Source organism: Arachis hypogaea, chromosome 13 (assembly GCF_003086295.3).
Source record: "Arachis hypogaea cultivar Tifrunner chromosome 13, arahy.Tifrunner.gnm2.J5K5, whole genome shotgun sequence".
In the NCBI taxonomy this organism is placed as follows: Eukaryota; Viridiplantae; Streptophyta; class Magnoliopsida; order Fabales; family Fabaceae; genus Arachis; species Arachis hypogaea.
In genome coordinates this window covers 29,450,037-29,522,125 of record NC_092048.1, presented here as the reverse complement: position 1 = coordinate 29,522,125, position 72,089 = coordinate 29,450,037, and the positions used below count along the sequence as shown (strand labels likewise).

The 72,089-nt window shown below is 35.6% G+C and overlaps 4 protein-coding genes and 2 long non-coding RNA genes across 16 annotated transcripts; 3 read left to right on the top strand and 3 right to left on the bottom strand.

Moving 5' to 3' along the window:
• Window positions 1–23,303: 23,303 nt before the first annotated feature.
• LOC140177525 (uncharacterized) lies at window positions 23,304–25,467 on the bottom strand. The gene is made up of 4 exons (XM_072210645.1): window positions 25,171–25,467; window positions 24,862–25,047; window positions 23,862–24,776; window positions 23,304–23,777 (listed from the first exon to the last, which is right to left on the bottom strand). The coding sequence occupies exons 1-4, from the start codon at window positions 25,465–25,467 to the stop codon at window positions 23,304–23,306; spliced, it is 1,872 nt and encodes a 623-aa protein (XP_072066746.1).
• A 2,636-nt stretch (window positions 25,468–28,103) lies between these two features.
• Window positions 28,104–31,998, bottom strand: LOC112737886 (uncharacterized). 11 transcript variants are annotated; one of them, XR_011869533.1, is made up of 9 exons: window positions 31,564–31,998; window positions 31,449–31,472; window positions 30,896–31,360; window positions 30,515–30,771; window positions 30,240–30,419; window positions 29,674–29,817; window positions 28,864–29,367; window positions 28,505–28,604; window positions 28,104–28,409 (listed from the first exon to the last, which is right to left on the bottom strand). It is a non-coding gene; the product is annotated as an uncharacterized lncRNA (long non-coding RNA). The 11 variants fall into 11 exon arrangements; XR_011869534.1 differs by having other exon boundaries at window positions 30,240–30,401; XR_003169127.2 differs by having other exon boundaries at window positions 30,515–30,570.
• Window positions 31,999–43,214: 11,216 nt separating this feature from the next.
• LOC112737885 (phytohormone-binding protein CSBP) lies at window positions 43,215–44,383 on the top strand. Its single transcript, XM_025788035.2, has 2 exons — window positions 43,215–43,466; window positions 44,030–44,383. The coding sequence occupies exons 1-2, from the start codon at window positions 43,286–43,288 to the stop codon at window positions 44,323–44,325; spliced, it is 477 nt and encodes a 158-aa protein (XP_025643820.1). The 5' UTR covers window positions 43,215–43,285; the 3' UTR covers window positions 44,326–44,383.
• Window positions 44,384–55,809: 11,426 nt separating this feature from the next.
• On the bottom strand, window positions 55,810–57,357 carry LOC112737884 (uncharacterized). Its single transcript, XM_025788034.2, has 2 exons — window positions 57,068–57,357; window positions 55,810–56,808 (listed from the first exon to the last, which is right to left on the bottom strand). The coding sequence occupies exons 1-2, from the start codon at window positions 57,291–57,293 to the stop codon at window positions 56,024–56,026; spliced, it is 1,011 nt and encodes a 336-aa protein (XP_025643819.1). The 5' UTR covers window positions 57,294–57,357; the 3' UTR covers window positions 55,810–56,023.
• A 3,025-nt stretch (window positions 57,358–60,382) lies between these two features.
• On the top strand, window positions 60,383–64,126 carry LOC140178129 (uncharacterized). Its single transcript, XR_011870371.1, has 3 exons — window positions 60,383–60,437; window positions 60,660–60,713; window positions 63,408–64,126. It is a non-coding gene; the product is annotated as an uncharacterized lncRNA (long non-coding RNA).
• Window positions 64,127–69,888: 5,762 nt separating this feature from the next.
• On the top strand, window positions 69,889–70,463 carry LOC140177524 (uncharacterized). Its single transcript, XM_072210643.1, has 2 exons — window positions 69,889–70,210; window positions 70,351–70,463. The coding sequence occupies exons 1-2, from the start codon at window positions 69,889–69,891 to the stop codon at window positions 70,461–70,463; spliced, it is 435 nt and encodes a 144-aa protein (XP_072066744.1).
• The last annotated feature ends 1,626 nt before the right edge of the window (window positions 70,464–72,089 follow it).

The following is a 72,089-nucleotide window of genomic DNA, read 5'->3' as shown; positions in this document are numbered from 1 at the left end:
CTAAAATGAGATGTTTCTCTTAGTAAACAGGAGAAGCTTAGTTTTCATGTATAGTGGAACCCAAAATATCCAAGCAAGCGGGATTCACCATATTAGAAGAAATAAAAATATGTATGTTTATGATGAAGACTTTTAATTGCTCTTTTAGCAAAGCTTATACAAAAAGAATATTTGAAAAGAATATCTAAGTTAATGTATCATGAATGAGTGCAGTAAAATGTAACCAATTTTCATTGAGATAATCTTTTCTAATGGTTCTAGCAAATTGCAACAAATGTTGAAAATCAAATTAAAACTGCCAGCAAACAATAACAAAAAATATGAAATTGCATGGAAAAAAAATGCTTGGTCTGCAAAAATGTAGTGAGAGTACTTATCCAATATTAGCTGTTTGGCGTCACCATCTTGCTACAGAGCTGTTGCCTTAACACTACAGCAGCAACACCAATGCCGCTGAGCCTCTCTTTTAATGGGTAGCAAACACAACAGAATGGGTATTAGCAATCATGAAAGAGTCAGAGCAGTTGCATTCCTAAGCAACAACACCTGAAAGAGCAACCACTTTTTACCTCACACTCTTGCGATGGCAACCCACAGTATGCACCACTGTTTCAGCATCTAAGAAAGAAAGAAAATTAATGATTCAAAATGAAACATTGGCATTAATTTCTCCCCAAAGTTCGCATAGAAAAATATACAAACATCTTATGAGCAAGGGAATTAATTAATCACATACAGTTATGAGATTGTTGCACACATATATTGCTACCATCTAAAAGAGAAAATGTAACACCCTACCACACAGAGCCTTATGCTTAAGTCATAAGACAGAGGTGGCGAGGTATTACAAGCTCTAAAAATAAAATTTAGTACATATAGTATTGTGAAGAATGTTTATAACTAGGAGCCTTTGAAGAAAAGAGATAAAATAAAACCGTTAAATTGAAAAGCGCAACATTTCAATTGATAACGTAACGAAACAGATAAAGGATAAACTAACTCGAAGCTATAACAAGAGAGTGCCAAAGATACGAATATCAAGACTCAAGACCGGGTTCGCGAAGATAACCGGTCTGAGCATAAAAGTATACATATTTATATAACATAAAGTAAGAACCCAAGGGAAACCCCAAGGACAAACTACCAAAACCTGTTCTCCAAAACAACCTCTAAGAGGAGTCAACACTATATATATACATTTATTTAGTGGAGATAGTAACTATCTACATAAAACCAAAATAAAGTCCTAAGAAACAAGGATCTTCGCTAATCCAGAAGTCTCCAGCATGCCTCAACGAGGAGCCTCACGTCCTGCATCTGAAAACCATAAAATCCGCATGGGTGAGAACCAGAGGTTCTCAGTATGGTAACAATACCCACATATCTAACATGTAATGTCCTGGGAAAGCCGAAGGCAATCTTAGAACTTCCAACAGATAATCAAAGCTTATAAACAGACTAAACCATAAATGTCAACTGACTAAAGATCTTCAATCTAACTAACATTCTCCTTTTCAAATCTTGCAGACCTCCCAACCACCAGCAGTAATATAATATGGCAAACACAATTATATCAGACAAAGAGATATATAAATAGGAAACAGATACAGTATTTAGACAATTAGCAAGTAATATGCAGTCAATTAGGCAATTCCAAACAATTCACATAATATGCATATGATGTATGCCTATCCTAATGGCTGATGAGTCTCATCTGTCGGTTATAAAGCCAACCCGACAAGTCCAGGTAGCTAACCATTAGACTGTCCCTCTGTCGTGCATCCCCAACTCGAGTTATTCACAACATAAATCATAATTCATATCCAACACCCTCACTGGTGTATATTCACGGGGGCAAGCTCATCCGGAACTTTCACAGTGTCCGGCCACACTTATGACATAGGGTCAGTAGAGTATCGAGTCTCCACCTAGAGCACATGGTGGCTAGCCACTGCTTTCTCCCAGAAAAACTCGTATCTCAGATAGTGGAAGTGCAACATTCACATTTCATTCAATACGCATATATGCAATCATACTCAGCCATAATTCGGCAATATCTCAGCCATTTGGCTCATAATAAAATCCATAACCAGCCAATTCATTAGCAATTATAGCCCTTCGACTCATGGCATACAAAGCACTTCCACAATTATCCTCCGTATCTCATACAATGATCTTTGATCATCATTCATCATTAAATCCCCCCTTACTTCACCCACAAGTTACCACATTCCCTAGCTCCTTCCCATTGCTAGGTATATCACAAGGATTTAAGACATAAGGGGTGAGATCTGAGGCTTAGAAGTCTGAAATTTGGCTTTGAAAACTCAAAAATCAACTTTGGGATGAAAATAGGGTCACGCGTGCACGTCGCCCACGCGCACGCATGGAAGGCAACAAGATACAGTGATGCGTACGTGCCCCCCCACACGCACGCGTGGATGGGAGAAAAGCCAAGTGACGCCTGCACGTCAGCCACGCGTACGCGTGGGTGCGTTTTGTGCCCCACACACAAAACTCGCACAACTCTCAGGAATTTTGGCTGGGCAATTGATTTAGCTCATCGACGCGTACGCGTCGGCCAGACTCACGCGTGGATAGCAAATATTTGAAAATGACGCGTGTGCGTCGGCCACGCATACGCGTGGGAATGCGTTCTGCCAAAAATTTTACTAAGCTAAAAAGCTACATAATTCATAGTTTCAAACCCCAATCTCCTGACGGGTATAACTTCTCCGTTTCAAATCATTTTTCACCCATTCTTCGAACAGCATAAACATCCCAGATCGAATTTTATTTCTAAATAAGTTTGGTACAAATTGGGGATCCGGAGTCCAAGTCATGATCCGTCAAAGTATGCCCAAAAACCACATTTTCATACAAAACCACAAAGTACCATTTTCAAAATAAACCAATTCCAACCCTTTTTAAAATCAACCAAAACATACCAAAAATCAACGTCAAGCCTCCTCAACTCATACATTAACATTTTTATTAAATCATAACCCACCAATCCATCAATTTAACCAATCTCAACCAAGTAACTCAACTTCAAACATAATATCATATTATACATATTTTCTCATCCCAATTCCCAACAATACCATTTCCAATCAACCATCAATACACACAATCAATATCACCCTCACCATCAAATGGCTTCACCCACAATTCAACCTCAATCAATCATTAAGCATATATCAAAACATGCATATCTCTCATGCATCACCCCATCAAAACATCAATATTCATTAATCACATACATAACCACATCATTTATCTCAACCATTCAACAACATCAACTATTCAAATCCTATCTTAGGGCTTCTAGCCTAAGTTTTCACACCACATTACATTTTAGATACTGGAAACCGAGACCATACCTTAGCCGATTTCCTTGCTCAACCCAAAGCACTTCCAAATCACCTTTCCACAAGCTCTCAAAATATCAACACCTCCAAGAGCAGATTTTAGCACACCAAAGCCCTTTTCCAAGCTTTCCAAAACCTCAATCAAGCTCCAACACACATATATACACTTCCTAACCACAATTATCGCATCCAAACACAACAACTCAATACCCAAACATCATAAACCCACAAATTCCACTAGGCTTGAGAATCTTATCACACTCAAGGATCAAGGAGACAAGGTTACTTTTCTCCTTCAAGCTAGTTGGATCCTATAACGTCAAAGAGTCCAAAATCTCAACAATTTTTCTCTTTAAATTCGAATTTAAGGGCTGAGGAACTGAACTAAAATCGTGGCTTACCTCAAGAACAAAGTAATGGGTTTGTAGAGCTCGTCACGGTGAACGCGTAGCCGCAAACAGTGTGGCAAACGGAGCTCCGGATAAAAAGTTATGGTGATTTTAAGATCAAGTGAGAGTTTATGTTTTTGGAAGAGTTTTCTAGAAATGGATCCTCTCCAATTTTTTTAACACTTGACAAGATACAGTGTGATCTCTCTCCTTTGATTTTATAAGTGGGACCAGAAATAAATAAGAGAGAGAGAGAGTAATGAATGGTTAGATTAAGCACTGGACACCATCCAGTTTTTTCTTCACTGGAGAGGATCCACTCCCGAGTTTTCTTCCTTTCCATGGCTGCCCAACGTGTTTGGAGTCTAAGGGAGGAGAGAGAGTGCTGAAATAAGGATTTTATGTTTAGTTTGGTTGGGCCAAGGGCCCAATATGGATCTGGTTTGGCCCGTTCGGTCCAATCTTGGGCCGGTTTCTTTAAAATTGGTATCAAAATTCTCGTTTTAATCTCCTCTATCATATTAAGTCATAAAAATCACATTTTTGGCTTTCTAGAATAAATTCTTATTTATGGGTTAATTAGTCATTAATTAACCGGGTTTTACATTCTACCCACCTAATTGGAAATTTTGCCCACAAAATTCGAATTCAATTACCTGAGAATAAGTGCGGATAGTCAGTTCGCATCTCCGACTCAAGTTCCCAAGTGTGCTCCTCAACACCGACTCGACTGCATGCCACTTTTACTAACGAAACTTCTTTTCTACGCAAACGTTTGATACTCGTATCGTTAATTCTGACCGGAGCCACTGAAAGTGTCAAATCTTCTTTTAACTGAACCGATTCCGGTTCTAGCACATGGCTAGCATCATGAGTGTACTTTCGAAGCTGCGATACGTAAAATAAGATGTGCAGGTTCGAAAGGTAGGGTGGTAGAGCCATCCGATATGCCACCGGTCCAACCCTCTCCAGGATCTGAAATGGACCGATGTATCGAGGATTCAACTTTTTCGCTTTAATCGCCCTACCTACTCCTGTGGTTGGAGTAACCTTAAGGAAAACATGGTCTCCTTCCTCAAATTCCAAGGGCTTCCGCCTCTGATCGGCGTAACTCTTCTGACGACTCTGCGTAGTGAGTATCCTATCTCGGATTTTCTTAACTTGTTCGGTACTCTCAGCTATCATCTCTGGCCCTAACAAGCTTTTCTCCCCAACTTCATACCAACATAGCGGAGATTGACATTTCCTCCCATACAAAGCCTCATACGGAGCCATTCCGATGCTCGCATGGTAGCTATTATTGTATGCAAACTCTACTAACGGCATATACCCATCCTAGCTCGCCGGTTGGTCCAAAACACAAGCCCTCAACATATCCTCTAGTGTTTGGATCGTCCACTCGAATTGACCATCTGTTTGAGGATGGTAAGCCGTACTCAAGCTTAATCGGGTTCCGAAAGATTTCTGAAATGCACCCCAGAACCTTGAAGTGAAACGAGGATCTCTATCGGAAATTATAGTGGTAGGCACACCATGAAGTCTCACAATCTCCTTTATGTACAACTGTGCTAACTCCTCAAGAGTGTAATTCATCCGAATGGGTAGAAAATGAGCCGACTTCGTTAGTCGGTCTACAATCACCCAGACAGCATCAAAACCGGCTCTAGTCCTTGGCAATCCCGACACAAAGTCCATCACAATACTCTCCCATTTCCATTGCGGAACTTCTAAAGGTTGCAACATCCCAGAAGGTCTCTGATGTTTGATCTTTACTTTTTGACAGGTTAAGCACTTTGAGACGTATTCCGCCACATCATTCTTCATACCCGGCCACCAAAACATCACTTTCAAATCATGGTACATCTTAGTACTCCCCGGGTGAATAGAGAATTCGCTTTTGTGTGCTTCCTTCAAGACATCTTGCCGTAAAGTGCCAACGTCCGGCACTATGATCCTATCTTTGAATCTCCATAGCCCATCCTGATCCTCTGACACTCTCCACTGCTTTCCTTGCTCAATAAATGGCAACACCTTCGGTAACACGTCATCGTTTTGATGAGTCTTTAGGAGTTCGGATTTAAAGTCACTTGAGATCTGTAATCGACTCAAACACAGAGTTCCAGACACTTCTTGAACACCAATATTCAGAATCTCGAATGCCTTGAGCAACTCTTCTTCCCGAAGCATCATCCAAGCAGCATACAATGACTTCCGACTTAACGCATCCGCCACTATATTCGCTTTCCCCGGATGGTAATTCAACTTAAAGTCGTAGTCCTTTAGTAACTCCATCCACCTCCTCTGCTGCATATTAAGCTCTTTCTGATCAAAGAGATATTTCAAGCATTTGTGATCAGAGAAAACTCAGAACTTAACCCCGTAGAGGTAATGCCTCCATACCTTCAAGGCAAACACAACCGCAGTAAGTTCCAAATCGTGCGTAGGGTAGTTAACTTCATGAGGTCTCAACTGTCGTGAGGCATACGCCACCACATTACGATGCTGCATCAGCACGTACCCTAGACCCTTTAGTGAAGCATCACAGTACACCTCAAATGATTCGTTCGGCTCAGGTAACACCAACACAGGCACGGTGGTCAACCTTTGCTTCAACGTTTAAAAGCTCTCCTCACACTCAGGAGTCCAAACAAACGGCGCATCCTTGCGGGTTAACTTTGTCAATGGCAAAGCTATTTGCAAAAAGTCCTTGATAAATCTCCGGTAGTAGTCAGCTTAGCCCAAAAAACTCCTTATCTCAGTTACTGAGGTTGGTTGCCTCCACTCCATCACTGCTTCCACCCTAGAAGGATCTACAGCTATCCCCTGTTTACTCATCACGTGACCCAGAAACTTCACCTCATTCTTCCAGGATTTACATTTAGACAGTTTTGCATAGAGTTTCTTTTCCTTTAGTATCTATAACACGGTCCTCAAGTGTTTTGCATGCTTCTCTTCAGTCTTGGAATAAATCAGTATGTCATCAATGAAGACAACAATGAATTTATCTAGGAATGGACGAAAAACTCTGTTCATATAATCCATAAACACTACAGGAGCGTTTGTGATAAACCCCTATTTTATTATTCATCTTGTGCTCAAATTGAGTGTTTTTATCAATTCTTCATCCACTTATTCATATGAATTGCATGGTTTTACTTTTCCTTCGTTATTATGTGATAAGTGTGAAAACATGTTTCCTATGCTTTAAAAATATTGAATTTAATTATCTTTTATTACCATTCGATGCCGTGATTTGTGTGTTAAGTATTTTTAGGCTTCATAGGGCAGGAATGACTTAAAGGACAGAAAGGAAACATACAAAAAAGGAAGGAAAGCAAAAAAATAGATTTTTGAAGAAAAGGGCAGCGACGCGAACGCATGGACGATGCGGACGCGTGCCTAGCGCGAAATGGCATCGACACAAACGCGTGACTGACGCGGACGCGTGCCTTGAGCAGAACGCAAATAACGTGTACGCGTGACTGACGCGTACGCGTGACAAGGAAAACTCACAGATGACGCGAACGCGTGACCCACGCGAACGCGTGACAGACGCCGCGTACAAGAATCTACAGAAAACGCCCCCAGCGATTTCTGGACCCTTTTTCGGCCCAATTCCAAATCCAGAAACACAGAATATAAGCCAGAGAATGGGGGAATCAAACAACAACTTAGAATCAAGCTTTAATATACACAATTTTAGGATTAGATGTAGTTTTTAGAGAGAGAGAGAGGTTCTCTCCTCTCTCTTAGGATTAGGATTTAGGATTTCTATTATGTTTAGGCTACTTCTTTTCAATTACAGGTTCAATGTTACTTTAATTTATGTTCTCTTCCACTTTTAATTATTCCAATGCTTTTACTCGTTAATGTTGCCCAATTGGCTTATGAACTTTTCCATGTTAGGACTTGAATTTATGTTTAAATGCAATTTGAGGTATTTCAGATTAATGATTGTTTTATTCTATTTATGATGGCTTTCAATTTAATTTAGATTTATTTTCCCTTTTGGCTTTGGTTGATTAATTGGTAACACTTGAGTTATCAAACTCAGCTGTTGATTGAAATTGGAGTTGCTAATTGATTCGAATCCCTCTAAAGCTAGTCTTTCCATAGGAGTTGACTAGGACTTGAGGAATCAAGTTGATTAGTCCATTTGACTTTCCTTTATTTAGTAAGAGTTAACTAAGTAGGAGCGATAAACAATTCTCATCACACCTGATAAGGATAACTAGGATAGGATTTTCAGTTCTTATACCTTGCCAAGAAATTTTTATAATTATTAATTTATTTTTCTTGCCATTTAAATTACTTACTCCTTAATTCAAAAAAACCCAAAAATACACTTTTACTCATAACCAATAATAAATCATACTGCCCTGCAATTCCTTGAGAAGATGACCCGAGGTTTAAATACTTCGGTTTATTATTTTTATTGGGTTTGCTTAAGTGACAAACAAAACTTTTGTACGAAAGGAATCCTTATCGGTCTAGAAGCTATACTTACAACGGAAATTTATTTGTGAAAATTCTAGATCGCGCAAAAATTTCGTTCGTCAGTTTGTCAACCCAAAAGACATTACAGTGTACTCGTAATGACCATAACGAGTCCTGAAAGCGGTCTTAGGGATGTCCGCACCTCTTACCCCTTATTTGGTGATAACCAGATCGCAAATCGATCTTGGAGAAAACCCCAGCTCCTTGTAACTGATCCATGAGATCGTCAATCCTCGGCAATGGGTACTTATTCTTTATTGTGACCTTGTTCAGCTGTCTGTAATCCACACAGAGCGACATACTCCCATCTTTCTTCTTTACCAGTAACACTGGCGAGCCCCACTGAGAAACGCTTGGTCGGATAAAGTTCTTACCCAACAGATCCTCTAGCTGAGACTTTAGCTCGGCCATTTCTAGCGGTGACATCCTATAAGGAGCACTCGAGATTGGTCCGGCACCAGGCACTAACTCAATAGCAAACTCCACCTCTCGGTTAAGTGGAAATTCATCAATATTATCGGGAAACACCTCCGGAAACTCACACACAACTGGAATTTGGTCCAAGCTTTGATCATCACCCGAAACACCCGCGGTTAACAGCAAAATACCCTGACATTCGGTCCCAGAAAAATTCACCATCATAGAGTTCAGGTAATAACTATTCAACACAACCGGCCCTTCTGTATCTTCCGGCATAAAGTACACCGATTTTGCAGAACAGTCGAGCAGAACATGGTTCTTAGATAACCAGTCCAAACCCAGGATAAGATCAAGACCGGTCATCGGCAAGTAGATTAAATCATGGACAAAATTAAGTTGCTTGACCCTAAATGAAACTTGTGGGCATCCTAGCCTAGTTACCATGGCTTCATGGGTGGCATTATACACCTTTAGTTCATAACCTAAAACTATAACCTTCAATCCTAGCTCACTAGCTTTTTCGAATGCAATGAATGAATGTGTTGTCCCCGAATCAAATAAAGCATTTAAAATTTGACCAGCCATTTCACAGTTACCTCGGATAAGTATCTCGGGTCCCTCGGCACCAACAGCTGAGGTGGTGAACACCCGACCAGGCTGGTGTGCTCTCCCTGCACCTTGCTTCTGCTTCTCCGGACAGTTTGAGGCTCTATGCCCCGCCTTACCACAAGAATAACACAAGCCCCATCCGGCCTTGCATGGGGATCCCGGATGGTGAATCCCGCACCTAGCACAAGCTTGCTCATTCTGAGGCTGCTTCCCAAATCTTTTCCCTTGTGACTTGTTGTTGTTGGGCCTCCTGAAAGAGCCTCCCCGCTTGAAAGGCGGACCTCTAGGAGCAAAGCTCTTCCCTCGATTCTATGGGAATGGTCCCCTATGGCTTCCTCTCTCTGCAGCTGCCTTTTTCACAAACTCTTCAGCAACCCTGCTCTTATTCACCAACTCTGAGAAAGTTCTGATCTCCATTGGTCCCACTGAGCTAAAGATATCACTCCGAAGCCCTCCTTCATACTTAATGCACTTCCATTCCTCGAAATATCTCGGAGCTCCCTGCCACATGCGGAAAAACCTGAATAGCTCCTCAAACTTGTCTGTATACTTAGATATGGACATAGCACCCTGTTTCAGCTGCAGTAACTCCAGTTCCTTGGCCGTCCTAGCAAAATTCGAAAAGTACTTATTATAGAATTTCACCTGGAAGGCATCCCAAGTGATAGGGTCATCACCCTGTTGCAAAAGACGTCGAGTTCCCTGCCACCAATGTGATGCTTCCCCGGTGAGCAGATAGGTAGCAAATTCAACACACTGCTCTTCAGGTACCAACTGTGCTTGCAGTGCTCGCTCCATAGCCTGAAACCAGGTATCGGCTTCAGTCGGGTTGGTGGTTCCCTTAAACTTAGGTGGATTAACCTTTAAGAAGGTTGCTAGTGTCATCGGGCCCTGAGCTCTGCCGTCGCCATTACCATTATTGTTCATCTATTACCCAAGAGCCGCAACAGTGGCCTACATAGCAGCAGCCATGTTCTCTAACACCGCCATAAAGTTTACCGGGTCATTTGGATTAATCCTCGGTCCCTGAGCACTAGTACAACCTCTCCCACGACCTCAACCGCGTTCACGAGGTGCTATCTGGTTCCTATACACACCAAACAATCGATAACAAGTTGATCAGTCTCAATATCGGAAGTCTAGGGCTTCAAAGTTCCAAATGCATGCTCATGAACATTTATGCCAGTTATATCAATCAGATATCCTAATAGCACATAAACACACATACAGAGGATACACAGAAGCATAGTCTGTCCGTCCCTCAGGCTCTACAGGAACAAACTGCTTTGATACCATTATGTAACACCCTACCACATAGAGCCTTATGCTTAAGTCATAAGACAGAGGTGACGAGGTATTACGACCTGTAAAAATAAAATTTAGTACGTATAGTATTGTGAATAATGTTTATAACTAGGAGCCTCTGAAGAAAATGAATAAAACAAAACCGTTAAATTGAAAAGCGCGACATTCCGATCGATAACGTAACGAAAAAGATAAAGGATAAACTAACTCGAAGCTATAACAAGAGAGTGCCAAAGATACGAATATCAAGACTCAAGACCGGGTTCGCGAAGATAACCAGTCTGAGCATAAAAATATACATATTTATATAACATAAAGTAAGAACCCAAGGGAAACCCCAAGGACAAACTACCAAAATCTGTTCTCCAAAACAACTTCTAAGAGGAGTCAACAGTATATATATACATTTATTTAGTGGAGATAGTAACTATCTACATAAAACCAAAATAAAGTCCTAAGAAACAAGGATCTTCGCTAATCCAGAAGTCTCCAGCATGCCTCAGGGAGGAGCCTCGCGTCCTGCATATGAAAACTACAAAATCCGCATGGGTGAGAACCGGCGGTTCTCAGTATGGTAATAATACCCACATATCTAACATGTAATGTCCTGGGAAAGCCGAAGGCAATCCTAGAACTTCCAACAGATAATCAAAGCTTATAAACAGACTAAACCATAATTCACAGTTTCAAACCCCAATCTCCTGACGGGCATAACTTCTCCGTTTCAAATCATTTTTCACCCGTTTTTTGAACGGCATAAACATCCCGGATCCAATTTCATTTCTAAATAAGTTTGGCACAAATCGGGGATCCGGAGTCTAAGTTATGCTCCGTCAAAGTATGCCCAAAAATCACATATTCATACAAAACCACAAAGTGCCATTTTCAAAACAAACCAATTTCAACCCTTTTTAAAATCAACCAAAACATACCAAAAATCAACCTCAAGCCTCCTCAACTCATACATTAACATTTTTATCAAATCATAACCCACCAATCCATCAATTTAACCAATCTCAACCAAGTAACTCAACTTCAAACACAATATCATATTATACATATTTTCTCATCCCAATTCCCAATAATACCATTTCCAATCAACCATCAATACACACAATCAATATCACCCTCACCATCAATATGGATTCACCCACAATTCAACCTCAATCAATCATTAAGCATATATCAAAACATGCATATCTCTCATGCATCACCCCATTAAAACATCAATATTCATTAATCACATACATAACCACATCATTTATCTCAACCATTCAACAACATCAACCATTCAAATCTTATCTTAGGGCTTCTAGCCTAAGTTTTCACACCACATTACATTTTAGATACCGGAAACCGAGACCATACCTTAGCCGATTTCTCCGCTCAACCCGGAGCACTTTCAAATCACCTTTTCACAAGCTCTCAAAGCTTCAACACCTCCAAGAATAGATTTTAGCATCCCAAAGCCCTTTTCCAAGCTTTTCAATACCTCAATCAAGCTCCAACACACATATATGCACTTCTTAACCATAATTATCACATCCAAACAGAATAACTCAATACCCAAACATCAAAAACCCATAAATTCTACTAGGGTTGAGAATTTTACCACACCTAAGGATCAAGGAGACAATGTTACTCTTCTCCTTCAAGTTAGTTGGATCCTATAACATCAAAGAGTCCAAAATCTCAATACTTTTTCCCATTAAATTCGAATTTAAGGGCTGAGGAACTGAACTAAAATTGTAGCTTACCTCAGAAACAAAGTAGTGGGTTTTGTAGAGCTTGTCGCAGTGAATGTGTGGCCGCAAACAGTGCGGCAAACGGAGCTCCGGATAAAAAGTTATGGTGGTTTAAAGATCAAGTGAGAGTTTATGTTTTTGGAAGAGTTTTCTTCCCTTCCATGGCTGCCCAACGTGTTTGGGATTTAAGGAAGGAGAGAGAGTGCTGAAATAAGGATTTTAGGTTTAGTTTGGTTGGGGCAAGGGCCCAATATGGGTTCGGTTGATCCGGTTTGGCCCGTTCGGTCTAATCTTGGGCCAATTTCTTTAAAGTTGGTATCAAAATTCTCGTTTTAATCTCCTCTATCATATTAAGCCATAAAAATCACATTTTTGGCTTTCTAGAATAAATTCTCATTTATGAATTAATTAGTCGTTAATTAACCGGGTTTTACAAAAAAGAAAAATTTTAGCAATGACTTAACAATTCGGAATAAGCATTGTTATTCACTAAAATATGGCTCTGAAGGCAAAACATGTAGCAAAAATAAAATTTCGTCTTACCCAGTGTATGCTTCAGGTCAAGCGTTGGACAGAGGTGGGTAGTATTTGTTCAACACATTCACCTCTCACATCTTCTCTCTTTTGTGTTTGATTATGTTTCAGTCACTGAAACAACCACAAATATTCAAACTTAAAATTAATAATTTAAGTAAAGATCGAAAGATAGAAAATTAAAATTCTCAATGCCATGTAATAATTCAATAATTTTTCAAACAATAAAATTGAATGTAATCTTCATTTTCATATTTTCTAATTATAATCATCCTTATCACTTATAAAATTCATACATATTCAAAGGATTTGTGGTTTGCATTGTAGCAGTCAATTTACGTAAATTTGATAAAAAATATACGTGTACAACTAAATTTCTGAAAAGCAAAAATAGATTCGATAGTAAGAAAAAATCAATGATATATTTGATTCGAAAATATAGCAAGAAAACAGCCCTTTTAAATGAGCTTTGAGTTTTAATATTTTTAAATTTGTCCACCGAATCCTTAAACAAACTCTATAAACACAACTATATTTATGTCTTTATATGTAGGCTTAATCTTATCGTCATCCCCTGAAAAAAAAAAAAGAAAGAATGCAAGGAGGTATGGAGCTTTGACTTTGAAGGAAACAATCTGACAAAAGAAAATGACAACAATAATAAAATTAGTAGTCACTATAAGAAAAATGCTAGAACAATTTTCTTTGACAACTTAGACTATTAAAAGAACTCAAAAGTCAAATAAATGCACAACAAATGAAGGAGTTCTTATAAGTCATTTTAAATTCTTTTTGCACAAAACACACCTTCAAATCCACTGAAAACTAATTAAAAGATTTCATATAATAGATTAATTTCCCAATGTCTCAATTTAGTAAGTGTAATAGTAGTAGTAGGTACCTCCAATGTAGAAATCTCAAAAGTTGGAGTTGATGCAGAGGCAGTGTGGATTCTGAAACAACATCATCTTCAAAAGAGAACGGTGTCATCTTCCCTCTTGAGACCATCATATTAAATTGGAATCTCTTTGATTGGAATGTATCTATTTGACACAAAAGATAAATAATTAATAAAAATTATTTATGAGCTGATCTTTTAAAAAAACACACACAAAAAATGGAAGATTGATTTTTATAAAAAAGGGTTTATGGATAAAATAACATACTTGATAAGTGTTTCAGGGTGAGCAACCACAATGACATAATAAATGCAATGTAACTTGTCAACTGAATTGAAAATCACAAATATGGCACTCCCAAACTTAAAAAAATATCATTAAATAATAAGTGTAATAATAATTTTTCCTTCCTGCAAGACTATTTCTTCTTCTTTTGCGTCTGATTCTCAATGATTAGGTGTGGGAAAGTTTTGGACTTTAAAATCAGGGGTGCACAAAATAATCATGTATTGGAGATTCTAATTTATACTAACCTTTGAAGAGTCACCAGCCAACTTCCAACTGCCTCCCCTTCTTCTTCTACCTTGGCCGATTCGTTTCCCTTCTGCAAGAAGACCTGCAATTGAAGAAGCAGCTGAACTCAGAACCAAACGCTAATCCAAATTAGTGAATTCTGATTATATTAAAAAAAAAGATGGAAATATACATTAATTATAAGTTTTGGCCAATTTCAATTACTGATCCAATAAAGCTATAAACCAAATATAAAAAAGAAGAAAAAAGGACTCCATGTTCAACTAACTACTACAGTCAAGATAAAGGTATCCACTGATGGCTTGCTCTTATATTAGTCAATAATTTATCACTTGAATTATAGTCATGCAATAGTTATTTTGAAGTAGAAAATGGTAAATCTCTTTTAATCCTTTTGTAATTGAAGAAATGAAAATAAAAATATGGACTAACCTTTGAGTCACCGGCCAATTTCGAACTACTGCCCCTTCTTCTTCTGCCTTGACTGAATGTTTTCTCCTTCCGCAAGAAGACCTGCAATTGAAGCAGTAACTAAACTCAAAATCAAACGCTAACTAAATTGGTGAATTCAATTATATTAAAAAAGCATATAGTAATATACGTTATAAGTTTGCCCAACTTCAATTATTGATCCAATAAAGCTATAAACCAGTATGAAGAAGAAGAAAAAAGTGGCTCTAGTGAACAACTAACTGCTATGGTCAAGATACAGGCATCCCCTACTCTAATGTTAGTCAGCAATCTATTACTTGAATTATAGTCATGTAATAGTTATTCTCAAATGGAAAAGACTAAATCTTTCTTCTGCTCTTGTAATTGAAGAAACGAAAATAAAAATTATCAACTGAATTATTAGAATTAGGAATTCTATGATACTTATGAAAACTATTTCTGTCAGGGTTTAAATAAAAGGAATCATCCAGTTGCAAACTCTTTTAGAATTTACCTTCAAATTGTGAGTTAATTAAGATAAAGAAGGTCACTTTTATCAATATAAGGATATTAAACCTTTTGCGAATAACAGATTCTGCTCTTTTAAACTGATTTACTTCACTCCTCACTCATCTTATGTCGCACAGACTTGAATATAAAATTTCTTTTATGCATAAAACAAATATCATATAACAACATATCTTATCATGTTTATCCACTTTATATACTAAAGAAAAATAAAAATAAAACACTAGGCAAAAAGAAAGAAAGAAAAAATACTAAGCTATTGTGAGAAGAACTAATAAAAATTTTGGATGCAATTAATTTTCTCTCACAAAGAAAATGTGTTACAACGAAAATAAAGAATGTTTAAAAGAAGTTGTCAAAACAAAAAAATGAGTGAAATATTTCTCATGAACGTTGAATATCTTACCTCTTTAGAATAGCCAAGTACTCTTTAAAGTACCCAAGTACTCCTTAGAGTATCTTATCTCTTTAAGGAATAAAAATTTTAGGAATGCACACATATATATCCTAAATGATAAAAGGAATTAAAGTCATTTCAACACAATAAAATGATTTAAAATTTTATATATATGATGGAGGGAAATGGATAAACTTGGCCTCAAAGAATCATATGTAGTAAGTAAATGTTACTCAAACAAACACACTTACATTTCCTTTAAAAGAGAAAAAAAAGGGATAAAACACATGCAAATACATCTATACACAGAAAATTTATGCAATAGACACCATTACACTTACATTTAATCACTTAATATAGTAACCTAATTTATCACCGGATGAAACTAAAGCAACCCAATTCTTTTCTATTACTCTGTCCACCAAACATGAAAAATCTACAAAAAACTGGGTAAAATATAAGAAACAGTGACATTTGCTTTAAAATATAGATATCAAACATTTATTACAGTTAAAAAAAAAAGAAAAAAAATTATTACTCAATAAAACAAAAAAAATTAACTGGTCATCATTAAGTGTAATCAACGAATTCATTACCAATCTTCAGCAAATAATTCCACAAAAGAAGATAACAACAATATAATTAGTAGTCAAAGGCTTGCTAAGCATACAGTATGCATCAATCACCCTTGCAGATTGCTCTGTATCGAAATCCCTTTCTTTCAAAACAAATGATAGGATTAAACAAAAAATATTAGCTTCTTCTATAACTCATTCAAATACACAAACTTTCAAACTATTCACCAAAGAGTAAAGAGGCAAAGCAAAAAAAGTGCAAGGAAAAATATCAAAGAAGGTTATCCCAACAGACCGACCTAAGAATGTAAAAATCAGAATGCAATTTGTTTTGCCAATCTTTATATTTTCCATCTAAATTCACACCCTCTATATCATACTTCTTCTCTCCCTGTTTTAAAATTTGGGGGCAAAGAGAAAACACTTCTTAATTTTAATTATTAGCTGAGAAAAAAAATTATGATAGCATAATCATCAATTTAAAAGGTAGCAATCCTATTAGTTCTTGGACATAATCATCAATTTTACATAAATTTTGCTCCAAACATTAGTAGAACTCAATCCATATCATTCACAGAAAAATGACAAATTCAACTCAATCCATTTTGGCCTATGATTAACACCCAAAAGTGAAGGTGTTTTGAGAAAACATATTTTTTTAAAAAAATAAAATGTAATTTTATTTTGAGTATACCTTGTTTTGTTTAAATCTTTTATGCCTTCAAGATGTTAGTCCTGCATGCCTTTCATTAGGCCTTGACCACTTCCATCCATCCACCAAAGGTCCATTCCTACCAACTGATCATAAAGCAAGCATGTATCATTAAATTGCAGCTAAATGATAAGCAAAGGTGATACAATGAATACACAACACCATCACAATAAAAATACTTTTCCGACAAAATAACCTCTCAGATTTCAGCAGCAACATGAAGTTCATATTCTTTAATGAATTTAGTGAAGGATGAATGATCACACACTCACAAGGGATTGCTCGTCATAGACAGTTAATGAGCAAAATGCAAAAAGGTAAAAAAGTTGCCAACTTTGAGGGTACCCAACATCATAAAACGCATAATTGGAACCAAATTTATAAAAAAAATAGAGAGAAATGAAGGATGGGGTATCGATAAAATAGGAGTGTACCGATTATTTGAGTTGGAGAGATGAAGCTTGAGGTCTAGGGATGAGAGTTCGATACCGTAGCTCAGCCATTTCCTGAGTTAAGTCCTCTACTTCCTCTTTGTCCTTTAACTTTTCTATTCGCAATTCTTCCTTGTTAGCCTTCAACTCCTGCACATCCAACGGGGTATGAAGGAATGCCGCCAGGGGTGCAGCGACAGTGACTTCAGCATCGCCACGATTTCTGCCTTCATCTCCATCATATCTGAACCCACAAAAAGAATATTAATAATGCTAATAATAAATCCCTCAAAAGCTAAACTGAAACAAAAATTGTGAGTGAAAAGACCTTGAGGAGTATCTTCGGTGTGGTAGAGGCGCTTGAGGATGTCATTTTGAACTCTGATTTCAAATGAAAAAATTGCGCTCAAAATTTGGTATTCAAATCCTGATTTGAAAGTAAAAGATCGCGCTCAAATTGCTGCAGAAGAGATTTCTACTTCATTACCTGAGGGACAATGAGTTCTCAATCCATTGTTTACTCTAATCATCCAATCAGAAGCTAGCATTTCCGTTTTCTTCCCCTAAATGGTGGTTTTGGGATTGCTGCTGGATTGACTCTCCTTAACCTATTGGACAAAGATCTTCTTTGATAACCTTCTACCAGGTAAAAAGGTTTTGGCTTTTTGCTGAGGAGCAAAACACAAAAGAAAGAAAAGGTTTGGGAGACACCTGTCACTCTCTCAGAAACCATCTAACAATGTTAAATAGTGTGTGGTTTTACTGTTTGGCTAGTTAACTATTATATATTAATAGATATGTATTCAAATTGTTTATTGAAAATAAAGATGTCCACCTTCGAGTGCATTATTATTATTATTATTATTATTATTATTATTATTATTATTATTATTTGGTTATCTTTTTTAGAATTTTTAAAGTAATTAGATTGAGACACTTATATATTCTAGAATTATATGATCAAAGAGTAGAAGTTTATCTAAGAGTTGCTGACTTTTACAACGTATCTTAGATTTGAAAAACTTCAGGACCAATGGCCCTGATCAATGTCTTAGTAGAAAGGTGGAATCGGGTCACTTATACGTTTCATCTCCCTATAGGTGAATGTAAAATCACTTTAGAAGATGTAGTTTTGATTCTCGGAATTCAAGAAAATGGACTATCAATTACTGGGCCAACCAACAGTAATCACGGACTCATGGTGCAATAATGCTTGTTGAACTTTGAAGTTGCACCTACAGCGAATGGCTGTAAAGGCAGCTTTATCAAGCTAATGTGGTTACGTAACGGATTCTGTATTCATCTACTGTTGGTAACAGATTTCGTATTCATCCACCATCCTAGAATAACATGAAAAATATGATACAATGAAAACACACATTAATAACCCTTTTTGGAAACATGTTCGTATAATGCATAAAATATTAAATAGAACACGTTAATTACCTATGTTCACCACAAGTTTTTGCATGAATTGTGCCTTGAACTTCCTCAAGAAGTTGGGTGCTATGTGCCTAATGCAAAATATCTGTATGGCCCTTAGCGGCTCTCATGCTCCATTACAATGAGAAATAGCTGACCTAATAGACTCATGTCGATCAGAGATGAGTCCTACTCCATTCTTCGTCACCGCATGTGTTCGCAAATGACGAAGAAAAAAGAACCATGCATCTGATGTCTCACTCTCGAAAGGGGCAAGGCAATTAGCACAATATTATTGTTGCCATCCTGAAAAACTGCAACCAACAACGCTCCTATATATTTTTCATACAAGTATATGTCATCTACCTGTACATTCGGCTTGCAGTGCCTGAATGCTCTAATGCATGAGTAGAAACTCCAGAAAACTCGATTTAGAACCCTGACATCTTAAGCCAACTCATCCTTGCGATAACAAGGTAATGTTTCATATTCGACAGCTGCTGATGTCTGTTTCTTAACTAACCATTGCCTCAAACCATGTGGGCAACGCTTCATAAGAGGCTTCCCAACCACCAAAAATTTTTTCTAGTGCCTTCTGCTTAGTTAATCATGCTTTGCGGTAGCTAATCGTATAGTTAAACTTCGATTCGACATCTGCAATCACTGATCGCACCTTTATAGATGGATCAGCCTCTACCAATGGGTTAATTGCTTCTGTAATAATGTATGAGTCCAACTTCGAATGATCTTGAGAAATGGTAGCTCTAGTACAGGTATGGCTACCATTGTATTGTTTAATCTCCCAACAATACTTTATTCACATCATGCTAACCCTGATAAACCAATCACAACTTCTGTGAATGGTATAATCTTCAACTGCCTTTATCACAGTCTTCCTAGAATTAAATTCCATCTCTATGACAAACTCACCATCTACGACCCCAGGTGGATCTGCAATAACACCGTAAAAACATATTTAGACAGTGCAATATCTTAATATAAGAATATAATATTCAAATTACTAATTTAAATATGGTGCTTGCAACTACAAACCTGCATTGGCATACTCCGGAAACTCTGGAGCATTCATGGCATCGAGATCCAAAGCGCGCATGAAAGATGGCTCTTCGAATGGATGCTCACTTGCTAGTGCATTAGTCACGTCCTCTACGTCTGACTTAACGTTTCAATCCGCTTATTCCTCATCTGTATTGGGATCAACGAAATTGTAGTTGCCTTCATATTCCTCTTTGCTTTCACTATTATAACTTTCCCAATTGAAATCATGATCAGGTTCTTCGACCATATTAGGTAATTGTTCGAACTTCACATACATCTCAATTATAGACATATATGATTGGGCTTGATAGTAGATTGAGAAAATATCTTGCAGAGTTGTGTCATCATTGATGCACATTGCTGAAATTAAACGAACCCACCGAATACTAATATAGGTCGTCTATATAAAATATTTGTCACTTTTTTTGGTATATCCTTCTTCCTACTAATTTTACAATCAAAATGTACCATATGTCACTCTCTCATTACAATTAAAATAAAATCTTTCCCTCTAAAATTAAAGAGATCTTCCTTCTTCCATCATCTCTACTAATTTTACAACTAAAATGTGCCACATGTCATTCCCTCATTGCAATTGAAATCAAATCTTTTCCTCCAAAATTAAAGAGTTCTCCCCTCCTCCCTCTCTCTTTATCTATCCCTCTCATTCCTTCAACTACTCTATCCCTTTTATATATAATTATCATTATCAATGAATAATTATAACTTTAACAATCAAAATGTGCAACATGACATTCTTTAATTATATTAAAATTAAAATATTAAAATTAAAATTAAAATATAGCTATGTTATATATTATATTATATTATAAATGTGTCACATGACACTTTTATTAAATTTGAGAAAAATATTTTCTTCTAAAATTACTAAATTTTCTTCCTAAATTATCTCATCTACCTCTCTCTCTTTTTTCTATTTCTCTCTACCATTCTCACTCTATATATAATTTTGATATATTAATATATTATTATCTAATTTAATAACTAAATATATCACATAACATTCTCTTATTCAAATTGAGAAAAAATATTTCCTTCCAATATTAATAAACTCCCTTCTTAAATTCTCTCATCTATCTCTTTCCCTTTTTCTATTTCTATCTACTCTTCCCACTGTATATATATTTTGTAATTTATATTTTATATTAGTAATTTGACAAATCAAAATGTGTTATCAGATATTTTTTATTATAATTAAAATAAATTTTTCTTTCAAAATTAATAATCTTCCTCTCTCAGTCTTCATCTTTATCTTTCTCTCTCTTTTCTCTCCTTCTCTATTTTTTCTATCTTTTTGTTCTACAAAAAAATAAAATTAACAAAATAATATAATTCAAATAAAATTAAAATTATTATTATTATTATTATTATTATTATTATTATTATTATTATTATATACATTTTTTTTTGTTTTTTTATTTAGTTTTAAATTTTTACTGTTTATCTTTCTAATTTATATTTTTATTTTTCTTCTTTCAAATATTTATTAAATTTAATTTAGAGAGAATACTAATGTTATGATTAAAAGTTAAAATCAAGATTCTATTGTTTAAAAAAATTATTGAGTTAATTTTATAACTATCAATATAATTTTTTCATGCTAATATCCAATTATATTTTTATATACATAGAGAGAAAAAATATTATTTTTAAATAACAAGCATAAAAATTAATTATTTCTATTTGTGAAACAAACTTAACAACTAATCAAAAGTATACAAGTTAAATCGTTTCAAATTTTAGATAAGAAATATTAAAATTAATTATTAGTAATAAATCAAACTCTTTCACGTGAAAATAACAACTAAAAGTCTTATTATTTGATTTTTTATTTACGGAGATCCTGGTCTTCTTAGTCGACGGAGACTTTTGTCCTCTACAATCTTTTTGTAAAAGTATCTTGATTCTATAAATCTTTTGTGCTATAATCTATAATATCAGGACAAAACTGACATAATTTTAAAAGATTTATATTCCCGTAATATAATTACGGGTAAAAATACTAGTAAGAATCTATATTTTGACAAACTCTTAAATTCCTCGAACGACACTATAAAAAAAGAACAGATATACATAGATTATTACACATAAAAATCATACCTTTAGATGTTTCTAATAAAATTTGATCATTAAAATAAATTTTAAGACTAATATTATTCATTTTTTGATTACGAAAATAAAATATTCATTTTAATAAATAAAATGGTTAAGTTCAATTTTGGTCCCTAACGTAGGGGTCGAAAATTTGTTTCGTCCCTAAGTTTTTTTTTAAACAAAATCGTCCCCGAAGTTGACAGTTGTATTAAAATGGTCCGACGGACAATTTTGCCCCTGAGTTCGTTATTCTCCTTAATTGTTTGTTAATTAATAATAATAATATTAATCATGATAATATTAATAATAAAAGGGAACGCTGTGGGAGAGGGAGGAGGAGAAGATGTTGGGTCGAAGGCTGTGAGGAAGAAAGCTGTGCTAGGGTTCGACGAAGGGGAGGACGAGGACAGAAACGCCGATTGGATGGCTTCCCAGGGTTCAAGATCGGGCAGAATTCGAACACCTGTGAAGGAGATGGTATGTGGGCATGGGGAAAGGCCGATTCTTCGAACCTCAACGACGAAGGACAACCCAGGCTGACGATTTTGGGGTTGTGTCTACTATGAGGTATTTTGTTGGCCTGTAATTTCTGAGATTGAGGTTTTCCATCTGGGTTTTCTTCATCTTATGAGTTCTGGGTGGTGATAGGTTTAGGATGGCTGTGATTTCTTTAAGTGGGCAGACCCAAAAGCTGGAGGAGCGCTACGGGATTCTGAGATTGCAAGATGCAGGAAAAAGATTACAAGCTTGAAGGATGTCGAATGGAAGCTGAGGATTGTAGCTGGTTTAGGGGTAGTTGGGTGGATTGGGTTTCTCTATTTGTTGCTGCATAATCCATACAGTTTGAGGCAACTATATGGAATGCATCTAATCAGGAGATGATTAGAACATCATTTGTAGGATTTTTGTGTGTTGTTTTGGTTATTTGATACTGTTACTTTTATTGTTACAATGATGTTATGTGATGTATCCCCTGTGAAGATGTTTGAATGTATGAATAAAAGTGTTGTGCAAATTTTCAATCATGAAACAGTGAAAATGTGTTGAAAACATGTAAAGAACATTTATGTGCACCAGGATAAAACATTAAGCAATGATTCTTAAAACACTGACTATAAAAGTTCACAGCAGCATCCATAAGCCAAAATGGCCAATTACAGAGTTGTAGTTATCACTTAAACAGAAAAAACACAGACCAACATAGTTCATAAACAAACTTAAAACCAGTCCACCACATCGAACAAAATAACAAAATAACAAAATACAAACATAACATTGTTTCAGACCTAATGAAATAGCATAACAGCCAAAACACATAACTAATCCTCTTTAAAGATTGCCCCATGCACTAGGAGGCAATTTTGCCATTAGCTTGAGTTTCTGCATTGGGATATGAGGTGCACCAGTCTGGATAACAGAAAAACGCCTCTTCTTCTGAATTGATTGACTGTGTGAGGGCTTCTTGCAAGTGGAGGAAGCTGCTGCACTGCTCTTTTGAGGCAAAGGTTGGGATGAAGGAGCTTTAGGGTTGGACTGAGGTGGTGCAGGCCCGGATACATTTTTGGTTTGAATCTTTGGCTGGGTTGAATTATCAGTGGGCCTAGATGCCATTTTCCTGGGCCTGGTTACTGGTTTGCTGGGCTGAGTAGTTGCTGTGTTGGAATGAGTTGTTACAGGGCTGGGTTGAGAGCATGATTTCTTGCTAAGTCTCCCTCTTTGCACTGTTTGGCCAGGGGGTTGTGAGCTTGCAACCTTAGTACCTCTCCTTGGACTCTTAGCAGCTTGTTGAGATGCAGGTTGGACCTGTGACAGAAATAAAAAATAAGGAACATGTTTAGCATAAGTAAATATAACCCAACCTGAACACTATAGCAGAAAGGAAGATACCTTCTTCTTATGCTTTGTGCAACCTAATTTCTTGTGACCTAGAGCACCACAGTTAGAACACCTCTGTGTTTGGCCCCTACGGGAGAGATGAGTTTGGCTTCTGTTATCATCATCCCCAGGTCCCCGCTTCCTCTTCTTGACTGGCCAGTGACTTGGCTTCCGATATGGTGGTGGCATGACATCATCATATTGGGATCTCTCCCACAGATCTGGCCCATTCAGAGGATGTATAACTTCCTGGTAGCACCTCAGGTAAGCATCCTTCTTGTAATGGTCATCCACAAACGACTCCAAGTCCAAACCTTTGAATGTTATGCAGCTAATGGCATGAGGACATGGTAGCCCGCTCATCTGCCACCTCCTACACGAACACTCACAAGCAGCCAGATCTACAACAAATTTGTCTAACCCACACATCACCTCATACTTACTAGCAGCTGACCAAAATGGCCTCCAGTCCCTATAATGCTTTACCATTTTCTCTAGCTTCTTCAATATCGTTGGCATAATGTTACCCTGGTAAACTTGAATCCTAACTCTATTGGCAGCCCATCTAGTCATAATATACACTCTAATGTCTTCTAACATAGTGACAATTGGTTTTCCTCTAGCCTCAACTATCACAGCATTAAAACTCTCACTCATGTTGTTAATAAGGGAGTCACACTTTGAATAAAATGAAAAGCGAGAACGGGACCAGAACCTGGGTGGAATGCTGTTCAAGTGCCGAAATGCATCCTCACTCTTGAATCTCATTGTCTTCATCTCCTTCTCCTTCATCTCCTTTGCACATCTCCACATTTGATTCTTCAGCTCTAATCCAGGAAATTTCTTCCTGAAGTTGTTATACAGATGCCTCACACAGTATCGGTTGTCCACACCAGGGATGACTTCCTCAAGAGCTGATAACAAGCCCTGCATCAAAAAGGTAACCCAACTAATTAGTATAGTATTAACCATAAGTAATAAAATGCCCAAACAATTTCAAATTAATGTTTACCTTCTGCTGATCCGACATCAATGTACACTTTCCAATTTTATCAGCACCCAAATCATCAGCTAAGTGTCTCAGAAACCAAACCCAGAAATCCTTGGTCTCAGCTTCAACCACCGCATAAGCAATAGGAAGGATCTGGTCATTAGGATCTCTTCCTATTGCAGTGAGTAACTGGCCACCCTGAGGAGTCTTTAAGAAACACCCGTCCAAACTGATAAAGGGTCTAACATGTTGGAAGCTCTTCTTGCATGCATTGAAGCAGACATACAATCTCTAGAACACACAATAGTTCATCAATTCTGGGTTCTAGACCTCCTGGGCAAAGTCTGGGCTCTTAATCACTTTCAAGCTGACAGATGAACCTGGATTGGCCCTTAGAATCTCTGCACAGTAGTCATTAATCCTTCTATACGGCTCCCTAAATGCACCCTGAATTTGACTTAGTGCCTCTTGCTTTGACTTGGCTGCCATGGACTTGGTCACAGTAACATTCCATTTCTTGTGTGCCTTTGCTTGTAACTCCCTTATTTTAATCCTCAGATTAGACTCTACCTTCTTTTTAAATTGGGCTCCAAGCCACTTAGTGTGCAGTATCCCAACTCTGTGCATTTTCATGCAGGTGTATTAGAGGTTCAAGCTTCTTAACTGCCAGGTGGATTCATCCCCAACCTTATGTGCATAGAGCCAGAATGGACAGTCCTTCTGACACACAGCTCTAACCCTGACCAAATCACACTTCTTAAATTTGATGCTCCTAGCCGTATGAACTGCATATGCCAGCACAATCTCCTTAAACTCTTGTCTGGATGCATAAAGTGTCCCTACCTCCCACCTATAGCTGCTTATATCCTTCAAAGGTTTATGAACTGGAAACCTTTGACCCACTCGATCTGATATATCATCACCATCATTCTCAGCATCGTCATCATCTCCCTCATCCCCACCAATCATGTGGTCCATCTCCAACTCATCACTATCTGCTCCATCCTCATCACTAAACTGATTTATACCTTTACCCTTTTCCTTGCCAGCAGTAGCTTCTTCCGACATAGAATTAGCATCATCAAATCCACTATCACCCTCAAAATCCTCATCACTATCAGTGAAGTGAACCTCTCCTGCACTGTCCCCCTCCTCATCAGATGGCATGTACTCAGGGTCCTCACTGTCTTCATCATTGGACTCACTTCCATCTACCTGAAACTCATCCCCCACATCTCCACCCTCGGTTGCCTTATTAGGTTCGGCACTAGCCCCTGCTGCCTCAGTCCCGTGCCCTTCAAAAACAACCAAGCCAAGCCCATCATCTGTTCCCTCTTCTGCAACTCCCCCAACGTCAACGTAACCCACTTCTAGAAACGGCTCGGCATCGCCCACATCGTGGACCACATACAACTCTACCAAGCCCCGTAACCCAGCAATGTTGCACATCTCGATTGCTTCTGTGTCACCCTTCAGCATCTTCAGGGAAGTCTCCAAATCATCAAAGCTTGGATCTTTATACCACAATGCAACAATGTTGGCCTGCAAGCACCCAAACTGCCTTAGTTCTTCATAGGCCTCAAACAAAGACAAACGATCGCTGTCAATGTCCTCGATGATGGTACTTTTCCCCTTAGGTACTTAAAAATCCCCTCCTCATATCCGAATGCACCCCCATGATGCACCCTCACGTTCATATACACCATCTTCTGCTCAGTCAACCCTACCATACAGCAGAATACATTACTCAAAAATATATATACAAACCCTAGCTATAGCAGCAGACTCAAAAGCCTGCATTCAACATCGAAATGCTCAGACAGAGCAACATCGTGATGAAATGCAAACCCACAACATGTTGTGAACAGTTGACGTGATTGCTTGAGGGATGGAAAGTAATCGTACCTGAACAATCAGCTGTTGCAACGATGAAGATCACTCACCAATGTCTCAGCACATCGATTCTGAACCTTAACCCCCCCCCAATGGCTACAATGCTTTCTGTACACCCTCTTCGCACCTACGTCTGAGGGTTTCACACCAACGTTTCAGTTTTCAAGTGTTTCAAGGAAGTTTATGAGTTGCTTCATGAGGAGATGTGTACTTTGCGGGAATGAAAATTAAGGGAGAGAAACCACAAAGGGCAGAGTTGTCATTAAATTTTATTTTTGGTGCAAAAGGACCATTTTAATACAACTGTCAACTTCGGGGACGATTTTGTTTAAAAAAAAACTTAAGGACGAAACAAATTTTCGACCCCTACGTTAAGGACTAAAATTGAACTTAACCCTAAATAAAACGAATTAACTAAATATTATAATCATAAAAAGAAATAAATATATAACTAAAATGAAAAAAAAATAGCAACACATAAAAAGAAGAGAAGCTAACAAAAGAATAGCATCAAGAGAAAAAGAGATAGACAATTGCAAGAGATTACTTTCACACAAATTGTCTTTATATAGAAAGGAGATTTTAAAAATCGTTACTCACGCTTATACATTAAAAAAAATTTCAAATTTTTTAAAAACAAACCAACATTACTAATTTTATAGTGACAGAGATTCTAAAAAAACAAATTGTCCAACTTCAAATTATTAATCACATTTTGATATTTTTTTTCTCTTCTTAAAATTATTAATCATGCTTTTTGTCACATTGATAATTTTTATATCATACAACTAGAAAATGGATTAACACAGACAGATTTACAGACATATTTAGTCTTTATTACAGATGAATTTTTAGTTACCGACAAAATTACCAACGGATTTTGTCCCTCTGTAAAAGCCTCGTCGAAAATTATTTACCGACGGATTTTTTCCGTCAGAAAATTACCGATGGATTTTTACCAGTTACTGACGAATTTTTCCTCTATAAATTCTCCATCCATTTCCCGAAGACGACGAACTTTCCAACGGATTTTCCGTCGGTAATTACAGACGGGTTTTCTGTCGGTAATTACAGACATATTTTTTGATGAATTTTTCGTCTGTAATTACAGACAGATTTTCTGACAGATTTTGTCTGTAATTTGAACCTTGAAAAATCATCTTACACTCTGATTACAGACAGAAAATCCGTCTGTAAATTCGTCGGTAAGGTAAAATAATTTTTTTTTAGATTTTTCCATTGCAAAATAAACTTGTTTTCATACAAAATAAATATAAATTTAATACAAATTTTTATCTAATTTGTATTCGAATATTTATAATATTTCAAAAAATAAATAAATTCATCGTATTATCAAACTAAAAGAAAAGTACTATAAACAAGAAGTCAATATGATTCAAAACATAAACAAAGTGTATTGATACATCAACTATAATAATAAGTAACAACCATACATTAAAGTGTGTTGATACATCAACTATAATTCAAAATATAAACTTAAAGTGTATTGTTCAACTATACCACTGATTGACCCACATGAATATCAAGGGACTCATATGTGTCCTGTAATGTGTGAGCACCTTCAACTTCAATCAGTTTCAATGAGTGGCCTTGAATCCTGAAGTTGATTGATGTTGTTAACCCAACATTGGACACTCTGAATTTGTAAGTCTTCCCTGCAAATAAATATAGTTAATTTAATTTTTATTTAGTTTCAAATAGTGAATATTAATGGAGATGGAGAGATAGTTAATTAATAATTAGTTATTACCTGCTTGACCGGTAAAGACAACAGAATCTCTTTGCCCATTGATGAGAAGAGCATCAGGAGAAGAAAGTTTCTTGCCAAAGTCCAATAGTCTCCTTAGTACCTGCAAATCAAAATTCTTTAGCCCATCTATGTTTTGATCATCAACAATTCTTAATTTCTATGTTACTCATTCAGCATCAGGAGCAGGGTAGGGAATGGAAATAACAGATCTTTGGGCAATGTTAAGTGTCCCAAAACCAATAATAAGTACAAAAAGCTTAAATAATAAAGGTAATAATAACAATCAATAGTGTAAATCAAAGCGGTGGTAGCCAGAGATACCAACATCATGAAGGATATTCAATAGCTTAGAAACCTACCAGGTGGAGAATTGGCCCAGTGGTGGAGAATTGGCATGAAAACAAGCACAATTGGATCCCAACAAGAAGTAAAACCAAGGGTATGTGAACCTGTCAAGTCCACTTTTAGGTTCATCAAGGAAGAGCAATCTAGGCCTCATCAAGATCTCCAAGACAATGTTAACCCTTCTCTTTTCTCCACCACTTATCCCTCTCAAGTGCCAGTTCCCAATCACAGTGTCTCCACAATCCTAAAGCCCCATTGCCACTATAGTGCTCTCAACAAGTGCTTCCTTATCCGACGGCGCCATCTTGTCCGGTAGCCGCAACTGAGCAGAGTATGAAATCACCTCTCTCACTGTTAGTGTCCCAATAAAGTTGTCATCTTGTGTCACATAAGCCTTCATTTTAACCAAAATTTTACCTTCATGACATTTCTTACTTCTTAGCAACAATATCCATCCTTTTGGCTTCGAATGGATTTAATCGGTAATTTACATAGTCCTGCTATTTGGATTGAATTTTCTAACATAGAAAAATTAAGACGTAACAAATTATCTAAGGTTAATTCAATTTTGTTACACTATCTATTTCAACTATACATTATCACATTACATCACTAAAAAGCATATATATTTATGATTGGAACCTCTGTGTAATGATACTTAACTAATTAATAATTTATAACAACATCAAAATATAAAAGACAGTATAGACTCTTATCAAACTCTTATGAATTAGGAAGAAGAAAAAGGAGTATATACAATATATAATATGATAATCAGTATTCTCACTTTTGAACAGTTAGAATCTGTAATATAAGTAACTTACAAATAATTCAGGTTCTTGAGGCCTCCCAAAGAATTCGATATCTCACCATTAAAATCGTTATTGGAGAGATCAAGTGTCTGAAGCTTTTCTAGGCTTCCAATTGCTGTAGGAATCTGACCGGAAATTGCATTGTTCTGAAGCAACCTGTACCAATTAAGCATCACTATAACTGCATCTACTTTGAGTGAATATAAGTTTATAATAAATCAATGCACCAAAGAATTTGAAAATAAAGATTCATTCAATCAATAAGAGCAAAGGCAACTGATTCAGAACTGAACCAACATCCAAAGCAAGAACTACACAAGAGACTTAAACGAAAAGCCAGACAACTTACACAGATTGTAAGTTAGTAGGTTAACCATATGGTTTGCAAGCCTACTCAAGCGATCAGTAGGTTAATCATACTTTGGCTTGGCTAATTAAGATGTTAGTAATTTGTCATTGTTAAAAAAGAAACTATAGTAAAAAGCTGTAAAATTTTACCAAAATACCAAAAATGGAACCTAGTGCATAATATAATTTTATAACAGAGCCAATGACTAAGAAACGAGTAGAGTAAATACCATGGACAACTCTGTCTTTTTAGAAGTAATATCAATTGGTTGACTTTTATCAATAGCTAGCTTCTTTGCTGGATTTCAAATCCTTATCATCAGCAACAGAGGTAGGTGGTATAGGATCTACTAATTTAGATGTAACTAAGCAATGCCCACTAGGATTATGCCCTTCAAAATACCAACAACCTATCAAAAGATGAGATCCTTGTTTCATAACCCATAATTCCAGCACAATTTTTTACTTTCAAAGCCTGAATTAAACCTGCCATGCCATTACTCACCTTACCAGGGAAAGAATAATCCATAATCATATTCTCTTAGAAGGATCACTATCACACTGCAGCAAGAAGCGGCAGCAAGTGTAAAATGATATAGAATAGATAGTAGATATTGCATAAGCTTAATCCATTTTAAATATTTACCATATAAAGATCTTATTATCTTAATAGAGAAAAATGAAATATAAACTAAATTAACAGAACAAGTGAAAAATGATGTGATCAATATCATTTCAAAGTTATAAGGGAAAAGGTGTAACCTGGAGCAGCATAGCCAAAAGTACCAGCAAATGTTGCCCACAACAAACAATTAGAAGATAAATAAAGAACTAAACAGGAGAACAGGAAGCTAAAGGGCAAAAAATTATCGATACTGATTCATACCTCCTCAACAGGATCTTCCTCTGGCAATTTCTCCACTATAACTGAAACTGTTGGTCCCTTACTCTCAGGCCTAAGCATCCAATCCAATCCCATTTCTTTTCTTGAAATTTCATTCTCATTTATAGAATCTGCTGCAATATTTGCAGCTTCACCTTTTACCTTGCTCTTTTTACTCCCGTATTTTCTATTTGTCTTTTGATGCCTCCCCTTTTCGATCTTTGAAATCCTTACTAACATCTGAAGAAGATGATGAGCATTCCTCAGATGAATATCTCTTTTTTCTACTCCTTGATCTTGATCTGTTCCTAGAACTCAAAAGCTGTTCCAAGAACTCTTCCCTTTTCCCTTCAACACTATAGACAACACCATATTATATTGTCTTCCTTTATCGTTACTACCAGCTTTTAGGGCATTTGTTTTTATTGAAGTAGATCTGCATGAAATCTCATGTTGCAATATTTTTATCTGAAACGAAATGCATCGAATCGAAATTAACAAAATAATTTGCATTTCTGAAATTAAGTGTAGTGATGAACTCATTGCGAATGCTTACCCTATCCCTTCCCAAATTAAGCTCCTGCAAAAATTAACATAACAGAATCATCAATCACCATTATCAAATCGCAGAACAAGAACAACGAAAGGGACGAAACGCTGAACGAACTAACCTCTAAGCGAAGAAAAACGGAGGGCTTCAGTTTCGGTTAATTAGCGGATTAAAAATCTAACCTCCAAGGGACGATGACGAAGGGAGCAGATGCGACGAAAGCGGCGGCGGAGGGGGCTCGTGCGACGCGAGCGGCGGCGGCAGCGGCAAAAGATGCTTGTGCGACGGAGAGAAAAAGTAGCTCATTGACCGAGAGAGGGAGAAGCTCGTTAGATTTGTGTGGAGTGTGAATGAAGCCGCCGGCTCTGAGCTCAAGAGAAACGTCAAAAGGAGGACGGTAGCACCGCTGACGAGGGGAGCAGAGGAGCACAGTTTTATATTGCAAAATAAGACGGAGAGAGAAAGAAGCTCGTGCGATGGAGAGAGTGTGGACAAAGAGAGGAAGAAGCTCTCGCTTGTGTGGGGTGTGAATGGAGCTCGAGAAGGTAGGGTTGAGTTAGGGTTACCCCAATATTTTCGACGGAAAATTTAAATTATAGACAGATTTTCTGTCAGTAATAATTTAATAAAATGCGGCATTTTGTCTATTTAATTACAGACAAAAAATCCGTCTGTAATCATTTTCCACGAAAAAAAATAATTTTACCGACAGAATTATCAACGGATTCTATTTTTCGTCTGTAATTTATGCTAATTTATTTTTTTTTGTTTTCCAACAAAAAATTCCTCTAAAATTCTGTCTGTATTTCCGTAGAATAAAATCCGTCGAAAATATCCGTCTGTAATAACTAATTTTCTAGTAGTGTCAATATATTATATATTATCAATACATTATATTAAATTAGTGTAATACCACCGTATTACCCTTCTCATCTTATAATACCCAACAAAATTAGCCCAAAAGATTAGTGCTTGATGAGTTATCACATGAAAATATGAAATTGCGCTGCATGTGGTCGAAGGGGGCCACCTCAAATTCTCAATAAAGGCATTAGGCATATCAGGCTACACGACAAGGCTTAAATTATCATCAATAGTAGAATTTGAATTTGAGACCCCTGTAAATGTGAAGCTCTCTTCTGAATATGAGCCTAATGTATAATAGGATTTAGTAAATTTGTGTTTTAAATATATATTTTAAAAATATAATAATTTTAATTTTTATATATTTAATATAATATATTAAAAATGTAAAAAAATTCAGTTTTTAATAAATTTTAATAAAGTATTTGTATAATATTTTAAAAAATATGTCTAAGATTCCCGTTACAAGACTCATAATGAAGAATCCATTCTATGCATGCTTTAATTTACCCTTTGTTGTTAGGTCCCCTAGAGAAGCATCTCTTGAATTAATGATCCTTGAAGATATTATTCTCGGTCAATTTGGCTGTGCTTTGCTTTGTGTGCCCCTTCATAAATGTTTTTAATATTTCGAGAAAGATAAAGTATATATAACCAATTCTATATACAACTAATTATATAATTTAACAGTCAATTTTTTAAATATTTAATTTTAAAATTTTAAAAAATTAGGTTTGTTGTCCTCCTCCAATTCGTTTTGCCGCACAATCTCACCCATCTCGTCGAATTCCTCTCGCCGTGACGCACCGTACCCTCTTCCTTCAACACTTCTCGTCGCAACACCGCACCGTCGCCCTCTAATTAACTCCTTTTGTTGCGACACCACACCTTTCGTGTGTAATTCCGATTTTTTCGTCACGACGTCTTCTAAGTCTTTGGTTTCCCTTTTCTCATCCACGTCTCTTCTTCTTTTTCGTTTTCATTTTCTCATTCACGTGTAACACTCTACCACACAGAACTTTACATCTAAGATATAAAATATAGATGGCGAGACGCTACGACGAAAATAAAATTGAAGGTACGATGCTCACGAGAAACGGAGATATAGAGAACTTATACAGAAAACCAGAAGACAAATATAAAAAAAGTAGAGTTTCAAATGATAGTTATATAATCAGGATCTAGACTCGACCTGCGAAGTAAAGGTCGGCTAGAATATAAATATATACAACCCCCCAAAAATAAAAACCAACATATAAATATAAATCATGTTTCTCCAAGTCAACCTCTAACAGGAACAAAACATAATATATACAAGATGAAGAATTTATACACATATATAAACATAAAGCAAATACAAACACCAACTCCGAAGATAATTTTTTGCTTCCAAGAGTCTGCAGAATGCTTAGTACAGTGTCTCGCGTCCTGTATCTGAAAACCACAATATATATATGGAATGAGAACTGGAGGTTCTCAGTATGGTAAAGGTACCCACGTACACAAGATATAAGGTCCCGGAAAAGTCAGAGGTGATCCTAGAACTCCGACACTCAAATTTAAATCTTAAAGTTTATAAATTGAAAGCCATAAATAGGATAGGTTATCTAAGATTCTTATTTCTAATTCCTTTCTAACTTAAGCCCTAATTTCTGCCTTCTTCCAGTCCTCCAAAATTCCGGTGCACAGACAAAGCAAACGCAAGTAGGATACAGATACAATAGGTAGCAAATATAGCAGGTAAGCATAATAATCACATAGGAAAGTCCAATTAATGCACAATCAAGCAAAACACACATATGCATATGATATATGCCTACCCTATGGCTAATGATATCATCTCGGTTATATAGTCAACCCCGACATGTCCTGGTAGCTAATCGTGGACAGAAACACCCTTCGCGGAGCAAGTGGGGATGAGCCACAACCCCTCTTTGCTACTACCTGCTCAACCTGGAGCAAGTGGAATAACCACCACTGCTGCTACTACCTAAGTGGGTGTTTATAAGCTTAACCTGGACTAAGCGGGACGAACCACAATCCTTGCTACTGCCCAGGTATCTCAAACATTGACCGAGAACAAGCGGGACGAACCACAATCTTTGCTACTGCCCAGGTATCACAAACATACATTCATTCAATTTTAATTAGATAAACTATTCTTCCATCCAAATTAACTAATACAAAACTTTCCAAAAATTCTTATAAAATTTTGACAGCACATCCCCTAAAACTCGGACTTTGCCACTCTTTTTAGGTCCCATCCAAATCACTCAATCATCCACAAATAAATAAATACATACATACATACATACATACATACATACATACATACATACATACATACATACATACATACATACATACATACATTCTCCACAGCCTATCCTCATCATCATTTACTAACAATATTATTTATCACATTCATTATTCCTTTCAAAACTCATTATTATAATTCAATATCATTCATCAATCATCAATCATCAATAATTCTCATCATCATTATTCACAATCATTAATAATCAATCATCATGCATTTTAACCGCCCATTTAATAATTTCTAACAATGAGTCACTAAACCTCAACCTTCTATATCATACAACTTATCATATGGTCATCTAGCCTATGTTTTTACGAAACATTATATATTACTTACGAGAAACTAAAATCACACCTTGGCCGATTCCTTCCGGAGCTCGGAACTCCTCAAAAACCTCTCCTTTCACAAGCTCCAAATTCCAAACATCAATTCCTCAAGTTTAATCACTCGAATTTCATTCCAAACCGCCCAATTGAACTCCAAATCAACAAGAATACAATCTAATTCATACAATATCACTATAATCATCATAGAATTCACTAATTTGATAATTCACAAGGGTCTAACAATTTCTTACCTTAACCACAAATCAATTGGACAGAACTCAGTGATTATCCACCGCTAGAATACCCCTACACTATCAAAATCACAAAATCTCTCAATTTCAAAACCTAAATCACGAAAATGAAAGGAAAGAACTGAGAATGAAATCTCAAATATCTTACCAAATTATTGGGTGGATTTTGTAGAGAATTCCAAGATGAACGCGTGGCCGCTGACGGCTCATCAATCGGAGCTCTGGATTGAAAGTTATGGAAGATTAAAGTCTTGGATGGGGTTAGGATTCTCCTTCCCGTTTTTTCCCCTTTCAGCGTGATTCTAACGTAATGGAGAAGAGAGGGCTGGAGTTAAGTTTATATAAGCGGGCCTTGGACCTGATTTAGGTTCGGTCCAACCAGTTCAATCTATTGACTCGATTTTGGATTAAAATTTTTAAAATTAGTATCAAAATTCATATTTTAATTATTTCTACTTCATTAAATTATAAAATTTAATTTTCTAATTTTGTTGATTAATAATTAATTTATTAGTTAATTATTTACTAATTATCTAGGATTTACATCATGTCTCTTCTTCTTCTTCGTTTTAGATTTTGGATGATTCTTTTTAATAGTTTTGGATATTTTCTTTTTCTAGGTTTTAAATATGGGGTTTTTTTAATAAATAAATTAAATATAATAATTACCAAAATAAATAATTTAAAAAATATTTACCGAAATAAATATCCTTCTCTTATCTCGTTTACAGAATAAATATCCATCTTCGATTCACTTGTCATCCTTCTTAATCATTCTATGTTGTATAACTATCCGTGATTGTAAGTGGCAGCCCTTTTCATCCACTAACAACGGCGAAAAATTTGTTGCTGGAGAAAGTGCACCTTCACATTTAATTTCTTTAACAATGAGATGTGAAAGACCGGATGAATCCTAGCTGATCGTTGTCAATACAGGAAAAGGACCAAAGTATGCATGGACAACTTTTGATTCTTCCCTAAAACTACTAATCTTTGTCGATATACTGCAATTTTACGTAGACGAAGTCTCCCACATTGAATTCAAGCTCCGTGCGTTTGCTGTCAGCCCGAGCCTTCATTCGTGCTTGGACTTTTTCTAAATTGCGTTTCATGAACCAACTTTTAGCACGTAATAATTGTATTAAAAATAATTTTCATTCCCAAAACTTTTTTAATTAAAATTTGGCCACAAAATAATTAAAACATGAGGGTTTCATGTTCTTCAAGGAACCAAAGCAAAGTCATAAAAAATTCATCAGATTTTATTCGATTTTTAACTAATTTTTCAATATTTTCAGTAATAAATTTTTCTCAATATTTAAAACCAATTCCAAGCCACTAAAACACATTATTTTCATTATGATTCCATATTACATTTATCATTAATCATGATTATTCAGTTTGGTTTTTCAGTAGCTTTTGAAACTGAATTATTTCATCAAGCTTTAAACATATTCAACGTAATAACACTCAAATTCAAGCACAAATTCACAACCCAGCAATTCCAGAATATTAATACATTTATTTATCACAAAAATTTTCTAACCCTACCTTCTTGTTGCAGCCACCAACACCGAAGCACCAAGGAAGTTTTCTGACCGAGAAATCTAAGAAGAAAACGTCAAAAATCGGCTATTCCACCTTGATCACCAACTTGGTGATGATACGTCATCTTAAGCAATTTTTAGGGTTCTTTTATATTCAATTTTTAGTCATAACTTGAGCTACAGAGGTCCAAATGAGGTGGATCTAGTTGCGTTATAAAACTAACGTCCAGAACTTCAAAATGATATGCATATGTTTATAGTGGACGTTTAGTTTGTGGAACGCACTACCCTCATCTTCGGGACACGAAAAATAGCGCCTTAGACTTCTCAATATTCATGCCCGGGGGACAGCCCACATGCCCGGGGGACAGCCCATACGCTCGGCAGACATCCTACACACCTGACGAGCCTCCCTCATTCATTCCAACATGCCTGGCAGCCTCCTCACACGCCGGCGAACCCTGTCTTTTCCCTTCATCCGCCGGGCGTCCGTTAAAGCCTCCAAGACACACACCCGGTGTGTGTGCCTCCTAAGAAGTGTATTTTGGGCTTATGCCCAAATTCCTCTAATACAAGCCCGACGTAAAGACAATTTCAGCTCTCAAGATGCAATAGTTAAGGCCTAATCTCAATTATACACATCATTAAAAGTCTTAATCATATCCAAAACATTTAAAACTCCAAAAGATTTGTTATTAATTTTTCTAAAAAATTAAAGATTTGGTTGTTAGGATTTGATTTTGAATTATTATTTTAATTTGAATTTGAAGTAAGTTAGTTACCTTTCGTCCTTTTCGAAAGATAAGATTATGATAGTTTTTGAATTTGAATTTTAGAATTAGGATAAGTGAACGTTATTTACAAGAGATCGACATCCAGGAGGAGGAGGATTGTTGGATCCAAATCCGGATATTCATTTCTTCAGCTTCTCGTTTTCTTTTACTTTTCCATGGATAACTGATCCTTTGTCAAAGGGTTTGAAGCTCTATTTATGTTTCTATGGATTATTAATCTAAGTTTATTTTATTTTAAGTTTTGCATTGATCTAAGGATTCATGATTGAGTTATTCATTCTTCATTAGGATTAGTGGTATCGAAAAGTATGCTAATATATTTTGAATTCTTTTATTATAATTGAAAAATTTAATCTTTGAATTCAATCTTCAAAACTCTTTCACTTGACTCTTTGAATTCGGCTATGAATAGTAGTTCAATTAGTGTGCGACACATACATAATTTTCAAGACAGGATTTTGCTTCACCCCATTTGTCCTGTGTCTTTGGCAAGAACAAAATCAAAATAGAAGAATAAATTAAAATCAAACCAAGAAGAAAAAGTATAATGTGAATTAAATTGAAATTTGAAATCAAATTGAATCAATAACTTTGATAATCTTAAGAAGTTATAATCTTAAGAAGTTGCAAATAACAATTTCTGCAATAGCACCATCATGGAATAATAAACGCTTCTTGTTTTAAACATAATTGAAAAGAAAATCATCATTTGTTCATGCAACTCAGAGAATATGATAAACAAGCTCATACTATATACTTTTAGGTTCCATGTATGTTCATCGAGAAAAAATGGGGTGAAAAAAGAAGACTAATTAATGTTCAACGTAATGTTCATGAGAAGCTCATCAATTTTAATTTCAACTATACTTATTATACATATCCATCTTCTAATTAGCAACAATGCCTAGACTTACGAATAACTTGTGCTTATTATTGCTTTAAACAACATTAGTAAGTAAAGAAGCAAAAACCATCATATAAAAGACATAATTGTAATAAAAAAAATCGACTTAATCTGCACATTGTTTATATTCTAGACTCAGTAACTTAGTTCAGCTTATAGCTTTCAAATCCCGTCAAACAAATTCTCATCTTTTTTTCTATTCTATAATTTTTCTCAACTCAGATATCCAAAAAAATAATTACAGAGCACATTTTCTTCATAACCTTTATTAATGAAATGTTATCTTTTCTCTTTTTCTTACTCTCTATGGCATAGGAGATTAGGTCACTTTGCATCCAAAAAATATTGTGTGTGCAGTGTAGAATTAGTTATTAGTAGTGGCGTGTAGAATTGATTCCAGTATTAGGTGATGAGGTTTTTCAAACTAGAATCCAATCAGGTCCTATAATCCTATTAATTAAATAATTGTTTGCTTTACAACTTCCTTTCACCTGGTGCAATTCCTTTCTTGAGTACTCTCTTCATATCTTCACAAAACATATGCATTGGAAGCTTTAAAGCTGACGTTTATATAACATTCTTCGATTCCAAAAGAAAATTCACAAACATGAGTGTACTGATATGTTCATATGTAAGCAACATGACAGACATGGTTTTTGTTGAGGTCTTCTCTTAACTCAGTTAAACATAAATCATAATCTGATTTAAAATTATACTAATATATAGACATAATCTGAATCAAACTCCTTAACTCTAAACAGTCACAAGTAAACCAAATTAATCAAATATATAGAGAATCTCTGAATCAAAATAACCTGAAAACATAATCTGAACCAGGAAAATATATACTAATTTTGCGAAAAATAGGATTCAAATTTTGTAAGTAATGAAATTTCAAAACAAGAAAAAAAGATGTTGGAGTTCAAATTCTCATCACTAAACTTGTTGATTTAATTAGTTAACTAAAAATGAAAGCTTAATGCTCTTCATATATTTTAAAAATTCTAATAGAACTGTATCTATCTATCTATCTATCTATCTATAGATAGATAGATAGATATGCTTCTCTACTCTATCATATCACAATTTTGACATACATAATATTAATCAATGCACAGGAAATGGTTAAGAAACTTGAATCAAACAACAGAAAGTGGTGTAAACCAAACCATATCCAAGAAATTTTTCTACCTTTATTTATTCATATAAATTCTCATATTTTTAATCATTATATATTTTAGCTTTGATGGTTAGTTTGCATGATCCTTTACAAGTGTTCAGCTTTAATCTTTGGAAGAGATTTTTAACATCTGTGATCTACCCTTTTAGATACAAGTTAATTTTTAAAAAAATTAAAACGGAAAAAAAAATCATATGGTAGACAGAGATAACAAACGAAGAACAAGCTAGAACCTTACTAACGAAGAGGGATTTTGTACATACCAGTAGTGTAAAGGAGGAAGCTAATCGGCGATGGACCCACCGGCAACGGGAAGCGCGATGGAGTTGGTACTGGTGGCCGGAGGAGAACAACGGCAAGGATTCGTGCGCGGAGGTGTGTTTCGTGCCTCTGCCCCTTATGTGGTCCCGCAATGAAGAATCTAAGCTACGGATCTGATTTTGGGAAGGGTCGACAGCATGGATGGAATGGTGGATCGGCAGCCACGCGACTCCACGGTGACACAGTGGGGGCACAGTGGAGCAGGGAAGAGTTTTGCGCACTCTGCACTCTCCTTTGGCGGGTTCCTCAGTATTTTATTTTGGGTATTCTGAATTAAATTTGGGTAAAATCATCACTAGATGGATTGGGGTTAGTAGCGGGCTTCATGGGTTCGACACTAAATCAGTGCGATTCGGTGTCGGTAGTTTGATTTGGGAAGGGATCGTGGCTATCCACCCTGAATTGCTGCTGTTGGTAACACCACAGGCAATTGCCGCCGTCATCCCCCGCATCTGTTGCAGTGTTTAAGTGACATATAATTCGTATTAGAACAACTTTTAGAAATTGTGTTTTCTTCTAAGGTTTAACTGGATAGGACTAGCTTGAATAATAACATATAATTCGACTTAAGGACTACTTTTAAATCTTATTAGAATTTAAATCAGTTTTTTGTGCTTAACCTCTTTAATTAATTAACGAACAACTAGTTGATTATTGAGAAACTAAGGAACCAACAAATTGAAAATCAGTTACTAAAGATTTATCATGAAAGTTCTTTGCATACTTCAAGATAAGTAAACAAGGTTTGATTTTTCTAAGAGCATAAACATCTCCGAATTCCTTGACTCTCACCATCATTGTCTTCTTTCAATCGACATTCACATCACTGTCTCTCAAGCACTTAAGATTCCAAGCAAGATACAAGTTTTTGCCCTCATCAATCCATGTTTTATTGATCTAATTAGGTGTTTAATTTGATATTTGCTTGCTCAGTCCTTTAATCCTCGTGATAACGATATTCACTCACTATGGTATTACTTGAACGATCCGGTGCATTTGCCGATATCCGTGGACTTTAATTTTTGCTCATCACTTGGCCGAACCATGATTGCAGGGACAGCAGCTTCTCCTCCTCCATCATCATCATCATCATCATCATCATCATCTTTTCCTTCTTAGTTAAATATCACACAATTGGTTTAACGACAACAACAACACATCATTTAGTTATAAATGACACAGGAAATTTGGGTAAATGACACCGAAATCTTTAGTGAATGACACAAAATTACTCAAAGGACTACAAGTTCAAAACTAACTCATTCAACCAACAAAATATATTTAAATGTATTTTAGATTCAAAAGACACACCATAAATTTACACAAACGGACAAAAATGATTAAATCTCTTCTATATTATAAATGACACAGAAATTTTTAGTAAATGATACAAATTTTTTTTGAAAAATCACATGTCCAAATCTAAATCCTTAACTCACTTATCCAACAAAATACATTCAAATATATTTATAAAAAAAGCATCAATTTGTTGTAAATGGCACATAAATAGCTAAATCTTTTATATATGAATTCAATACCGTCCAACTAGTTCAATGATAAGAAAATACACCTTTAATTAGAAATGACACTATTAAAAAATTTTGGTTTCAAAATTAAGAAACTTTTGTGTTATAGTTGAAAATTTTGGTGCTATTTTGTAATAAATTTTGTATAACTCAAAACTCTTCCTTCTTTTTTTCTTTTTTATGGTCATCATTTTTTTCTTCTTTTCTTGTTCATCTTCTCCTTCTTATTTGACCTTCTTATAATTCTTCTTATTTTACTCTCTTAACAAGAATAAAAACAAGAAAAAATCAAACAAAAAAAAAAATACGTAATGCTGCAAAACTATTAGGAAGAAAATGAGCAAAAGAAAGAAAAAACGTAGCAATAAAAGAACGATGATGAGGAGGAAACACGCGAAGAAGAAGAAAGAATGCGAAAAAAAAGTGTGTGCTTCACACTCTCGTTGTGAGTTGTTGTTGTTGGGTTTGAACGAATTTGGTTGGACTTGGTTGACAAAAATACTTGAATTTATAGCGAGACCTTTTTTTTCTATGGTATTTTTTATCTCGACAGACCTTAAAGACAATAATATTTTTTTTGTACGGTATTTCTCGTTTCGACGGGTCGATAACTAATCCATTGCGGAATAAAGTCCATTTAAGGGTCTGTCTCTAATCAATGAGTTACTCCACACACAAAGCAATTTGTTTAAGTGAATAAGTGAAATGACTATTCAACTAACTCAAATTAATTAAAATACATACTAATTATTTTTAATATTTTTAAATAAAAATTGTTAAACTTTAATTTTAATTATAACTTTGTAAAATATTTATAGTGTTAATTATTATATATATTTTTTATTTAATTTTTTTTATAAAAAATTATCTTATTTCATATATTATCTTCTGCCACAGAAATATATACTAATTTTTCGATAAACATCCAAAATAAAAAAAAAAAAAAAACTAAAAATAATTTACTCAATGAATGGTTTCTTCCGTATTTGTTAATTTGACTTGACTAATGTGTTTGGCATCCGCCAATTTGATCGGATGGATGTAGGACACATATATAATTATAGGAGAAATGTTAGTGCCAGTAATTTTTGTGATTTGTAGTAATTAAATAGTCATCAATAGTTTTAATGGTGTGAAATTGGTGTGAGATTTCATCTAATGGCTCACTTTTTTTTGCTAGTTATATGCTGGTCAGAATTTAACAAAATTGCTCACTCTCTAGACTTTTCCTAATTATAGTTTAGCAAACATGCAAAGAGTACAAGATAATGCCAATGAGTTATTACTCAAATAGTATAGTCTTCCCATATTCAATTAAGAAGTTGCGGGTTCGAGTCTTCTATCTTTAGTAAAAAAAAAAAGAGTACAAGATAATATTGTTACCAATAGAATTTTAAATTTTTATTTTAATATACACAATAATTATATTAAAAACTAAATTTTACATATTTTTTATAAAATTTTATTTTTTTGTTAATAACTTTAATTTATGTTTTTAAAATATATATTAACTAAAGTACTAAACCCATATAATGATTATTCAATATTCAATTTTCTTTGTACATTAATTCCTGGGATTCCATGTATCTTTTTGCTTTAGGCACGCATTTGTATATATAGAAAAATCTTAAATCTTTCCATAAAAAACAAAAGGCATCTTACAGAGGTGGGGGACTATTTGACCTTTCTTACATTTAAAAAGATTCCCTAAATTTAAATCGTTATGCAACAATGCAACTATATGCCTATATATATATCTCAATAATATCATCATCTATCCTCCATGAAAGCCTATAGTAATTAAGAAGCTATGCTAAAGGAATTCATTACACAAGCAGAGGTTGGTGTAGGGTTAGAAACCCTGTGGACAGCTTTCGCAAAGGATTTTCCAAACATAGTTCCGAAAGCTCTCCCAGATATTGTGAAAGATGTGCAGCTGACCCAAGGCAATGGAGGAATTGGAACGATCCTCATCTTTAATTTTTTGCCTGGTGAGTGTGCTTCTGGATGGCAAGATTTTCATGAATGTGCTTTTTGTGAAATATTACCTTTCAATTTCATATCCCAAATTGTTTATTCTATTTTTACTTTTTAATAATAAAATATTAAAAAATACAACTCAAAATTAACTCGTCTTTAAACGTTTTTTATTAAGTAAGGAGTGTTATATTTTTTGTTAATTATTAAATAAATTTTATTTAATTTATTTATTTATTATATTTTATATCAATAATTTATATTTAATGTTAAAAATTTAAGATTTTAAATTTAAAATTTAAAATATAGAATTTAATATTCAGAATTTTAATGTTTAATTTAGAATTTAAAGTTCAAAAATTAGCAATGCACTCTTTATTTATTTATTTTTTTTTTTTGGAGTGCATTAGTATTTGCAATCAAACTCAGATATATCAAAGCCATTTACTTCTATTAATAAAACATAAATGGAAAAATAGGAGTTTTGATTTTATGATGTGTGAAAATTGTTATACTAATTTTCTGATTTGTCTAACTCTGCTAATCGTTAATTACATTATTTTGTTAATGAACTAAGATGCAAGAAGTGTAACTCATTACCAGAGGGAGAAGATCACTGAATTTGATGAAGTTAACCATGAAATTGGGCTGCAAGTGATTGAAGGGGGTTATCTGAATCAAGGTTTAACATACTACAAGACTACTTTTCAACTTTCTTCAATAGAAGATCATCGGACTTTGGTCAACGTGAAAATCTCCTATGACCATGAATCATCATCAGAGGTAGAAGAAAGTGTCAAGACATTGAAGACATCGCAGTCCACTTTATTCTTTCTTAAAAGCCTAGAAAAATATCTGTTGAATGAGGCTTGATGAAGTATTGTCATCTTTACTATTACCAATAAAGGGTTGAAGCAAAACTTTAGTTTTACTGCTAGCCCTGTTCTTCAAAGAATGGTGATTGCTATGATACCGTAAAAGTATTTGTCTAACTTATTAAAAAGAGTTAAAAATTAATATTTAATTTTAAAAATATAAAAATAAATAATTATTAAATATTCAAAAATTATCATAAAAAATAAGTTAGACAAAAGTTAAACACTAAATTATAAGTATCATAGAATTTACTAAAAAAAATTTGTTATATACAAATAAAATATCAATTAATAATAAAATATTTATATAAAATATATATTAAAATATGCAAAACAATACATTCAAATTAAATATACAAAAAAGTAACATACCGGCACGTAGTTTTAATTTTGATGTGTATAAATTAAAACAATTTTGTAAAAATAGTTTCTATTTAATTATATTTCGATATTTTAATTATAATTTCAGGATAAAAATATTTTCCTTTTTTAATAAGTACCCCATTGATGTTTACATTTTCTTAAAGTCTATATTATTGGCCAAATTAGAGAACTAATGTTTTTAAATTAATAATGAATAGATAAAAGTACAACCTAACTTAGTCAATATGTTTACTTCGCATATGGTTATATTTTTCAATCCTACAATGAAGAATAATAATGTAAGAATAGAACAGATAGTTTGACGTATCAATGATATTGCAGGAGCAGCCAATTGACTGTTGGTACCACCAATAGGTAAAATATATGGTAATAATCCTTTCCTAGTGTTAAATAGAGAGGATGATTCAAATGGAGTCTTGAATGAGGTAAAAGCAAATAATGTTGCTCAAGCCTATGGTCAGAATATAATCCAAACGGTCGAACAAATCTTGAATAGAAAAGAGTTAAATATAGGAGTGACAAATCAACCCTATTTCATATCTCCCTTTTTAGATTATGTGTTTCAAGTTAAACTCCCGCGTGGGAGGGGGTGGGACGAGGGGGGAGGATTTTCAAATCTTCCAAATCTCTCACCAAGTTTGCAGGAGAAAGTGAAAAATCGACGGTCAAGCATGTAGCTTGATATGCCATTGAAATCGATGAATTGACTAACAATGAGTATTTGAAAATGAGATATTTTTTTTCTTCACTTACAAAAAATGTCTTCACTTGGTTTTTAAATTTGCAACCTAACACGATTCATAGTTGGGTTCAATTAGAAATGAACTTTCACGATTAATTTTTTAGAGGAGAAATGAAAGTGACTTTATCAAATTTATTTACAGTAAAAAGAGAAAAAATTGAATTGATTGATGACTACCTAATACGATTCAATAATATGAGAAACAAGTATTTCATTCATATTCTTGAACATGTGGTAGTCAAGATGGCCATTAATGGTCTTGATTTCAATATTCGAAAGAAATTAGTAAATCAGTAATTTTTAGACTTGGCTCAATTAGCGGATAAGGTACAACAAATTAAAAAGCTGAACAAAGAAAAAGAAGAACTTAGTCAAGCAAAAGAAAACCTTTAATTAAAAAGGTAAATTATATCGACTGTATGAGTGAAGAAGAGTTGAACAATGAGTATACTTTTGCTACAGAATTAAAAGATGGGCCTCCATATGTGTGTTGATCTCTTAATCCAATAAAAGACAAAACTCCTTTGTCAGGGAGAAGAAGTTATTCTTTTGACTTGACGAAAGCTGAACAAATTTTCGACATATTATTAAAAGATAAACAGCTTGTACTCCCTGAAGGAAAAATATATGTTTCTGAAATTAGAAATAAAAAGTTTTGCAAATTTCATCAAGCCTCTGGCCATTATACTAATAATTATATACGTTCAGGGACTTGATACAAAAGGCTATTGAAGATGGTCTATTGAAGTTTGCAGAAAAACCTGAAATAAAAGTGAATTCTGATCCTTTCCAGGTCACGTCAAACTTTGCTGAAACAAAGGAGATGACTTTCTTGATCAACATGGCCTCTGTCGAGCCTATGAAAAAATATGATCAATTCGAACTTGATATGTTCGAAACAGAAAAGCCTATCTATCCAAAGCTAGGAGAGGACTTGTTGAATTTTTTGCTAAGGCAAAGAGAAGAAGAGGGAAACATTGCCATATTCCCCCGATGCAGTGCTCTATTCGACTCATCAACTTCTAAGGCTTTCGATTCTTACAAAAAGAGTAGAGAGTGGGTTTTCCAAAAAGAAGCAAGCTCGATTAAAGTAGGGGAAAGAATTGAGACTTTTTCGGTGCTCCTGTCAAACAATAGATGCGCACTATCGTCACAGTCGATTAGAAACCCGAAAGGGTGTCTAATCAAACTAGAGTTCTCCCTTCTAATGTGTCAAATAATCAACGGGTATAGAACAATGCTCCCAACTACTCAAGAAATTATAATTTCAGCATTTCAAGAAGAGGATTTGGGCATTAGGATGAAAACCATAAAAGAGGTATTTCTCGACGAGAAAGAAGCAGAAGAGGTGGTGGTTGAGCTCGATGTAATGATCAAGATAGAACTCTCTTCATTCCAAGAGTTGTGGCTCAAGCACAGGGTGCTTATGTCGACATAGAGGGTCCATATCTAGAATTAAGCAAAGTGAGAGAGTCCTTCAGAAGCAAGAACAAAAGGGGGGATAATGCATTAATGGTTAGCCAGAAGTCAAACAATGAGTCGAAAGAAACATCACTAACCAAGCTGGTGCCCAAAGGGAAAGAAGATGATGAATTTGGTCCCTAAGGCCAAGGAAAGCTTGGCCACGAAATCCACTTAATGTTGATATTGAGCCATTGGGATCGACTCTCAGCCTACATGGCTGAGAAGAAGGAGTGCACATGTGAGTGTGCACTAGATTGTATATATGATCTCAACCTCTTAGGATTTGAAAAGTCAGATTTGTTTTCAGAAGATTTGTACAAAAAAAATTTGAAGTACAAGATCCTTTCAATGAAGTCGAATTGGTCGAGAAGGCCAAATCACATATGTGAGTAAGTGCTTAGACCCTGATTTCAAAGAAGAACTAATAAAGGTGTTGAAAAAGTATCAAGATTATTTTGCTTGGCAATATGAGGAGATGCCTGAATTGAATAGATCCTTAGTCAAGCATAAGCTTCCCACTCTTGAGAATGCTCGACCCATTAAGAAAGTTCCAAGATATTTCATCCCCTGAAAATATGGTAAAAATCAAGGAGGAAGTCGAACGCTTGTTGAAAGCCGGATTCATTCAGACGACTAGGTATGTCGAATGGATTTCGAATATTGTGCTTGTAATTAAGAAAAACAGAAAGCTAAGAGTATGTATTAATTTTAGGGATCTGAATAAAGCCACTCCGAAAGATGAGTATCACATGCCAATTGCAGAAATGTTGATCGACTCTGCAGTAGGAAACAAACTTCTAAGCATCATGGATGGATACTCAAGATATAATCAGATATTCATTTCTCAAAAGGACGTGTCGAAAATAGCTTTTCGATTCCCAACGGCTATTTGGCACCTATAAATGATTAGTCATGCCATTTGGACTAAAGAATGCTGGAGTCACTTACGAAAGAGCAATGAACTCTATTTTTTATTTTATTGGTAAGTTTATGAAAATTTGTATTGATGATGCTATTGTGAAGTCTGAGCAGAAATAGTCTCATTTGAACAATTTAGAAACTGTTTTTAAACGAATGAGACATTATCAACTTAAGATGAATCCATTAAAATATGCTTTTGGTGTAACTGCAAAAAACTTCCTTTGATTTGATGCGAAATTTTTCAAAACCACAACTCGGCAAGTGCATTGAATTGTATCAAATAATACCACGGTGAGTGGGTTATCGTTCCCACGAGGATTAACGGACTAAGCAACAATGATTAATTGACTATTCTAATTAGACAAATCACAAAATAGAGGAGTGAGAATGAGGAATTCAAATGTGTAAACAGAGGCAAAGCAAATAGGAAACAGTGAGTGAAAGCAATAATGGTGGGAATGTTAAGATTTAAGAGATATTCACTCTTTAGGAAAACAATCATTATGTTCACTTATTTAAGGTATGCAGAGATCAATCGCGACAAAATCATAGAAAATTGAATTTCAATTCTTTGATAACCCAGTTTCTCCTTAATTAACTAATCACCAATTCCTTGGTCAACCAATTAAGAAAAGAGATTAAGCATAAATTTGATTTAGGTAGAAGCATCACCAATTCCTTAATTAACTAAATACGCCAGAAGCATCACTACAAGAAAAACGATGAGTATCGTCAGATTTATCGTCAAATTAAATATCATTCTAGATTTAATGGTATAAACAGCACTAGAAACTATTTACCAGCGGATTATTTTTGTCTGATGCTAACTACCGGCAAATTTTTCGTCGGTCTTTTCAATGGATTTATCGAGACTGAGTTGCTGATTATCGGATTAATCCGACGGTAACTTTAGCGCCATATCACGTGTTTTAATGCCAAGTTACGTCGGATTTGTCTGCCGGTAAATTCTATGGTTTTTTTATATTTTTTTGGCACAGTTAAACCACAATTAGTAGTCAAATTAAAACTCTTGTTAATAAAATTATTAGCAAAAATTCAAAATTAATAGAAATCGACAAATTATTTTACTAAAAATAAATGGTCTTAATATAATAAAATATCTACAGAAGTAGAATACAATGAAGTTGGCATAAAAAAAATTAAATCACTAAACCCTACAGATCCTGGTAATCGTCGTTGTCGTCATCTTCTCCTGCTAAGGCAGCGTCGGAGTAGGTCACTACAAGAAAATGGAACATTTGTAACAAAAAATTTGTATCAAATTTAAAATTGTTACAAATTATGATTTTTTTTTGTAACAATAATTAGTTATTGTTACAGAATATTTTGTAACAACAAGAAAATTTGTTACAAAACATTTGAATATTTTGTAACAACGTGATTTCTTTTGTTACAAATTATGTTGGCTTTCGTATCGAATTGTTGTTTTGTTGCAAAATATTATAATATTTTGTAACAAAAGATTTTATTGTTGCAAAAGTTTAAAATATTTTGTAACAAAAAATTAATTTGTCACAAAATACAATATTTTTGTAACAAGTTATTTATTTGTCACAAAATTCAAAGATTTTTTGTAACTAATAAAAAATGTTGTTTCAACATATTAAATGTAAAACTTCAAATTTTTAAAAATTAACATAATGAGTTATTTATGATTTATTATATTTATTGAAGACTTTATATTCAAAAATTTATTTTATTAAAAATATTTAAGTCAATTTAATGATACTTTGAGTTTAAAATTACGTTAAAAATTAAATAATAAGTTATTTATGATTTATTATATTTATTCAAAATTAATTTTTAGAGATTTATATATTAAATGAGTTTTTTCTTATTTATAATTTAAAGTTTTAGTAATTGAAAAAAATATAAAAATTTTATATAATTTAATTTAAATATTTAAAATTTTTGAATTTAATACTTTAAATTTTATGAATAAAAAAATTAACTTGATTATCTCCAATTTTATCTTAATTAGTATTTATTTAAAAATAATTATAAATTAATAATAAAATAATATTTCAAGAATAATTAATTTAATTACTCTAATTCTTAAAATTAGGATATTTATTTAAAAATAATTTAAGAATTTATAATTAAATAATATCTTTATATAATTATTTTTAAATTAAAATTAATTTATAATTATTATATTACCCTTATTTTTTATTAAAAAAACAAGAATTTTCGTAACTAAAAAAATTTATTTTAAAATATTTAAATATTTAACATAATTTTATTTTGTTTTAAAAATTTAATTTTTTAAAATATTATTTGTATTAATTAATAATTTTTATAAAAAATTCAAGATTATTACATTTTGGAGATTTATAATTTCTTGTATTTCTTGTCCTATATATCTACATTAGGGTTCTTCAATGTATCTTGTTAGTTTATACTTTAAAGTTTATATGTTGAAGATTTATAAAACAATCTTAGTTAAATAAAAGATATTTGAATTATTTATGTTATTATATATTATATAAATGTTAACTTGCTGAGTAAATTAGTTTATATATTAATTAATTAAAAAATTATAATTTGGCAAATTATGTGTATAATTTGTATTAAAAAATTATTACAAAATAAATAGTATTTTGTAACTAAAGAAAAAAATGTTACAAAATCAAGTTATATTTTGTAACAAAATTTTATGATAGGAAAAAATATATTGTCACCAAAAATATTTTGAAGATCAAAATTTGTTATCACTTTTGTAACAATTTTTGGTTTTTTGCGTCAGAAAAATTTGTTACAAAATATTACTTTGAATTGTAACAGTTCCATTTTTTGTTACAAAAACTTTTTGTAACGGGACATACTGCAACGGCCCTTTTTTTTTGTTACAAGATCCTTTTGTTTCAAAATATCGATTTTTTGTAACAATATTTTTTGTTACAAATATTGCTTTTTCTTGTAGTGGGTGCTAATGTCGGTGCCTTACCAACAACGTTGCCGCTAGGACCAACAGCAACGCTGCCTCCAGTGTGCATCTGGTGGTTGTATACCTTCATCTGCTCTTACAAACGATCTAGCTGCTCCAACTTTTTCGTTAGGTCCGAGCTGATGACAATGGCTCCTTCCACATGTGCAAGAAGGTTGTTGTATCTCTACTCAAACTGCTGCATTTGTTGGTGAAGCTCCTGTGTCAGCTTCTGCATCTCTTCTCTCAAGTCGATAACTTCCTGAGGATCAGCATGACCAGTGGTAGAGGCAAAGGAAGCCGCCAATGCGGAAGAGTGGAAGCCACTGGCAAAGAACAACCCCAACCTGAAGCGGCGATTCTTGTGGAATTCAGTGATGATCTCACGCCAAACGCTATCAGGATCTACTACTGAGGTCTTGGAGCCGGCTTCGTCGTTCCCACTAGGCGGCTGAGATTGCTGGGTTGTAGCCTCCAATCTTTGCATGTAATCCTCCTATGTCACACACGTTGTAGTTAGGATAACGGTTAATTGACTTTAAACCAAATAAATTTGAAAGTTAAAATTAATTTAAACTCAAATAATGGGTCGCAAACCGCTCGTCAGCAAATCTCTTCTTGTTTCCATCAGTATTGCCTCACGATTCAATGACTTAGACTACAGATATTCAAACCAATCAATAAAATAAATCAACAAACATCTAATTCAAGTAACTACAAACAAACATTACCAAACTACTTACCAGTCTGCTCTTCATCTTCACAAAAGTCGCCGACCCACCTGTATACTTCGACAACCTCGGCGAAGCCCTATTAGCAACATTCGTCAGACGGCGATGCTTGAACCCCTCATCATTTCTAAAGTGGGCCTCTAGTTTCTTCATGATAGATGGACGGATCTAGGTCGTTAGGTGGTCACGCCTCTGACGAATGTCGCTCATCATCTGTTGAAGTTATTTAGCTACTCAGTCGTCGAAAATCTTCCTAATCGTGAGATTTTGTTCTGTATCTCATATGAATTTCAACAGCACAAAGTGATTCAATTACATTGAAGAGACAAAATAAAATACAATTCAAATACAGTTAATTAATTAAACATTATTGGGTACTTACCGTCCACTTCAAAAATCATCGCTCTCTGGTCTCAGCAGGAATCTTCGTATAGCTCGATTACGAGTGGTCGTACATTGACTTAATGACCTCAGAGATCTCCTGTGTACAAGCATTGTTGTTTGGTGCAAACCTATCAGAGAAAAAACCTAAGATTAACAAACACATAAACTTAAGATTAATAAACTTAAGATTAAAAAATAGTATGTACTCATGTCTGCATGCCATCAGGCCAAATCATCCATCAGATGACGGGTGGTGGTAGAGGGGCATCCTGCTGGAGCACACTAGAGGAATCACCCACTGCGGACTCTGTTGTTGGATCTGTAGCGGTGTAGCAGAAGGAGGCACGTAATTCGGAGTTTGGGACCATGATGAATTGCTGGCCCGCAGGACCCGCCTATGACATCACAGGGGTCGACGGAGTAGTCAAGGTAGAGGGAGATGACTGAACACTCCCTGGGAATTCGGTGAAAACACTCCCTCTACCACGACAACGAGACCCACTCGATCTACCTCTACTACCTATCAACATGTCTACAAAGAGAATATATTATTAACACTAATCAGCATATATACTACATGAATTATTCAACAAAACTCCCCAAAAAAATTGAACATAACCTCCCCTAAAATTGGATATATATATCTATCTTTACGATTCCCATAAATCCAATCAATTTCAATCCACAACATCAGTCAATACTCAATTAATTTCATAAGAATTAAACTCAACTAAATAAGAAGCTTTCATGATTCAAATACAAAGCAATAAGATGTGACATGCATAAATCCAATGCAAAAGCAATATGCGAAACTTTATGTATGAATTAGATTGAACTATTTATTCTTAAGTCTCCCAAACCAACTAATTTAAGTCTTTGTTAACAAATTGATAAATTCAAATCTCATCATAAATTGATAACCATACACTTAGTCAATTACATTACATACATAGCATCATAAGAGAAATTAACTAAATTAACCAAATCACATTTTTTTTATAAAAAACAAGTTTAAAAAAATTAAGCAAGAAAAATTAACTAACCTGGACCTGGTGAATGACGACGAGGCTGGACCTTGCGACAGATGACGAAGCATGCTGGACCAAGGGAAGAACCTGGCGACGCGAAAAATAGCGACATGTTGGCAGTGAGAAGAACGGTGGCTGCAATGGATGCTAGGATTTGCAATGGCGGGTGCAATGGAGGTGTCGCGGAGAACGGTCAGTGCAAGGAGAGGAAGGATGGGATGGGCAAGCGGTATGGGGCTAACGGCACAGCGGGGTTCAGAGGCGGCTAGAGAGAGAAAGGGAGAAGAGAGGTTAGAGAGAGAGAAGATTTTGAATTGAATGGGGAGAGGGTTCACGCTTTGAATTTTATGGCTCATTATCGATGGTGACCCGTTGCAGGTCACCAAAATGCAGCATTTCTCTAAATTAGGTTTACCGGCGGATTATTCTGAGAGTAAATTTTATGCTAAATTTCGTGCCTATTTCTCCCCTTTTTTTCTCCAAATATTACGGGTAAATTTACCGTCAGAAAATAGGAATCCACCAGTAATGATTTGATTAAATGAAATTTTCAACAAAAATATCGGTAAAACCGACATGAATGTTCGACGCTAAATCTAACGATAAATCCGATGCTACTCGTCGTTTTCTTGTAGTGCTTCCTTCTTAAATATATAGAATTATTTTTCTTCGAGTAAAGAAAAAATCTGTCCCTGACCTTTTTTTTTTTTGTAGACATTTTCATCCCCAAAGATTGGAAAATACATTCATGTCCTTAACCTTTTCAAAACGCAGACAAATTGATCCCTCCGTTGAAGTAACTTCATTGGACTCAACGGAAAACGCTGATGTGGCTCCCGTGACGCTGACCTGGCCGTTACGGGAGCACATGTGGCATGTAGCTTTTCAAAACAGGACATATTAGTCCTATCACACCAAAACGTGTAGCTTTTCAAAACAGGACAGATTAGTCCTACTATACCAAAACGATGCCGTTTCTAAGCTCTGTTTCTCAGCTCTGTCAAGTCAACTGTGAACAATTCCCATTAACCCCTCTTCATTTCTGCAATCAAAAATCAAAACCCCTCTTTGTTGTTTGATTGTGCTATTGGGTTAGTGTGGTGGTGAGGGGTAGGAAATGGAAGATATCAAACATATTAAAAGGCTCTATGAACAAAATAGGAAGAACATGTTAATAAAACTATGAATTGAAAAGATAAAATAAAGAGGATCTATTTGAATTATTTATTTATGTATTGTTCTTAAATATATTTACTAACAGCAATCGTCAATTCTGTTTCTATCTTTTTGGTAAAGAATTTATCATAAGTAAAAAAAGTTATATACACATTCTCACCAAAATTGTGAATTGCAAGTGCCAACTATGACCCTTGAATGGACGGCAACCACTCCCCCTACTAGATTCTCATACTCTACTTTCTGGAACCCTGCATCAGCAATCATTGATGCAAATTTCTCCTGCAAATTCAACATAAAATAGGATAATTAAGATAATTCCCATATGCAAAATTTCTAGACATGAATATATTAGATTATCAGAGCAATTTCTGCACAATGCTTAGTATGATAATAGTATAATACATAAACATGCAAGCATAAGCAAATATTCAAAAATTGAAGATAAAGCTCCATGGTAGAAAAACAGATGATAATGCTGAGTTGAATAATTGAGTTTAATATATGAGACAGCTCCAAGATAACTAGGAACGCAGCTTGCTAAAATTAAATCATATGTAACAAAGAAATGTGAAAAATCATCCCATTGATCTACGACCCATCTACCTACTCAAAACCTGGTTCACATCTTTTTCGAACACAAAATACAGGCTCACTGTATACTAAATTTGACAGAAATCGAGCCTGGCCGGGAGGGCCCAGAGCCTTGCGGGAGCTCCGGGACCCACTAAGGACCCCATAGCGAGACCCACAAAGACGCCGTCATCCTTGGCGGAAGCGTCATCGTCAGTGCGTATGCGCTTGCCGAGTATGAAGGGAGTGGGAGCGAGCAAGGGCTTGTGGTTGAGCGAAGACGCTACAGAGGTTGAGGAAGGAGAAGAGAGAGAGCCAGCACCGCCGCGTACGGAGACGGAAACGGAGGAGAAGCTGGCGGGAGTGGTTCCGGTTCCGGTGGCGGCGATGATTGAGGGCTCAACCTGGCAGAGGAGCCACTCGATGGTCTGGCCGTCGAACTTGTGGCCGAGCTCCGCCATGGGTCGGAATGCTCCCTTTCTTCCTTCACCCGCTTCACCCTCACACTGCATTCGAAGGATTAGGATTCTAGGATTTCATAGATTGGGGGTGGAGGAGAAACGACGACGTTTTGATTCCGGGGACTAATACGTCCTCTTTTCAAAAGCTCATCCCACGTGGCAGCCCGTAACGGCCAAATCAGCCCCACGGGAGCCACGTCACCGTTTTCTGTCAGGGCAAACGGAGCGACTTTAACGGATGGATAAATATGTCTGCTTTTTTGAGGGGTCAGGGACATTAAAATATTTTTCAATCATCGGAGACGAAAATGTCCGCAAAAAAATAGGTCAGGAACGGATTTGTCCTTTACTCTTTTTCTTCGCTATCAATTACCTTTGGATGCTCACAAATTTAAACAACTTGATAAATTCTTTTAAGTGTGTTAGAGAAAAAAAAACCTATATCCAAACACGATTTAATCCCATTCGCATGAATATCTACCCCTTTTAAGAATGTCTAATGAAAATTGTTATGATTATAGCAAATAGAAAGCAGCCATAGTAAATTTTACCAAACCTCAAGAATTGTAATTTGCCTTAAGAATTAGGAAGAAATCGGTAGAGAAACGATGTTATAGAATTTAATAATTTAATTTTACTTAGTTTTCACAGGCTCAATTGAAGCACATAAATGTAAGAATAACATAATTATAATGTTTAATTTCAAATTATTAAAAAACAAAGCATACAAGCATACAACAAAAGGAAGTAGCAATATATGGCTATATGTCCTTATTTTTCCTGCAAAGGTTTCAAGTATTCTCCTACTAGACCATTGCCTTTTAATTTTCTTTCTGGACAAATGATATTAATTTAAAGTGTAATATTCTGATGATAATAGTTCCCTCATTTCTTGCAAACGATTCCCAATCCATAAGAAAATTTAGTGCAATCAAGTGTGCCGATCATTTTAGCAGAGGTATCTCTCTCAGCAGAACTTTCTTGAGTGAACAAACAAGAAGCACAATCATGAGAAAGCAATGATGTTGTCTTGTAACTGTCTTCCCCACCAACAACCGGCATTGCGACACCTGGCTTCGCCGGGTTCTCGAAATCTGGCCTGTAAGTCTTTCCAAGAACACCGTCAACTTTTGGGGACAAGCTGAAGAACCTGAACTGAACTTCCAAGTGAGCAAAGCAATCGTCCTTAGGAACTTGATAGTTGTGAATTCTATCGTCTTCCTTAGTGATTGGCACCACATTGACAAGAATCTCAGCAACATTCTCTATTGTTACTATGACGCTGTTCTTGCTGGCTACTCTCTCGACTTTGATGTCTTTTGATGGCGAGAACCATGTGGAAAGAGTGACTTCATTTAAATCTATAAATTCTCCGTTGTAGGTGAGGTTGAGATGGTCAACCTCGTTGCTCCATTTGGCCGTCTTGGTGGCCTCGACTGACAAGGTTTGGGAGTTGAAGAGGACTCCAAGAGCCTGGATCCAGGTGTAATCACGGGCTCTGTTGGCTGGCCTGTGTCCGATGAAGCGACCATTGATTTGAAGGTTGGAATCAGAGACGAGACTGAAGTGCTGATTGCTCTTTCCATGAAAGTAGAACACTCTGCCATCTCCCCCAATGAAGCGGGGATCATAGCATCCTGATCCAGGTGCATTGCAGTTTGGTTTGCGATCTGGAAGTAATTAAAAAAGTTAGATAAATATTTTTTTTAAATTAGTTTTACAAAAATATTTTTTGAATACCAAAATTAACTACTATATATTTATATATAAATATATATTATTTAATTAACTTTTTTTTTGTATTTTAATATATTATTAATAGTTAATTTTGTTGTACACCTATAATAATTGATATAATTGAATCCAAAAATTCCAAGATTAAAAATTACAAAAATGGTAGAATAATGTGAATGGAGGGAAATAACTTACGTCTACAAACAGCTCTGCATGTGGGTTTGTTGCAATCAATTTGACAAACCTTAGCCTTAGGATCATTCGATACACTGCTTGGGCACTCTGCTGGGCACCTTATGTATTTTCCACTGCAACGGGTTCCTCCGTAACAATTCATATAATAATATGCATTTGTCTCCACCAAACTTGAAACAAACACTAGCAAAATGATTATGACAGAACTACTTTTGGTAATTTCCATACTTAAATTCTCGTATAGAAATCAAGTCGAGTTATTATTATTAGAGCTAATTGATGTAGCAATTCAATGTTTCGCCTGTTATTTATAGAAGTAATATGTCTATACATGTTGCTTGGTTATTGCAAAAGGTGGCTTCTGGAAACTTGTTTTCAAATCAACGTTAGCAAAGTTAAAAGTATGAACATGGGTTTCGCTGATTGCATGCAGAAACAACATTATCTTATGCAAGAAAGAATTCAAATAATGTATTCATATCATGGAAGGGTACAAAGTACATAGATGCTGTGAACGGATGCCTTTATAATGAAAATAGGCGGAGATAAATGGAAGGGTCTACAAACTTTAATTTAATTTATTTTTTAGGGATTTGGATTTTTTAAATTTTAAATTTAATTTTAGAAGGTAAAGTATGATCTATCACTATTTATTTAATAGGTGGGACCAAGAGAATACATGAGAGAAAAAATTGGTGAAAGATTTCACTTTATCCTCTAAGAGTAAATAGTCATTTCCGACCATAAAAGATTTAAGCACCAACAAAATTAACCATGACTAATTTAAACAAGACTTATAACCATAAAAGATTAACTCCACTTGACAAATCTAACCAATTATTAAATTTAAAATTAATTTCATTAAAAATTTTATAAAATTTTCAAAATGCCATTTTCTTTCGTCTTCTCCATCCCAATAATTTACCAAAACCAAATTCATCAATCCCTCCCTTCACCACTCTCAATCTCCTTCCCTCCCCACTCTCAGATCGTCGCTGCTAGGTTCTTCCTCGCCAGATCTACTCCTCGGCAGCATCGTCATCGTGACTATTGGGCTCCTTCTACTCTGCGCCACCGACAACTTCTGGCCGCCAGCCTTGTTGTCGACTGCTCCTTCTCACCTCCATCGCATCTCGTCGCCACTTTTTCCATGCCGGCAGACAAATGGAGAATCCAATAGTCACGACGCGATGATAAGGGTGGTCCAAGTCACGATATTTCGATGTGGCATTTCGTCGAACAGTTTTCGTACAGTGACAAAATTGCCCCAATATATACAACCCTTTATAATGGAGTTCCAAGAAACCACATCCTTAGAGGATATCTTGTGGAAGAGGTCGAGCTCTCCAGGGAGTATGTGGTGGCAGGCGTAGGCAGAAATCATGATGGTGGCAAGTGTCACGTGAGGGGAAGGGATTTGGTCCAAGAAGCCACGTGCCTCCTGCAAGGTTTTTGTGTTGAAGCGGTGAATAATGCTTGTATAAAGTGGTAGTACTTGCAATAGCTGAAGGGTCTCCGATCCCCAGGATCCAATGGTGGTGCCGGCGAATATTTATGTTAGATTGAACAGTGATTAAAATGAGTGTGTAGGACTCATTGAGATTTTGTGTTACATGTTTTTACTCTCTATTCTTTTATTGTCTCCCATAATCGTTCTTCGCTTGCATGCTTCTCTTTTGTTTTTGAGAGTTTGAGAGGTCATTCTCTTGCATCTTTATCTCCCCATTGTGTAGCCACAGTTTCGTAGTAGCAAGAGCCCAATAGTCACGATGACGATGCTGTCGAGGCGTAGATCTAGCGAGGAAGAACCTAGCAGCGACGATCTGAGAGTGGGAGGGAAGGAGATTGAGAGTGGTGAAGGGAGAGACTAATGAATTTGGTTTTGGTAAATTACTGGGATGGAGAAGACGAAAGAAAAAGGCATTTTGGAAATTTTATAAAATTTTTAATGAAATTAATTTTAAATTTAACGATTGGTTAGATTTGTCAAGTGGAGTTAATCTTTCATGGTTATAAGTCTTGTTTAAATTAGTCATGGTTAATTTTGTCGGTATTTAAATCTTTTATAGTTGGAAATGGCTATTTACTTATCCTCTAAAGTGAAAATCTAAAATTTAGAGGATTTAAATTCATTTTTTAGTGACTACCAACAAGTATATTAGGCTATGTTCGTTTATATAGGTATGAGAAACTAAGATAGAGACAGGGCACAAACTATATTTGATAGATGAGATATAAATAGAGATGCTGTCTCTAAAAATATTGAATTAGTATATTTTGTATTTATCCTATCAATTAGAATACAGAAAGGCAACTTATTTTTTATTTTTCTTTTATTATTCTTATTAATTTTTTATAATTATATTTTTTATTATATATATTTTTTAAATTTTTTAATAAAAAATGAGAATAAATTAAACTTTTATAATTTGTTCTAGTTTATTACTAAACAAAACACAAGAATACTAATTTTTATGTCTTTATCATTTGTGTTTTGTTCTCAGTGTCTTATCTTATTCTGTTGTCAGGATCAAACATAATCTTATATCCAATTTTTGCCATAATTTATATTTAAGATTAATGGGTGCTTTAAGAGAAGTACTTTAAATTTATAAATTTTTCATATGTTGGAGTATCTACCCAATATTTCGTATTTTAGAATTTTCTATGATTAGAATCTAGAAAAATCGTGTATCAAAAATAAAAATATTTAAAATTATTATTTGTAAAAATAATATTTAATTTGTGAATAATTAAAGATCTTTTCTAGACTACATAATTATTGGATTAATATTTAACTAGTAAGAGAATTTTACTAGTATATTCTTTATTCTAGTAAACTATACCAAAATATTTTAGTGATATTTTAGAGTTGAAATAATTTATCATATTAATGTAATTGACACTAATAAAAAAAACTAATTGACCAGATAAAATAAAATTATGTAAGATAATTACCACACTTGATAATTATCTCTTAATTAAGAGATATTTTGAGCCACAATCTTATTCTTTTATCTTTATTTTCATAGACTTTTTCTGTTTCTCTCATTTATTATAATTTATTTTCTTCCTTATTTTCGTAAGAAATATGAGAGAAAAGAAAGAACCAAGTATGCTCATCTAAAATTCATGCTTGATTTTATGAAGGATTCTAGGCTGTGTTAATTAATTTCTGTCGTAATCTTCTTCTCGTCCATACCAATTTAAGCAAGGTTAGTAAAAAAAATCATCTCCTTTCTCCTTCACATAAATTCGGCCATGAGAAAATTGCCATGGATGATCTATTTTAATTTTTTATCTTTTCTTGTTTAGGAATCATGTTCTTGGTCCCCAAAGAGTAGAAAATCACAAATTTTAAACTTAAAAGGTGAGAGAATTTCTCCTCTCTTTTCTCTCTTAAGTTTCGTCATATGGCTATAGAAGTATAAGGTTATTCATTTAATTCTCTTGTTTTAGGAATCATCTTTTAAACTCCTAAAGAAGCAAGAGTTTTAATTTTTCAAGCTCTAAAGATAAAAATTTTCTTTTTCATAGTGAATTCGGCCATCATGGCCTCTTGGAGACTAATGTTTATTTTGATTGAAATTAGGTATGTTTGGGTGACCTAAGGACCATTAGGAGGTAATACAAGCTTGGATATGAGGTAAGGGTTAAGTTAGAGTATTTCTTTTTTTAAATATGTTTGCTTGAAACCCTAAGTTGATTGATGATGTGTATTAATGGATTTGAATGTTTGAATGTGTAATTGATGATATTTGAATGTTGAATTGATGATTGGAATGAATTATGAATGAGATTGAAAGTTTTTGAAAACTTTAGGATTTTGTTTAACGTATTTAGGCTAAAATGTAAATATGAAAATGTTAAACTAGGCTAGTTAAATTTAAAGTGTTGAGATAAAATTTTAGTAAATAGATTTTAAGGCACAAATATGAGAGAAAGATTAAAACCTATCAAGAAAAGTATTTAAAAGTCTCTAAAACAAAACCTAGGAGATCAAAATACAATTTAGGCAAATTTAAAAGCTAGAAGAGATGTTCTCAAAAGAAAGATAAAAAAATAAAGAGTAAAGGATAAATAAGTCCTTGACCATTTTTTCTGCAGACATTTTCGTCTTTCAGAATTTAAAAATACTTTTAAATTCTTGGCCTCTTCAAAAGTTGGACAAAAGAATCCTTCCATTCATATGGGTCTGTCGGAGCCAACAAAAAAATCTGACGTGGCCCTATTATGCTGACCTGGTCTTACAGATACATATGTGGATAGAACCTTTTCAAAACGGGACAATTAAGTCCCCGACTATAAAAAAATGTCATTTCAAAGGCAGCCCTAAACACGACGGAATTCCTTCTTGCTCTTCATCTCATGCAGCTTCATCCTCCCTTCACCATCTCCATCTTCATGAACCTCCAGCCACGACCGCCGACGAGCTCCCCCGCGTTTGAAGAAACCCCAAAACCGTAAACTCATTTTCAAATTCTCTTCTTCCCCTCTCCTCCCCTCTGATTTGCGTGTCGCCCTCCTCTCACCACCATCACCTCCAATTCACCATCACCACCACTCTATAGTTTTCATTCAGAACCCAACAACCACCATCTTCCTCTTCCATTGTTGAAACTGCCACACCGAACTGCCGTGGTCCACTCTCTTCCCCTCCTTTTCATCGTCCCACATTATTGCTGCCTCTCACTGTTTCATCGCCAGCAGTCCACGCCACCGCCGCGGCCTTCTCCACTTCCTTCTCCTTTCTCCTTTTCCCTTTTTCCCCGTTCTAGATCACATTGTCACTCTTTCTTTTCCTTCATGAAAACAGAAGAAAAAGAACAACCCCTCTCACTCTCCAACCACTTTCTTCATCAACATCATCGCTGGCCATTTTTTTCGCTTTTGGTGATGATCACATGTCTGGCCACCACAGAATCACCACCTGTTGCCTTCTTCTTCTTCCCCTCCCTTTGGCCCTCACCTAATTTCTCTCTAGCTCACCCTCTCTCAAATTGCAGAACTGTAAAGCCACAAAATGCTGTCGTTTTGTAGTGCAAAGACTTATTTATCCTTTATTTTTTGGGGGGACATGCCATATCAGCACCGTAACAGACACAAAGCTCTGTAATGAACACGTGGGTGCCACTTCATTAATCTCTGTTTGTTCTTCGAGAGGCAAATGGACGGAAGGATCTATCCGTCCACCGTTTGTAAAATTCAGGGGATTAAAACTATTTTAAATTCTAAAAGACAAAAAAATGTCCAAAAATTAAAAAATTAAAGACCTATTTGTCCTTTACTAAAAAATAAAACTGAGCAGAGTGTAGAGACTTATAGTAAATTAGTGGAAAAGAGGATAAAAGTACAAAAAAATTTTTTGCAATAATATAAAAATATAAAAAGTTAGGGGTAAAAATATAAATACTAAAGTTTAAAGATAAAAATATAATTTCATAAAAAATTGGAATAAAATTATAATTATAATAAAGTTTGAAATATAATAGTATTTAAATAAAGCTTAAGAGAGAAAACAGTAATTATAATAAAGATTAAAGGACAAAATAATAATTACAATAAAGATCAAGGATAGCATGGTCATTAAGATAAAAATTAGAGATAAGAGTATAATTATAAAGGTAAAATGGTCATTTGGATAATTAAGTTTAGAGGTAATAAGATAATTTTGGAGCTTTAGGAACATAAAGGTCATGTTTGAAAATATTGAGAGTAAAATGGTAATTCACTAATAGAAAGGGTTAATTAGGTATTTTTCAAAAATATTAAGGTGAAGATGGGTACTAATGGTATAAGATCAAGCATTTTGTCATGTTTGTGCAATTCTTTGATATAATGTAGGGATGTCCACTGATATTTAAATGAACACTATTTTTCAATTATATGCATATTATAGCATCAAGCATTGCAACGATTTCTGGTTGTCAGGCCACTTTTATAGTTTCATCCAAATCAACACATGTGCCTAACAGATGTAATGGAAAGCTATACCTGGAATTTATCCTAGGTAATGTCAAGTTTCGCGTATTTAATCAACACGTGAGCTTATAGCCTGCTTAAGACATACATCATCATATTGATTGTCATATATTATATGAGATTGTGCTATGTGAGTTGTTTATGCTTGCTTGTTATTACTATTTGCTTGTTATGATAGACTGTAGCATTAGACATAAAAAGATAAAAACTATGGACCTAAGGTCAAACTAGTATGTGCGTTATTGTCTCGACGTAGAGATAAACCCTAGCCTGCTATACGAGTTGACCTTTTATCCCTGTCGTTATTATCCTGCTAGAAATTGTAGGTTCTCACCCTTTTCTTTTACTGTTCCTACAGATGGTGTCAATAGTGATGTACATTGAGTTGTTGGTGCCGTTCTCTTGGGACAACCCAGGCTACAGGAGCATGCTCATCTATGATAAGACTCGTGTTTATATGCATCTCTACGTGACAAACCACTCTACTTTCCACTTCTTACTCCTTTCTATAAACTGGATTCACTACAAGAGGTTTCTCTTAATGAGTTGCGACTAGAGAGTCCATACCACCCATTTCGAAGTTACAGCTAGAGCCACAGCCATACTCGGGCCTTGGCGAGGTAGTCTCATACACTTTTGACGGGAGCAGTGACGACAGTAAGGAGTTGGGACAATGTAAACTCCACTAAATTAGTAAGTACTTAGTCAATAAATTAAATTTTAATAAAAAAATTAGAAATAAAAATCTTATATTAAAATAGGATAGAGCTCTTTAAAACGAGAATTTTGACACTAATTTTGAAGCATTTGACCCAAGATTGGGCCGGACAGGCTGAACCGATTGAACCGGGTCCAAACCGAGACCGTGGGCCCAACCGGACCCATTACTTAAATGAGTTGAAGCTCATCTCTTTCCCCATTCAGCAAAGAAGAACGCTGAATAGCCAAGGGAAGAGGGAGCTTCCAAACCCTCACCATAACATCAATTCACCATAACTTCTTCATTCGAGCTCCAATTGCCACACCGTTTGCGGCTATGCGTCCAGCGCGTCGAGCTCTACGATTCTATCAGATCAATTTCATAGGTAAGCTTTAATTTTATCCCAGTTTCTCTACCCCTTAAATTTCAAAAATTGGTAAGAACCCATGTTGAAATTTTGTTTAATTTGGTACTCTAGGTTCAATTTAGCTTGTGGAGCTTGACGGATTTAGTTTGTTTAGTCCGTGGGCACGGTAAGAATTCTAAACCTAGCTATTTCTTGTTTTGATTATGTTGGATATTGAGTTGTTGGGTATATGTATGTATATATATGTGTTAGGTGTATGAATGCATGATATTGAGACCTTGGAATCATTGAAAGCTTGTTTTGAGAGCTTGGTGGGTGTTAGAGTTGAATTTTGGTGATTGAAACCTTGCACTTTTTTGCCTAGTGGGTTGCCTTGCTTAATATGTGGAAATCGGCAAAGGTATGGTTTAGGTTTCGCGTATTTAATATGTAATGTTCTGTGAAAACTTAGGCTAGGTGACCATAGGATAGGTTGGAACGTATGTGTAAATTTATTGCTTAGTGTCCTTGATAAGAAGTATGTTTTGGTTTGGTGCTTGTTGACTAGTTGGTGATTTGATGAATTGATAACTAATAGCTTGAGTACATGAGCACATGAGCCTAGAATTGGTGAGTTATAATTTTGGTTAATGCATTGGGGAAGTGTATGTATGTTATTATTGATTTGAGGTATGGTTTATTATGGTGGTTGTTGTGGTATTGAGGAAGAACACATTATGTTGATGGTTGTAGGTTTGGTCATGAATTGGATGTGATTTTTAATGAAAATGAGGTTTTGAAGTTTTGTGTAATTTTGGTTTTCGGCCGAACTTCGGTGAGGCATAACTCGGCTTCCTAATCCCAAATTGTTTCAAACTAATTTTATATGAAAATTGGGTTCGTGAAGTTTACACCGTTCAAAGAACGGAGGTAAAATTATTTAAAACAGAAAAGTTATGCGCGTCGGAAGTTGGGATTTAAAAGGTTGGGATTCTGCAGCTTTCAGACTTACGCAAATTTTTGGAAAAACGTACGTTCACACATACGCGTGGCCCACGCGTACGCGTGACCCGACATTTGCATACGCGACCAGTCGCTTGCAACGCGACTAACCCTTTCGGGTTGGAATTCTCGCGTACGCGAGCAGGGGCTTGCGCATGCAAGCAAGGGTTTCCGCATGCCCACACGTACGCGTGGCCTCCGTTTTTTGCAAAACTGGATTTTGTGTTTTTGAATCAAGTTTTAGACTTTTAAACCTCTATTCTCATTCTTTTAGTTATAAAGTATAACATTAAGCCTAATAGTTAGTTGAAGCTAGGAAATTGAGATAACTTGGGGATGAAGAAAATGGGTAAACATGATGAATTATAAGAGAATGATGTGAAGGCTGAAAGAAGTTATGATGACATGGCTATGATGAATAATTATGAAATGAATATGAATGATTATAAGTACTTATGTGGCTATGAATTTAATATTATCTAAGATACGAGTTCCCTGGGTATAGAATCGTAGCTTGCCACCACGTGTTCCAGGTTGAAATTCGATACTCTGTTGACCCTACGTCGTAAGGGTGACCGGGCACATATAAATTCTCGAGAATGAATATCCCCAATTGAGTAAATTATATATGAATGTATGAATGAAATGAGAAAAGCTATGCGTAGACTCATGGGGATGCGCGACGAAGGACAATCCAAGGGTTTCGGACATGTCGGGTTGGCTTGATAACCGACAAATGAGCCTCATCAGCCATAGGACAAGCATACATCATGTGCATTATGTTTGTTTGTTTGCTATGCATTATTTGGAAATGCCTAACTGAATATATTCTTCTAATTGTTATATTTTCTACTTGCACTACTTGCCTTCTACTTGTGCTTGAACTTGTCTGTTTGTTTGTCTTTGCTAAATCATTGGTGATGGAGGAGCGGAGGAAAGGTGGACAGGTTTAGTGTTGAAGTTAGGTTTAAGTTGAGTTTGGAATTCCTTAGAACACCTACCCCTTTGTGGTTTCTGTTTAGTAACTTAAGTTTTATAATCTGAGTGTGGCGTTCTAGGATTGCCTTTGGCATTCCCAAGACCTTATATATTATATGCGTGGCACCTTTAGCATGCTGAGAACCTCCGGTTCTCAACCCATACTATGTTGTTATTTTCAGATGCAGGTTGAGAGGCACCTTGCTAGGCGTCTGGACTGTTGAAGCGGAGTGGTTTCTGGGTTTTCTTGTTATTTAGTTTATATATATATATATATATATATATATATATATATATATATATATATATATATATATATATATATGTACTTAGCTTTCTCTCCAAGTAACTTGTTTATTTTGTCCCTCTTAGAGGTTTAAGGAGAGTTAAGGTTTTATCTTTCTATTTTGGGTAATTTGGGGTACGTATATATGTATGTAAATATTCTCCGGCCAGCTTTGGCTTCGCAGGCTGAGTTAGGAGCTAGTTATTATGTATCCTTGACTATCTATTCTCTCTTTTGTTTAGTTATTATACCTATGATCTTCATGTTTCTTAGCACGCAAGTAATCTCGTTTTCTGAGCGTTGCGCTTTTTATTTTGCGATTTTATTTTACCTGTTTTCCAAGACTCCTCGTATATTACTCTCTTTCCAATACTATTATGTATATATTTTATTTTAGAGGTCGTAATACCACATCACCTCTGGTTTACGGCTTAAGAGTAAAGCTTTGTGTGGTAAGGTGTTACATTATGGTATCAGAGCAGTTCGTTCCTATAGAGTCTGAGGAATGGACTGACTATGCTTCTGTGCATTCTCTGTGTATGTGTCTATGTGCTATTAGGATATCTAACTGATATATATGGCATAAACATTCGTGAGCATGCATTTGGAACTTAAAGCACTAGACTTGCGATATTGAGATTGATCAACTTGATATCACTTGTTTGATGTATATAGGGACCAGATGTCAACTCGCGGACGCGGTTGCGGGCAAGGTAGAGGCAGAATAGGAAATGATATTCGTGAAGCGACAGGGAATAATCCTAACTCTGTAGAATTTATGGCTGCCTGGAAAACATGGATGCGGCTATGCAGGCAACAGCCGAAGCTCTGGGAAACCAAATGAACAATGGGAATAATGGCAATAATGGCGATGAGGGCCTTATGACGCTTTTTTCTTTCCCGAAGGTTCATCCTCCGACCTTCAGAGGAACCTCAAACCCCACCGATGCGGACAACTGGATTCAGGCTATAAAGCGAGCACTACAGGCTCAACAGATTCCTGAAGAGCAGTGGATTGAGTTTGGAACTTATCAACTACAAGGCGAGGCCCAGCACTGGTGGCAGGGAACACGGCGAATCCTGCAGCCAGATGGTATCATGATTTCTTGAAAATTGTTCCGAACAGAGTTCTACAAGAAATACTTTCCCATTTCAGTTAGAAATGCTAAGGAACTTGAACTACTTCAGCTGAAACAAGGTCAGATGACTGATACTGAGTATACTAGCATATTTGAGGAATTGTGTCGCTTTTCCCAGATATGTCAAGGAGCTCCTAAGGATTTTGCTGAATAGAAATGCATCAAGTATGATGGAGGCCTTCGAAGCGATATTCTGAGCTTCGTTGCACCTATGGAGATTAGGGTATTTTATGAACTCATGAACTAGAGTAGGGTGGCTGAAGAGTGTGTGAGAAAGGCTGCAGCAGAGAAGGGAAGTTTGAGGGTGCCTTTCCAGAGGACTTTAGGAAGAAACTTTGCACCAAGGGGCAGACAATTCAAGCGTAGCGACCTTGTCCCTCAACACAATCAGGAGCAGGGCAACTTCAGAAGGCCGAATGCTAATGCTAATCAAGGAAGAAGGTTTGAAAAGCAGTCACAGCAGGATTTGAGCTGTCAGAGATATGGGAAGTATCATCCAGGAGTTCCATACAGGTTTAGAACCGGAGTATGCTATTTCAGTAGACAGCACGGGCAATTGGCCAATAATTGCCTAAAGAAGAAGAAGTATGAGACTGGTAGAGTGCAGCAGCTAAGGAGAGTGTATACTACTTCTGCAGTAGGCGCTGAGGGATCAAAGACCTTGATCAGAGGTAACTATGAAATAGCTGGTAGAATATTAATTGCCTTATTCGATTCGAGAGCTACACATTCATTCATTGCATTTGAGAAGGCTAATGAGTTAGGGTTGAAAATAGTGGTCCTGGGGTATGATTTAAAGGTGTATAATGCTACCCACGAAGTGATGGTGACTAGGTTAGGATGTCCACAAGTTTCGTTTCGAGTATAACAACGTGAATTCGTGCATGATCTGATTTGCCTGCCAATGACTGGTCTTGATCTCATTTTGGGGTTGGACTGGTTATCTAAGAACCATGTTCTGTTTGACTGTTATCAGAAATTAGTGTGCTTTATGCCGGAGGATACGGACGGGCCGGTTGTGGCGAATAGCTATTATTTGAATTCTATGATAGTGAATTGTTCTGGGATTGAATGCCAGGGTATTATGCTGCTAACGGCAGGTGTTTTGGGTGATTATCAAACCTTGGAGCAGATTCCGGTTGTTTGTGAGTTTCCTGAGGTATTTCCAAATGATATTGATAAATTCCCACATAAACGAGAGGTTGAGTTTGCTATTGAGTTGGTGCTAGGAGCCGGTCCGATCTCGAGTGCTCCTTATAGGATGTCACCATTGGAAATGGTCGAGCTTAAGACACAGCTAGAAGATTTATTGGGAAAACACTTTATTCGACCGAGTGTTTCTCCGTGGGGAGCGCCAGTGTTACTGGTAAAGAAGAAAGACGGGAGTATGCGCCTGTGTGTCGATTATCGGCAGCTGAATAAGGTTACTGTAAAGAATAAATATCCGTTGCTAAGAATTGACGACCTAATGGACCAGTTACAAGGAGCCGGTGTGTTTTCTAAGATTGATTTGCAATCCGAATGCCACCAGATAAGGGTTAGAGATGAGGATATTCCCAAAACTGCTTTCAGGACGTGTTATGGTCATTATGAGTACACAGTAATGTCTTTCGGATTGACTAATACTCCGGCAATATTCATGGATTACATGAATAGAATTTTCCATCCGTATCTGGATAAGTTTGTTGTCGTATTCATCGATGACATTCTTATTTACTCCAAGACAGAAGATGAGTATGCGGATCACTTACGGACTGTGCTGCAAATCTTAAAAGATAGGAAGTTGTATGCTAAGCTATCTAAGTGCGAATTCTGGAAGAATGAGGTGAAGTTTCTTGGCCATGTGATGAGCAAGCAGGGATAGCAGTAGATCCTGCTAAGGTAGAAGCAGTGATGAATTGGGAGCGACCAACTTCAGTGATAGAGATCAGAAGTTTCCTAGGTTTGGTAGGTTATTATCGGAGATTCATTAAGGGGTTTTCACAGCTCGCCTTACCTTTAACCAAGCTGACTAGGAAGGATGTACCTTTTGTTTGGACTCTTGAGTATGAGGAGAGTTTTCTAGCATTGAAGCAGAGATTGACTACTGCACCCGTGTTGGTGTTGCCTGAGCCGAGTGAACCATTTGAAGTGTATTGCGATGCATCACTGAAGGGTCTGGGGTACATGCTGATGCAGCACCGTAAGGTTGTGGCATACGCCTCACGGCAGTTAAGGCCACATGAAATGAACTATCCGACTCACGACTTAGAACTTGCTGTTGTTGTGTTTGCTCTAAAGATCTGGAGACGTTATCTCTACAGTGTTAAATTTTAAGTTTTCTCATATCACAAGAGTTTGAAGTACCTCTTTGAGCAGAAAGAGTTGAATATGCGTCAGAGGCGGTGGATGGAGCTTCTGAAAGACTATGACTTCGAGTTGAACTACCATCCTGGGAAGGCGAATATTGTGGCGGATGCCTTGAGCCAGAAGTCTCTATGTGCTGCTTGGATGATGCTACGAGAGGAAGAGTTATTAAGAGCATTCCAAGGTTTGAAACTGAGGGTTAGAGAAGAGTTTGAGACTCTGTGCTTAAGTCAACAGATTTCTAGTGATTTCAAAGCTGAACTCCTAAAGGTTAACAGAATGACAAAGAATTGTATAAGGTTTTGCCGGCGATTGAACAAGGCAAATGGTGCAGAGTGTCAGAAGACAAGGATTGTTTATGGAGGTTCTAGGACTGGATTATTGTGCCAGATGTTGGAGATTTGAGACAAAGCATCTTGAAGGAAGATCATAAGAGCGGATTCTCAATCCATCCGGGAAGTACCAAGATGTATCAAGATATGAAGACGATGTTCTGGTGGCCAGGAATGAAAAATGATGTGGCGTTGCACGTTTCCAAGTGTTTAACTTGCCAGAAAGTTAAGATTGAGTACCAGAGACCATCAGGAACCCTTCAGCCTTTGGATATTCCACAATGAAAGTGAGAGAGTATTGCAATGGACTTCGTGTTGGGCTTACCTAGAACTCGGACTGGTTATGATGCTATCTGGGTGATTGTGGATCGACTGACCAAGTCGGCTCACTTCCTTCCCATTCGGATAATTTGCACGATGGAGGAGTTAGCTCGGATGTATATTAAACAGGTTGTAAGGTTGCACGGCATGCCTTCCACCATTATATCTGACAGGGATCCTCGATTCACATCAAGGTTCTGGGGAGCCTTTCAGCGAGCATTTGGCACTCAATTGAGTCTAAGCACTGCATATCACCCTCAAACATATGGTCAGACAGAAAGAACAATTCAGACTTTGGAGGATATGCTTAGAGCTTATGTTTTGGACCAGTCGGCGAGCTGGAATCGGTATATGACCCTAGTGGAGTTTGCTTATAACAACAGCTACCATGCGAGTATCAAAATGGCTCCGTATGAGGCTCTGTATGGTAGGAAATGTCAATCTCCGCTATGCTGGTATGAAGCGGGAGAAAGAAGCTTGCTAGGGCCTGAGATGATAGCTGAGACCACGGAACAGATAAAGAAGATTCGTAACCGAATGCTTATAGCTCAAAGTCATCAGAAGAGCTATGCTGATCAAAGGCGAAAGCCTTTAGAATTTGAGGAAGGAGAACATGTCTTTCTGAAAGTTACTCCAACCACCGGAGTGGGAAGAGCCATTAAGACTAAGAAACTGAATTCCCGTTACATTGGACCGTTTGAGATCCTGAAGAGAATTGGACCAGTGGCTTATAGGATCGCTTTACCACCGCATCTTTCGAACCTACACGACGTGTTTCACGTGTTGCAGCTTCGTAAATATACTCCTGATCCAAGTCGTGTCCTGGAACCAGAATCGGCTCAAGTAAGGGAAGATCTGACGCTCCCAATAGCCCCAATTAGGATTGATGACACCAGTATCAAGCGTTTACGCAGGAAAGAAGTATCATTGGTGAAGGTAGCTTGGAGTCGGGCTGGTATTGAAGAGCATACTTGGAAGCTTGAGTCAGATATGTGGAAGGACTACCCACACTTCTTTTCAGGTAATTGAATCTGAATTTTGAGGACAAAATTCTTAATTAGGTGGGTAGGATGTAAACCCTGCTAAATTAGTAAGTAATTAGTCAATAAATTAAATTTTAATAAGAAAAAATAGAAATAAAAATCTTATATTAAAATAGGATAGAGCTCTTTAAAACAAGAATTTTGACACTAATTTCAAAAAAATTGACTCAAAATTGGATCGGACAGACCGAATCGATCGACCGGGCCCGTGAACCCAACCGGACCCATCACGTAAAACGTTCCTAGTATTAACTATTTAATATATGAGCCTTTATGATATTAACTTTGTTTACAATTTTAAGAAAAAGGCAATACTTTTTTGTTTCAATTTCATTTGTGTAAAATCATTAGCCAAAATCAATAAAAAATATTCATCTGATAAAATTATATTCAAATAAATTTAAATTCACATAATTATTATTAATACAGTATAGTTAGTTAATACAAATTCAATAACAGTACCTGCTTTTTTTATATAAAAAAAATATCAATACTCTAAATAATAAAATCGAAGGAAAATAAACTCTACAAAATAACTTTACTCACA

Coding starts and splice junctions, on each gene's coding strand:
- LOC140177525 (XM_072210645.1), bottom strand. CDS start 25,467: ATGCACAGAGTTGGGATACTGCACACTAAGTGGCTTGGAGCCCAATTT. Junction 24,777..24,861: donor TGATGTCGGATCAGCAGAAG/GTAAACATTAAT, acceptor TTTTTGATGCAG/GGCTTGTTATCAGCTCTTGA. Junction 23,778..23,861: donor GCACAAAGCATAAGAAGAAG/GTATCTTCCTTT, acceptor TTTCTGTCACAG/GTCCAACCTGCATCTCAACA.
- LOC112737885 (XM_025788035.2), top strand. CDS start 43,286: ATGCTAAAGGAATTCATTACACAAGCAGAGGTTGGTGTAGGGTTAGAA. Junction 43,467..44,029: donor CATCTTTAATTTTTTGCCTG/GTGAGTGTGCTT, acceptor TAATGAACTAAG/ATGCAAGAAGTGTAACTCAT.
- LOC112737884 (XM_025788034.2), bottom strand. CDS start 57,293: ATGGAAATTACCAAAAGTAGTTCTGTCATAATCATTTTGCTAGTGTTT. Junction 56,809..57,067: donor ATGCAGAGCTGTTTGTAGAC/GTAAGTTATTTC, acceptor AATTACTTCCAG/ATCGCAAACCAAACTGCAAT.
- LOC140177524 (XM_072210643.1), top strand. CDS start 69,889: ATGGAGCTTCTGAAAGACTATGACTTCGAGTTGAACTACCATCCTGGG. Junction 70,211..70,350: donor GACAAGGATTGTTTATGGAG/GTTCTAGGACTG, acceptor TCTGGTGGCCAG/GAATGAAAAATGATGTGGCG.